Source organism: Clarias gariepinus, chromosome 26 (genome assembly GCF_024256425.1).
Source record: "Clarias gariepinus isolate MV-2021 ecotype Netherlands chromosome 26, CGAR_prim_01v2, whole genome shotgun sequence".
Classification (NCBI taxonomy): Eukaryota; Metazoa; Chordata; class Actinopteri; order Siluriformes; family Clariidae; genus Clarias; species Clarias gariepinus.
The window spans coordinates 4,390,790-4,462,878 of NC_071125.1; the positions used below are offsets into that span (position 1 = coordinate 4,390,790).

A 72,089-nucleotide genomic window follows, 5' to 3' on the forward strand; every position below is an offset into this window, starting at 1 on the left:
AATGCTTTAGTAAAGAGCTCTAAAACCTATGTCAATATGAATGACAATGGAATATTGCAGAACATGCGAGTTGACGCCCATGCACCAATCACTAACCATTAAAATGTTGGATTTAAATTAAAATGGCACTTATATATATATATTCGTGTTTAATTAAATTCTTAAATCATTGTGTTCACCAATAGGTTTACTGCATAAACACCGTTTTTTGCATTGAGTTTAATTATGCAGCACTTTTAGTATTCATAGCAAAAGCAACCCAACAGTGTGATTAAAGTACCCGAAATAACAGAATTTTGACCCAGCATAAACAACCCAACGATGTGTTTACAGAAACCCAGCATTTTTACTACTACTAATGAATGGATAAAGCGCAGTCAAAGCCCGGGGATTCTGCGTGCTGTCGCGTTGTATTCAGTGAGTAGCGCATATTTTAGTGTTTGTTTCATTTAATGTCTGTAGTTTTATCCATAAATCTGCTCAGATCTGCACGCGTTTATCAGCCTTTTGATCAAAAAGCTGCACACGCAACTCACTTTCACTTTGCAAAAGGCAGTGTTTATTGTTTAGTGTATATTTAAAGCACATGAACACAATAAAACAATATTGTTTTAGGCTTTTTGCACATGCGCTGGTTTGTTACAATAATAATTAGAATATTAACAATAATAATACATTCGGAGCATTAAATCGTACCACCACTACTACTACTACTACTACTACTACTAATAATAATACTGAATGGAGAAAGCGCAGTTAACGAAGTATCATCATAGAAGGAGAAAAGAAAATGAAGAATAAATACATATCAGTATTTACAGTTTGAGCTCGACACGTTTATGGGCTCTGTAACTTGCTGTCAATGGGCGCCTAAGAGAGAGAACACATTTCTGGATTCAGTAGACACAATACTTCAGACTGAAACACGACTGCCCCCTACAGGTAATGAAGGGCATTTTTACAGCGTGATCCCTTTTTCTCGAAACATGCGTTTTTAAAGGACAGGGCCCGTATCCCTAAAGAAATTTTGTGCAAAAATTGGCTCCTAGCGGCCAAATTCTAAGAAAATTCTCAGAGTCATGACGTTTTCTGAGAATTTCCACTAAAAGTGACACAAAAATCCCAGTTAATATAAAAGCTATTCCTTAAGATTCCTAGCGCTTAAAAGGGCTCCTAAGGCGAGATCTGCTAAAAGCATGGAAGAGGACTTTTAGTGGCTTAGGAGTTCCCCTAAGCAGCGGCACAAAATGGCCAACAGAGGAGGCAGGAAAGATGTCCGGCAAACACTGGATGACAGGGAATTATTGAGACGCTACAGATTGGATCGTGCAGGAATCATGTTTGTGGTGGATCTCCTTAGAGATGCAATTACTTCACCAACTCAACGCCACAACGCTATTACACCGGAGAAGAAAGTAATCACAGGCATTGATTAAGGCTGAGCCGTGTTACTCCCGTTTAGACCACACTGAGTTGTAACGTTGTAATTTCTACTTCATTAAGGACAGCCCCTTGAGATAGGCCATCTTGTTTTCAATGGGGTCCATATGGGAGTGAAAGTACAAAATATGCCAGCTAGGATATTAATATGAGCAAATAAGACACGAATCATTATTTGAACAGGGTGTAATGAGCTTAAGTTTTCACATATTTTAGATTCTAATGTTAGGCTATAACCCCTACAGCTTACTATTCATTTTCCAGATATTTTCTTAAATGTGAAATATTATTTACAATTACAGTCTGCATAAGATTAGAGTGTATAATTATGTTTATTGATTTGAGGGTACATCCTTTGCTCAATATCACCAAAAGTTCATTTTCATCAAAGTTGTAGGATCAACCAATCACAGCTTTTAAAATGATGACTCATACCTAGCAACGGGGTCAACCACACCTCCTCACTAAGATAAGATTTTCCATCCATTTCTTGCTCAGAGGTTACTGAAAATGTTCTGGAATTACTTCTAAGCTAAAACTCCTGGCAAGGAATTTTTAGGTTAAGTTAGGAGCTCTCTGAGAGGATTCTCAGAATCTTTAGGGATACGGGCCCAGATCTGTATGTAGCTAAGCTCTGCCCACAATTCACACCTTAAGGAAGCCTGACCTACTCTTGATTATTACCTAAGAGAAAATTACTTTAGACCTACTTCAATCACACTGCAATCAACACTACCAAACAGCAAAAACTAGGTATACAATAAGAAACCATCGTGTTTCAAAAACAGTAAAAAAGTTAAAAACCTACCTTACCAGTGTTAAAAGTTTTTTAAAGAGTGATAGCTTTTCAATTTATTCATTACTGACTATGCAATACTTTTATTAAAAATGTAGTGATCTATTATTGTACAGAGTGTTCAATATGTAACTAAAAGAATCAATTATGTAGCCAATTCCATTGGTTTAAATGCCAAAGTGTCACGGTTCCTCAGTCGGCGTGAGTGTTTAGGCATAACTGCAGAGGCGAGCTGGCGGTTCAATAAAGACTTTTATTAAGCTTAACACAAGCACCAAAGTATAGCTCTTCCTTAAGAGCACGTATGAAGCTTTTAATGTAACTACTTAACAAAAACACAACCGACATTAACCATAATAATAAGAACAAAAGCTAGACGCCTGACTGGCTTTCAGTCAGGCTATTTATAATTATCATAATTACTTTCCTCGGTTCAGGTGTATGCTTGCGTCACCTGACCGAGGTGCAGCCTGGGAACTGAAGTTTCTCTTTAATCAACCTATAGCATAACAAAAAACAGACTTTGGGCGGTTTGGCGCCCTCTAGGGGTTAACCCTTACACAAAGATGATGTTAATGTAAATCCTTAAGACTATAAAAACTATTAAGTCATAAACTTCTGCAGAAAAAACAGGGTAAATAGACTAACCAGTTTCAGCATGGAGAATGGTGATTTCTTTCTCTCAGCCGTGCCATTTTAATTACAAACTTCTCTACCCACATAATATACAGTACACCCAGTTTATTGTGTCCTTAAAATTAGATGATTTCCCTTTAACCCCAAAGGAAATTTTTAACATGTCCTTATCTTATCATTTAGTGGCTTCTACAATCAGTTTATTTCTATTGTAGGTGCATGTTATTCACAAGTTCTGACGCGTGTCATTTGTTACACAGTGTCACTGACGACATCAGACGTTTCGTTGATTTCTTTGTCTCTTGTTTATTTTCAACATCAAAAACAACAGTTGTTACAGTTTCTTGCATTAATCCACTGTAGTCATGACAAGTCGCTTGCTGTGTTCTGTAGCTTCGATAGATTACAGTTACAACAACTCATTTTACTGTATTCCTTTTAGCTTACTGTCTCACGGTCAAAAGCTTGTGTGCTCCACACCTTTCTGTATCCTTCCGTGTCTTAACAACAACTAACAACTGACGTGCATGATAGACATGAAACTACATAACTGTGGGATGATGTCACAGAACAACTCATGAAATGATGTCACAATACAAATTATGAATATGATACTTAATGCTTAATGCTTAACAAATAAACTGAAATAAGATAAACATAACAACAAATCACAAGAATGAAACATGGCCCTTACATCTATTCTATCTTACAAAAATATTTACAGTGCTTCACTTTTTCCCCATTCCCCACATTTTTCTATGTTACAGCCTCATTTCAAAATGGATTAAATTCATTATTTTTCTTAAAATTCTGCAAACAATACCCCATAATGACAATGTAAAAAGTTTGTTTTAAATCTTTGCAAACAAACAAATTTAATTTTTACAGATTAAAAATAAAAAATGAAGTATTCACAGCCTTAGCTATGACACTCAAAATTGAGCCCAGGTCAATCCTCTTTGCACTGATCATCATTGAGATGTTTCTATAACTTGATAGGAGTCCACCAGTGGTAATTTTAGTTGATTGGACATTATTTCAAAAGAAACACACCTGTTCCAGTAATAACAGTGCATGTCAGAGCACAAACCAAGCCATTAAATCTAAAGAATTGTCTGTAGACCTTAGAGACAGGTTTACATTAAGGCACAAGTCTGTGGAAGGGTACAGAAAAATTTCAGCAGCATTAAAGGTCTAATTGAGCACAGTGGCCTCCATAATCCACGGAGGTCTACACAAACAATACTTTGGACATCATGGCTTGGTTTGTGCTCTGACATGCACTTACTGTGGGACCTTATATACGGGTGTGTTTCTTTTGAAATAATGCCCAATTAACTGAATTTACCACAAGTGGACTCCAATCAAGTTATATATAATGCGGTACAGGAAAGTTATATATAATGCAGGACAGGGAAGGCAGGAGCGTTGATTGACATGATGCAGAGAAGGAAGGTGGATATACAGATGTGGCCATTAAGACTGCGCGTTTTTCCCGCGAGATGCTGCAAATTAGCTTACTTGCCGTAAGCAACATTCGGGAATTTAAATAAATGTGTTGTGCTTCACTGAATATCCGCCAGATGGCGCATGTAAGGACTTTATCTAAAAGCCGGACCAAGTACTGTACAACGAAGAACTGTGTATAATTACTTAGCCTAAAACAATACTGTTTCAATGCTGAAGCAAACATGAATTTTATTTTGCTTTACAACAGATCTTTCATGATAAATGTGTGTATATGTGCTTCATATTATTTTCATAATGATAAAATGAGATGCCCAAATTTGTGCTTTAAAATTCCTAATTAGTTTCTTGTATAGTTTTTGTAATGTTTTAACAGGGACAAAACAGTGAAAGACATGACAAAGCCTTGGTTTAAATGGTATTGAAATTAATTTAATTTCCTGATAGGCTATCTGATAGTGTTAACTATGCGAATGTCCTGATTCGTGCACATGCCAACATATCTTATTTAAAACGTAAAAATGTGTCGACATCATCATAAGACATAAATGAACTATATATATTATATTATTAAGTAAATATTATTTTATAAACATGAAGTTCTTCTGGCTTTTTATAATAATCATCATATTTGCTGTTTGTGTCCAGCATTTAATAATTATTTCATCCATTATTTAACCACGGCAGGAAATAATAGCTGGAATGTGATGTGATTGTGAATTTATGACTGAAATAAAGCTGTTCATCTTTTGTAAAGTACTTTCACTTTACAAAAGGCAGCGTTTTTATCAAAAGGTTGATAAACGCGTGTTGTACAGTATATACAACGCGACAGCGCGCTCAGTTACTCACTCCTCACATTTCATGTAGGTCTGCTCGGACTTAAGTCGTTTTAAACCCCTCAAAAATGCGTGTGTATACAGCTCAAAACCTCTATCAGTTAATAAAGATAGCATCTATTTAGAAAAAATGCCCCAGTGATTTCGGAGCTTCAGGAAATCTCCCGGCGCTCTGCACATAACACCGGGCCAACTCATGTCGGAAAGAATTTCTAAACGGTTTCTAAACGTGGGCTATTGGTTTTTTTTACTTATAATATTTGTTAATTTAATTTAAATGAGGTTTGGGCTCAGGACTTCAATTCGGCATCGTGATTCTCCTCTTTAATTTACTCCATAGTTTTAATCAGCGCTCAGCCGCATGCATGGAGTTTTCCAGAGCGCACCGGCAGAAGTAGACTAATGATTATGAACGCGTCGGGAAAACAGCAAGCAGACTGACTCTGACCATTTAAAAAAATGTTTGCGTTCTTTTTCTGAAGCGCTCAAGTTCACCAAAAACAATACAGAACAGCGCACCGTATTTCCTCCTCTTTAGTGCCTCCTATTCCTATTAATCCTATTGTTCTTTTAGTGTCACTGCGTGTGCTTTACAATGCCAGACAACATTCAAATGCAAATTATTCACTCTCCCCAAGTGTGAATCAGCTGTTCTCACCTATACATATTAACTTATATGTTCTCACGTAAAGTGTTTAGGTGAAATTCCACCTATACAAGTGTGACAATATGCAAAGAAAAAAAATAGGAAGGGGCAAATACTTTTTCATGGCACTTCACATGTAGTCAGATTGTTCCACTGGGCTGAAACTGTGCCAGGTGGAGGTATAGCACTTTCAAAATCACACTAACTATACACTGATATGAATAACTTTGAATTATGAATGCTTTTTAGCACCCTTGTGACTCAGTAAGACACAATCCACAGAATATTTTTAAACAGCCTGTAAATGATATATTTTAGCAGTATTGTCTTGCATCTTTTGAAATAAATAAATTTAAAAAAAATCACAATACTGCGAAAATGTCTCATTTTGCTGTCAAACTGTTTATAAGCCTCCTGGGTCTCTGTGAGACTGGTGCTAATACACTGAAAATATTGTCTTTAGACGTAGTTTTATATGTTGTTTGTCTTATTGTTCTTTCCTTTTTTCTTTGTTTTACAAATATACATCCGCGGTAACATAAACACGCGCTCTTTGTCGGCGGCGCACTTGCACATCCATATGCGTAGAAAAGAGATGCAATATTATGGTTTCCGTCATTTTTTTAAAATATACATATATTTGCGTACTGACTGGGCTGGCCCACATTGGCCAGCGGCCCACCGGGAAAACTCCCGGTGCTCCAGATGGCCAGTCCGCCACTGCTCCTCTTTACTTTCCTACTGTACATAGAATCAGCGCTTAACCGCATGCATAAAGTTTTGTAAATTCGGTAAATGTTTAACTTGTATTTCATAAGGTTTTGCTAGCAGTGGTACAGCGCAATGGGGGTCATTATTTACTATTAAAGAAACTTATGATGATCTGTCACGGCGTGTGCCTGTGATTGGGTGTGCGCCCAAATCTACTATCGCTACTCGCTCACTCCGTAGGCTCCCTGAATAGGCGGCAAATGGACGGAGCCGCCTATTTGTTCCGGCTGGCGATAATTAACGTTAATATGATCTCGGGCTTGCTCCGAGGTCCGAGGTCAGGGAAGTACGTGATGTGGTGGAAAATAGGCAGTGGCGGTTCTACACTCAATTGCTCCCCGGGCGAGACTCCCTCCTGGCGCCCCGCCGTCAGCGCCACTTCTAACCAACCAACACCCCTTTGCCCCCCCCCCCCCCCCGTCGTCGCCTTTTTTTCGAGAAAGAGCTGCGTCATGTGTATAAATCATTGTGTGTGTAAATAATATGAAATTTTATTTGATATAGGTATATTTTAAATTATGCTAGGGTATTTTACTTTGCTAAATTTATGAATTACACTTAAAGTTTTAAATCCAACTATGAAGTCTGATTTAATTGTTACCATTAAACATTTTATATCTACTTATGTTTATTTTTCTATTTATAATTATGTTTTGCTGGCGGAATACATCTTAGGCAGAGACGACCGCTCGGTCTTGTTAAATTGTTTTAAAACCCCCAATTCTGCGAATTCCCCCAGCAGCGAAACCGGTTTGATGACTTCACACCTGTCATAAAAGTGAGATGGGGGATTACAGTAACTGTGTGCATGCGCTTCACCTCGGAGTACCCTGTCGCGTTGTATTCAAAGAATAGACTAAAACAAAATCATGTTTGCTTCAGTATTGAAAACAATATTGTATTAGGCTAACTTTATTAAAGATTATACACTTTTGTATTCTTTGTCCACACACGTGAAAAGGGGGAAGAGGAAAAGGTTATGTGAAAATAAGAAAAAGCTTTAGAGTTAAATGCTGTAAAATGCTTTAATTGAACCGATTCTGCCTATACCAGGTCAGGGACAGTGAGGCTGGATCCAGCAGCGCACCACATCCCACATCATAATACACTGGCTCATTAAAGTGGAGATTAATTTGAAAACTACTTACTAGTATAAAAATACAACACAATAAAAAAACATAAAACAAAGTTTTACCGAACATATACAGTATTGGGTCATATTTGTAAAACAAAGGAAAGAATAATAAGACAAACAACATATAAAACTACAATATTTTCAGTGTCCAGTAGCACCAGTCTCACAGAGACCCAGAAGGCTTATAAACAGTTTGACAGCAAAATGAGACATTTTGTCAGTATTGTATGTATTTCAAAAGATGCAAGACAATACTGCCAAAATGTATCATTTACATGCTGTTAGAAAATTTTTTTTGCATTGTCACTTATTGAGTCACAAGGGTGGTAAAAAGCATTCATCATTCAAAGTTATTCATATCAGTGTAGTTAGTATGATTTTGAAAGTGCTATACCTTCACCTGGCACAGTTTAATCCCAGTGGAACAATCTGACTACATGTGCAGTGCCATAAAAAAAAAGTATTTGTTCCTTTCTGATTTTTTTTCTTTGCACATTTGTCACCCTTGTATGGGTTGAATTTCACCTAAACACTTTATAAGGAAAGGACAGATTGGCCTTTTGTGAGTTATCATGAACATTTAGCATTTCGGGGGTATCATCTTGATGCATTGTAAGACATACCACTCATCAGTGATGATGAACCAGTGCCTGCTGATGATGACCAACACGTCTCCCCTGATCTACCAGAGCCAAGTAAAAAAGAATGGCAATCAAACTGAATATAATTAGTAGCAGCATTAACTTGTGCTAGTAATTATTATGGTAGTCAATATTCATTGAAATAATGTTTCTCAGCATTATTTCGTATTAATATTGACCACCATAATAATTAAAATAAGTAACTAGTTTACTAGAGTGAGCTAATGCTGCTACTGATTTTATTTCAGCTTACCTGTTCAGTTTTATTGCCATTTCTTTTAAAATATTGTCTTTATAGATGTATATGTTGTTTGTCTTGATATTCTTTTCTTCGTTTCTTTGTTTTACTAATATGACCCAATATATGTTCAGTGATACTTCAAATAATATGTTTAAATAGCATTGATTTCTGTTTTGTGTTATATTTTTATACTATTAACTGGTTTTAAAAATTTATCTCTAAATTAATGAGCCAATGTATTATGGTGTGGGCTGCTGTGGGCCAGAAGGTCAGGGCCAATTTTTGGTCTCAGTCTGCCCCTGGTAATAACGAATGGAGAAAACGCAGTCAAAGCCTGGGGATTCTGCGTTCCCCGGTGGGCCAGTCGTGAATAGCTGACACTCAGTGACAGCCAATGAAATTCAAGCATTTTTGCGGCTTTCCACGAGGTGTGGCATTGCTTAAATAATAGTATAAAATCGTTCAGAAGAAAAGAAGACCCTGGTTCAAATCCCGCTCTGGGTAAAAATGTAATAAATGTGAATCCTTTGTTTTACACTTTTTGCTTATGATTATCATTAAATTATAGCAACTGTGAGTTGAGTGCTAATGTGTTTTATAGCTTAAGGAAAAAAATCTCAATTGCAAACATGCATTTAATACTGAAGCATAACTTGATTGTGTAATGGCAATGTCGTGGCAGGGGGGCATTTTAGCGCATAACACCGGAACGTTGAGCACTGACTGGAAATCAAACATAGGTCTTCTGCATGACAGGCAAATCACCTCCCACTAAGCCACCAGTGCCCTTGTTAATCGAAGCGCATAAAAACAATAAAAGAATAATGTTATGGGCTAACATATCAAACGTCTTTGTAGTCCTTTTGCACACGCGTGGGTGCGTTACAATAATAATAATAATAATAATAACAATAATAAATTCTGAGAACTACTAATAATAGATAAATTAATAAAATAATTCTGAATGGAGAAAACGCAGTCAAAGAAGTACCATCATTGAAGGAGAGAAGAAAATGAAGAATAAATACATATCAGTTTGAGCTTGACACGTTTATGAGCTCTGTCGCTTGCTGTCAATGAGTGCCTAAGAGACACAACACATTTTCGGCTTCAGTAGACACACAATACTTCAGACAAAAACACGACTGCCCCCTACCGGTAATGAAGGGCATTTTCGCGGGATCCCTTTTTTCAAAACGTGCGTTTTTAAAGGCCAGATCTGTACTGTGTGTGCAGGATACCAGGTGGGTAGCAAGGCTGGACGCTTAGGAGCAGGGTTTAGGTTTGTTTACCATGGCATGGATTGGAAAAGAAAGGGAGTGGGAGTTATCCTGAAAGAGGAGTTTGTAAGTAATGTTCTGGAGGTGTAGAACGTATCAGATAGATTGATGTGTCTGTGTTCTCCCTCTATACCCAGAAGCTGGAAATTGATGGTGAGATGTGCAGTGTTATTAGTGGTTATCCCCACAGGTAGGATGTGAGTTAGAAGAGAAGGAGAAATTCTGGTTAGATAAAGTGATGGATAGCATCCCCAGAGGTGATTGGTGCAGATTTTAATGGATATGTTGGGGAAGGGAACAGAGGTGGTGAGAATGTGGAGAGCAGGTTTGGTCTTCAGGACAGGAACATAGAAGTACAGATGGTGTTGGACTTTGCAGAGAGAATGGAAATGGCAGAAGTGAATACTTTCTTCCAGAAGAGGCAGGAACATAGGGTGACATATAAGAGCGGAGGCAGAAGCACTTAGGTGGACTACATCTTGTGTGGACGTTGTAATCTGAAGAAGATCAGTGACTGCAAAGTATTAGTGGAGGAGAGTGTAGCCAGACAACAAAGCGTGGTGGTGTGTAAAATGACCCTTGTTGTGAAAAAGGTGAGGAGGACAAAGGATGGGCAGAGGACAAAGTGGTGGAAGTTAAATAAGAAAGTATGTTGTGCAGTTTTCAGGGAGGAGTTGAGACAGGCTCTGGGTTGTCAGGAGGTGCTTAAAGTTGACTGGACAACTACAGCACACGGGTGGAATGAGGAAGTCCAGGAATGTATACAGAGAAAGAGGCTAAGAAGAATAAATTAAAATGTTATAATTAAAAATAAATACACCCAATATGTCTACATACACAATAAATACCCCAAAAATACCCCCAATATGTCTACATACACAAATTTTGGCTATAGTTCCAGTTTTAAAAAATATTACACTGTAACTAAGGACATATTATAATAAACAGAATGAGCAGCTCACCTCTTATACCTTCCAATCTGAGTCGTTCATTCTTTTGAATCTATTGCACCGCATAGCGTCTATGGGAGTCACGTGTCATAAGAACTAACGACTCGGGACTCGAAGACCCAGTAGCACAATCATTCAATACTGTTTTCTGTGTACTGCACTCATAGCGTCCATTCAATTCAATTCAATTCAATTTTATTTGTATAGCACTTTTAACAATTGGCACTGTCCCAAAGCAGCTTTACACAATTAAAAGAATTATGAAAGTTTGTATGGAATTTAAATGTGTATGAATCAAAATGGTCAGATAGTCCTTGTTGAGCAAGCTGAGGGCGACAGTGGCAAGGAAAAACTCCCTAAGATGGTAGTAGGAAGAAACCTTGGGAGGAACCAGACTCAACAGGGAACCCATCCTCATTTGGGTGAAACAGAAGGCAGTAAATGATCTGCATTCATACTGTGTGTTAGTTGGCAGGCAGTTCAGCATAACAGTTAATGTTAATTGATGTTAATATGGAGTCCAGTTAGTTATTAAAAACTTAGATAGACTTGTATGAACTATCGAACTGTCAAGACCTCAGAGAAACAGCTGCCAACACTAGTCAAGGCCAGAACCGTCTTCTAGGTAGCGAGAACCATCTTCTAGAAGCGGGGCACCAGGATGGGTCAGACAGGTCCGGAGGGCAGAGGGAGTGTGGATCACTGGCAGCTCAGGAACATGTGTAGCTCGACAGAGAGAGGGAAATAGAGAGAGGGGGAGAGAGGGAAGAGAAGGAACGGGAGAGAGAGCAGAAGAGGAGAGATAACAGTTAGGTATGGTCACAATCACATAACGTATAATGTGAATGTATATTTACTGTAGAGTGCAAGCAGAGACTCCGGCAGGACTAACTATAAAACTTTAAAGATACACAGGGTTGTACCCTTAATTCCTACTACATTTTTTAATCTGTGAAGAAGAATACTATGGTCAATGGTGTCAAAAGCTGCACTGAGGTCGAGTAATACAAGCATGGTTACACAACCTTGATCTGAGGCCAACAGGAGGTCATTTACTACGTTTAACGAGTGCTGTCTCTGTGCTATGATGAGGCCTAAATCCTGACTAATACAGTTCATGTATGTTATTTCTATGTAGATATAAACATAGTTGCTGTCCTACTATCTTTTCCAGAATCTTAGAGATAAAGGGAAGGTTTGATATTGGCCTGTAATTGGACAGCTGACAGGGGTCAAGGTCAGGTTTCTTAATAATCGGTTTAATAACTGCTAATTTAAAAGATTTTGGAACATACTCAATGCTGAGTGAAGAATTAATTATTCTCAACAGGGGTTCTGTTATTGCTGGTACTATCTGTTTAAGAAAATGTGTCGGTATAGGATCTAATATACAGGTTGATAAGTTTGCAGAAGAGATGAGTAAAATTAGTTCATTCTCTTCAAAAAAAGGTTTCTAGGTTCCGATCTGGTCTTATTTCTGGTTAATTTGGCTACGGTATTAAATAACATACATTATCTAATACATTATCTAAGGTGTAACGAAATGTCGACTCTAAATATTCAGTCGCCTGATCGAGTTCTGTGGGGTCAGACGGTGATCTACAGTATTCAAAGTTGGTAGTTCCCGGAGATTACTAATAAAACTCTGTGTGGTAGTTGATGTGAATGTACGTTTAATACGGTAGCGCGGTGCATACGTTATTACTATGACATGCTTGAATTGAGACAAGATAGTGATCTGATACTGTATAACTTCAGACAATGGAGTTGTAAATAAATATCTTATACTTAATCCGAAGAATATTATTAAATCTAAAGTGTGACCTGCTTAATGAGTGGGTCCTACTACACATTGATTTACTCCTACTGAGTCCAGTATGGACATAAATGCTCTACATACAGGGTCTTCCGGATTCTCAAAATGAATATTAAAATCTTCAGCAATTAACGCCTTGTCTACAGAAACGACTAGGTTTGAGAGGAGATCTGCAAATTCACTAAGAAATTCAGAGTACGGCCCTGGAGGTCTGTAAATGATAATTAGTGGAATCGACTGAGCTGACTTAATAATTGTAGCTACACTTATGTTACTATAAAGAACTTCAAATGAATTAAATTTGTGTCTGTGTTTTTGTATAATAGTCAGATTATCGTTGTGAATAACTGCGACGCCTCCTCCTCTACCAGTTAACCGAAGCTGGTGTATGTAGCTGTATCCAGGAGGACTAGCTTCATTTAGAGATCCATCCACTCATCCTGTTTAATCCAGGTTTCTGTTAAACAGAGTATATTAAACTCCTGGTCTGTGAAAATTTCATTAACTATAACTGCTTTAGATGCGAGAGATCTAATATTTAACAGTCCTAGCTTCAGATCAGAGGTGCCGGCTGTGCATTCAGTATGATCAGAGTTTGTGGTCTTTATGTTAATTAAATTACTAAAACAGTTTTTCTGAGTCTTTCTAAAAAAATTTTTAGCTCGGGGAACAGAATCAGTCTCAATATGATGAACCCTGAGTGATGACTCTATGCAGCTAGCAGACGGTTTGTTTAGCCTGTCTGTCTGCTCCCTGGCCTGGGCTCTGGATTGTCACTGATTAACTAGGCCTCTTCTGAGACTATGAGCTATACTACAAGAAATGAGAGTAGCACCTTCCCGAGTGGGATGGACACCGTCCCTCCCTAACAGGCCAGCTTTGCCCTCAAAGGCCTTCCAATTATCTATGAATCCCATGTTGTTTTCGAAGCACCACCTGGACATCCAGCGGTTCAGCGACCATAACCTGCTATAAGTTATGTCACCACGTCTCATTGGGATGGGACCAGAGCATATTACGTCATTGGACATCGCCTTCGCTAATTTGAACACCTCCATTAAGTTATTCTTACTAACCTCTGACTGACGAAGGCGTATATCATTAGCTCCAGCATGTACCACTATCTTAGAGAACCTATGCTGTCCTAGAGCCCTAAGATTACCTGCTATGTCCGGTGCTCTGCCTCCCGGGGTACACCCAACCACTGCCGCTGGCGCCCCTAAAGGTCTAGCTAATTTCACATGCCTCATTATAGTGTCTCCTATAACCAGAGCTCTTTCAGGTTTCTCAGCGGGTGCATCACTGAGGAGAGCAAACCTGTTGGACATGTGAAGCGCAAAAGAGGTGTGCTCCGGTGGGCTAGGCTTAGCGTTAGCTTTGGCTGAACAAGTATGCAGCAGAGTCTTCACCCACTCGCCCCGCTGTGAGGGCTCTAATGCCGGAGTCGGGGGCTCGTTATCTCCGCCTGCGGCACCCAGACTGTCCGCTACGGGAATAACGCTGCTCTCACACTCTCTAACCCTAATATCTTCTCCGTCAGAGTGCTCACTAACACAAACCTATCAAAAATAAAATTACCACTAATAATGGAGGAAGAATGTCTAAACATCCTGCACTCTACACACTGAACAAGCTGAATATTAGACATGATAACGTACCTAAGTCGGAGTTTAGTTGTTTTGAGCTGAATTCCGTTTGTTGTTCTTAAAAAAAGAAACTCGCACGCTCTTCAAAAAGAACGAATCGTTCATGAACGACCCATCACTAACTGAGAGGACTGGAGGTAGACAGGAGTACAGGGAGATGCAGCATAAGAAGTTAAAGGCCAAACAAAAAAAGCATATGAGGACCTGTATGCTAGGTTGAACAATAAGGAGAGAGTGGATGGATCTGTACAGGTTGGTGAGATTAAACAGGACGAGTGGATGGATCTGTACAGGTTGGCGAAAAAAGGAGATAGAGATGGGAAGGATGTGCAGCATGTTAGAGATAAGGGTGGAAATGTACTGACAGGTGCCAGGAGGGTGATGGGAAGATAAAAGAAGTACTTTGAAAAGTTGATAAAAATGAAAAAGAATGAAAAAGTAGAAGCAGTGACTATTGTGGAGCAGGAAGAAGCAAAAATCAGTAAGTGTGCGGTGAGGAGGGCATAAAAGAGGATGAAGAGTGGGAAGACAGTTGGTCCTGATGAAAGTGCTTAGGAAAGGTTGCAGTAGAGAGATCTTTAAGAACATCTTTAAGTAAAGAGAGATATTTAAGAACAAGGGGGATGTGCAAAGCTTTGGCAACTACAGAGGAATAAAGCTGATGAGCCATAAAATAAAGCTTTGGGAAAGAGTAGTGGAAGCTAGGTTAAGGGCAGAGATGATAATTTGTGAGCAGCAATATGGTTTCATGCCTAGAAAGAGTACAACAGATGCAGTATTTGCTTTGGAAAATATGCTGATGGAGAAGTACAGAGAAGGTAATAGGAAGTTGCATTGTGTCTTTGTAGATTTAGAGACAGCATATGACGGGGTGCCAAGAGAAAAGTGGTATTATATGAGGAGTAGTACTACTAGTAGGTTTCTGTAAACACATCGTTGGGTTGTTTATGTTGGGTCAAAATTCTGTGTTATTTCGGGTACTTTAATCACACTGTTGGGTTGCTTTTTCTATGAATACTAAAAGTGCTGCATGATTAAACTCAATGCAAAAAACGGTTTATTGTTCAGTGATTGGTGCATGGGCGTCAACTTGCACGTTCTGAAATATTCCATTGTCATTCATACTGCCATTGTTTTAGAGCCATTTACTAAAGCATTCGCAAGGTTAGTAAGTAAGTAAGTAAGTAAGCAAATAAAAGCTAAATGAATAAATAGCTTTAAATGGTATTTTAGCGTAGTGAAAGTACCCTAGCATGAGTTTTTGATTGTGAGAATATTGATAGAAGTATGCTGAGGTTGAAACTGCCAGGCAGAAGGTCTAGGGGAAGACCAAAGAGGAGATTTATGGATGTAGTGAGAGAGGACATGAAGTAAGTTGGGATAGGAGAAGAGGATGCAGAGGATAGGGTTAGATGGAGGCAGATGATTTGCTGTAGCGATAGCCGAAACACAAAGAAGAAAATGCCTAAAAATTCTTTGGGTTTTAAGGGTTAAGACAATGTAAAATAATATTGTGGTTAATTGTATGAAAGTCAGTGGTAGAATAACTCAAGAGCAACAAATTATCAGTCAGTTTCAAAAGAGCTGTAAATAACTTATAAAATAACTTATACAATATAATATTTTTACTGAGATTTAAAGACAGATGAAAGTAAATTACTCACTCCAAACATTGAGTGAATGTATAATCCTAGTTCTGTCCATGTTGTATCATTTAAAAATTAGAAACCTTTGAGCAGGGAATAGTTTAGGATACTCTTCATCTCATTTTTGAAATTAGAAATTCTTTTGAATTTTCTTTTGAAATTCACAAAAGAACTGTCCAATCTGACACCTAATATCTTAGTTAAAACTTTGGTTTGGTTACCAACCTACCAATTTGAAACCAATGTTAGTTAGGACTAGGTTATTGGACTTGAAAATTACTTTAATATTAGACGATAGTGAATGAAACTGCAGACAGAGATGCGTGTAATCTTGTTTTAATTTAGTCATTTTTATCTTAATAAATAAATTGGAAGAGAAGAGGAAGTTGCGTTTTTACATATGCTACAATTTTTCTTATTATGCCTTATATAAAATGCCAGCACGTTTTTCTCTACTGTATGTTTGTATCTGATTATAACTTTGTATTTGATTATTTGCAAATTATAACTATATGTATTTAAATCTCATCATGTTGATTAAATCATTATTTATTTCATTTATTGTCCCAATGTTACTTGTTTGTGTAGCCATTTGCAAAAATGCACATAATGGCTCCTTATAATGTGGTTACACCATTGATTGAGATAAAATATTTTTTGTTATGTAGCCTTCTTAATATAGTAGTAATTTTGGGAGACAGGAAAAATATTTTTATTTCAATCACTACATTTAAAATACTTTATTCTTGTATTCAGAAAATTTAGATAAAATTAAACTGTTCTCAGTGCACAATGTGAAACATTAGGGTTGCATTTGAAAATCAGAATTTGTGCTGTGCAGTGTGTATTTTATTTTTAAAGGGGTCATACGGGCCTACATGCACTTTTTAAAGCTGTTTGGACTGAACTGTGTGTTAGGAGAGTGTGTACACAACCACTCTACGATGATAAAGAGCCGCCCAGTGATTTTCTTTTCATTTATTAAAATAACATGCCCCTTCTGAAATCAGGCCAATCTTAAATGCCTGGCAATGTGACGCCGCACCAAAAGAGGACGCTCCTACTATAGTTGATTGACACTGGTGTTTTAGCAAAGACCCGCCCCAAATGAGAAGAAGCTGTCGGCCATTGTTTTTCGCCGCTGGAGCAAAATGTCGCCTAAGCGAGTGTGTTGTACAGTTGTTGGGTGTAATAGCAAACACAGCAGTCGTCATTTACTACCGACATCTGAGCCGCTGAGAACGCAGTGGCTGAATTTTGTTTTTGAAGCTAACGTCCCCGCCGATCTACCTAAATGCGTTTATGTTTGCGCTAATTATTTTCCACCGGACTGCTTTATAAACGCTGGTCAATATAAAGCTGGTTTTGCTAGGAAGCTGCTCCTGAAAAAGGGATCTGTACTAACTTCGTGTTCCTGCTTCATCTTTACCAGGCTCGGTGAGTGTAATTTTTTTTTCTATGAATCTTTGCAGATCACCTTTTCTAATAATCACGATGAATGCGGAGTGTAAGTTAACTTACACTCTCATAGAACATGGTTATGTAGTCTTCTCTATGTACATCCGTCTCTATATAATTCCTAATCGCCCGTTTATAATAAACAATGCATTAAGGTGATTGTCTAGTTGCAAACTGTGTACGTAGTCGGAAAACTATATTATGCTTACCTTTGTAACGCTGGATGGTTTATAACGGTGTCTGTCAAAGATTAAGAAGTCATGTAAACAAATCAGTAAACACATCGCGTCCGTATCTCTCTCAGTAAGCTTCTCCGCTTTTGTTGTTGTTGCTCGCGGCAGCGTAACAGCCCGCTAATTCATGCCCATGCAGTGATGAGAAAGACAAATCGAGTCGATGCATGTCTATTCTTTTAATTTCTGCGTTTTCAGTCGATATTACAAACTTCCGGGTGGGTTCCATACTTAAATCAAACCAAAAACTACTTAAGAAAACAGGCTCAGGCTCTATATTCCAGCGTTTTTCAGTTTGGACTGCATTACCCACAAAGCATTGCCCGCACTGCGTTGTGGGCAGAGGTGTGGACTCAAGTCATGTGATTTGGACTCGAGTCAGACTCGAGTCATGAATTTGATGATTTAGACTCGACTTGACAAAATATAAAAAGACTTGCAACTCGACTTGGACTTTAACATAAATAACTCGGACTTTCACTTGGACTTGCGCCCATTGACTTGTAAAGACTTTCTACTTCCCATAAAAAGCCCAAAGATAAAAAGTATGTTAACACGGTCCGCTCTATCTCTGTTTATGTGTCTGTGCGCGTGTGTGTGACAGAGCGCATGCGCGCATTCGGCACGACATCCAATCAAAGTACCGTAGATTATTTTGATTCGACAGCGTCCAACGTGATAACAACGTGCACGCGCCAGTTCGCGAAATGATACCGAAGGTAGTTTCGTTTGGTTATAAAAAAAATTGTCTATATGCGCAGACCACTAAGCTTCTACAGAACGCAGTAAAGGTCAAAAAGGAAATTGTTATGTTTTTAATAATAATAATAATATTATTATTATTATTATCTATTATTTAATAATAATAATAATTATTATTAATATTATAATATATAATATTTAATTATAATATAATATTATAATTATTATTATTATTAATTTATATATAATAATAATAATTATTACTATTATTATTATTAATGTCTTGAGACTGTATCTGACGGGTCTCTATTTTGGCATTATAGTTTTGCTGAAAAGGCATATTTGATATGAAGTATCAGACAAAATACTGACATGTTTACAGCCTACAGGTGACTCAGCCGAGTTTCACCATTCTAAATATGTCCAAGATAACAAGGGAAACACATCCTGTTGGCTAGAGTTCGTCAGGGATTATAAAACACTAACTGTCCATTTTATTCTTTACCGCGCTCCGTAGAATCTCAGTGGTCCGCGCATAACCCTTCGCGGGCGAGCCTTCTCCCAAATGCGCGTTCCCTGTGCCCTTTTCACGGGGGTGGGGCCAAAAAAAAACGCATCCTGATGGGGGAACAAACTTCGACACAGCATGAGGTAGCCTACGTGAGTGAGTGATGAGTGCAATGTTCTTTCATAAAAAAAGGTTTGTTTAATAAATACAGATCTTGCAACCATACATAATCTGTATATATTTTATTTTTCTGCTAAAAAGACTTGAAAAGACTCGAAAGTCAAACCGTAGGACTTTGGACTTGACTTGAGACTTGTTGCCTTTGACTTGGGACTTGACTAGGGACTTGCCTGTCTTGACTCGGGACTTGACTCGGGACTTGAGGGCAATGAATTGAGACTTACTTGTGACTTGCCAAACAATGACTTTGTCCCACCTCTGGTTGTGGGCAATGCTTTGTGGGTAATGCAGTCCAAAGCATTGCCCGCACTGGACTACACTCCCGTGGCTATACCGCACGTGTGTTGTGAAGACACGCCCCACAGAACTGGGGGGCGGGCTCGGCAAAAATCATAAGCATTTAAAAGACCATGCACTGAAACAGGTTTCTGAGAACAGAGCTAGTTTTTACCAGGTAAAAGTAGTGTTTTTTTTACACAACCATTGAGAATTTTTAATTAAAGTATATTACAAACTTTTTATTAGAACCCTAAAGATCATATTAACATTTAATGAAAAATGGGTCTGGATGACCACTTTAAATATTTGTTAATGATTAATAATGATTTTTAAATTCTAGCACATCTTTGAAGTAAATGCTTCTATATTTTTTTAGAAAATATGGATATCCATACAAATATTCAGAGTATGCTTCCATTTTGTAATTAGTACAATACAAGCTACATTTATGACAATGTTTTAAAATTGCCAACCTGACAAATGCAAATTCAGGATAGCCAAGAATAGTGCTTTCTGCTTTGTAAACAATTAAAAAAAAGAATGTATATGTTATCTTGTCAGTTTCACTGCTAGTTGGTGTGTGTCACTGCTGGGAGGCGCATGTGGATCCAGTCAAAGCCATCCAGGGTAGCTGCGTGTTGGTGCCGTGCCGCACTGTGGCTTACAGTAAAGTCGCCTGGTACAAGTATGTGAGCAGCGGATACCCAACTGTGTACTCAGATGACCACAGTGAGATATTAAGTGAGTTTAAGGGTAGGACATCAGTCCCAGGAAGTGCGTCTGCCGGAGACTGCAGTTTAAGGATTGACAACGTCCAGTACCAAGACATGGAGGTGGGCCTGTACGTATGGGTCTGGGATAGAGATGGGTACCACCAGGGATTCTATGATGATAATCAAGTCATCAAAATAAATGTCTGTGAGTATAAACATATTATACTGTATATATTAGGGATATAACCAGTAGGGATACAAATCACAAGGTACCAACTACCACAATATCATTGCAATACCTAGGTGCTGATTCAATTTAAATTGTGTTTCTGTAAATATTGCGATTTTATAAATATCCTGTTGCTTTTTACAGATTTTTTTCTCAGATTTTTTTTTACAATTCGTACTGCATGCCAATGTGTAATAGTTTAGAGTGCACCATATGTAGAATGTTATAGGAATAGTGATATTTTACCACCTCAAATGCAAACAAATAGAAATAAAGATTTTATGTTAAACAAAGATTTTCAAGTCAGGTAATAAAGATGAGGCGGCACGGTGGTGGTGTGCTTAGCACTGTCACCTTGCACCTCCAGAGTCTGGGTTGGATTTCCGGCCAGGCTGGATTTCCGTCTCTATGTGCATGGAGTTTGCATGTTCCCTTTCAAAGGCTACACTCGATGCTGTGTGAAAACGCTATGGGAACATCTTTTTGTGTTGTCGGTTGTCAAACACCAAACGCCAAATTTTGGCATATATAACCTCGGTCAGGTGACTTCATCTGATGAAGCGCACCTGCAGGTTATAAATAGGAGTTAACCGGAAACATTCCTTAGATCTTTTTGTCTTCAAAGGACTGAATATTGTGTTTGCGTGTGATGTGTGCAAGCGAATTTAAAAGTATTAACTCACCGATATCGTGAAGTTTGTTTGGAGATCCATGCCTCCCCTCTTTCGGAGCGCGATTTCCACACAGTTGTTTCGGCGCATTCCTGAGTTAAACAGTGCAATCTGGCAGACGTGCACAAGACGGGAATCCCCCTTTCTCTCGCGTCCTCGCCGGATCAGGAAGTTTTCCGTCCACTTCTCAAGCATCTCGGAAGCGGGATTTCCCCAAGCGCTCGAGAAAAAAAAACAAAAAACTACAGATTGCTGTCGGGTGGCCGGGGGGAGAAGCCTCGGATAAATGGTGCTCTCTCTCTCTCCCTTCTTTCTTGGCAACCTTAATGACGAGTTAACTCTTTCATGGAATAGCCTTATTTATCCCGTGTTTTCGTGACATCATCTTCAAATTATTCGAATGTTGTTGATGCGAAGGCGTGGTTATATGATAATGTCCCAGTTAAAGAGACGCTTGGGCTATCTCTCTCCTGGGACATCATCCTCCCTGAAATTAAGCATACACTCCTCACCAAGCCGTGTAGACTGACATCTTCCCTGATGGGGAAGAGCTTTAGGCAGCTGATCAGGCCGGTGCTCTATTGCACACCATGGCGGTTTTGCAGGCTTACCAGGCTGAACTGCTGAAAGACTTGAGCACTGGCGGGGCTCTACAATCTCGTTCCTGGAATTACACTGAGCCACAGACCTGTCTCTTCGTGCAACAAAGCAGACAGTCCATGCTATCGGCTGTTTATGGCTGCGATGGTGTTCCGCGGAGGGACCTGTGGCTAAATCTCACAGGAGAATCAAGGATAAGGATCGTGCATTCCTATTTGATGCCCCATCTAGCCCTCTGGCCTGTTTGGCGACGCTGTTAACGTCGCCACTAGGTTCGGGAGGCAAAATCATATGAACAAGCCTTCGGGAAAGTCCTTCCCCGCCATGCTCAAGGGTCGGGACTGTCGGCCACCCAGCCCCGACCGGGTGTGACTCTCGCGAGGCGCTAAGCGTAGGAATAGAGTGTTACGAGCCGGGCACCCCCTCGTAAGACTGGGGTGCGGCGCGCCATGCTTTGCAATCAGCCTTGAAGAAGTCGGACCTACGTACTGTCTCCTTCACAAAAAAGAAGTCCTGAGGTCGTCCAGGACCGTGGGGGTTGCTCCCCCTGGGAAGGGGGAACGTAGAATTCCTCTCAGGGATGAAGTGTTCTCCCTGGCACCTCCAGGAGGTTGGTGTTCCTGCTCCGCCACCACTGGTGTCTCGGACAACACCGGTCTCCAAGAAATGTTAGTTTTTTGGTTTTTCCTTGCCATGTTCAGGATGCCGAACAGCTAATATCCCCCCGTCTAACCGCAAAGATTCTGCCCCTTTTGGAGAAACTGGCAGCGTTAAAGCTACTGCCAAGTATATCTCCTTGGGTACTGAGCACTGTGGTGAGAGCTACAGGATCCAGTTCTCACATCGCCTTCCGCGTTTTAACGGCGTGGTCTCCACTTCCGTCAAACCGGAAAGGGCCCATCTGCTGACTCTGGAGTTACAAGACGTTCCTGGGAATAGGGGCCATAGAACATGTTCCCCTACTAGGCAGAGAGTCAGGCTACTACAGTCAGTTTTTTTCTTGGTTCCCAAAAGAAAAGAAGGGGGGGTTCGACATCGGGATGTCGTCCTAGGGAGGAACCCTCTGAGGTCTGGGGCGATTTTGGGGCCCTTGAGATGTTTGGACATGCTCTGATATTTGTGCTTTTTTTAGCTACTTATAATATATTATTGACCAACCTGTATTTTTCTTGTAATCAGCACAAACTGTTCTACAATAATACGTGACCAAAATGAATGTATGTGTTTGCATTTTTTAGGGAAAAAATATTATGCATGGTTAGTAAGTTTTGTGAAAATAAAAGTAGCTTAAATAAGGCCATGAAACTCATACAGAACATTTGTTCACAAGACTTTTTGAGAACTGGGCTGGTGGACTAGTGTTTTTGCTTCAAAATGATGTGAAAATGATCTTTTTTACTTGCTCACAGAAAACAATATAGTGATTAACATTTTTTAAGTCACTTTTTGAGTGTAAAGGGTCTATGCGAGAAGGCGTGAACTATCATTACTAATGCAGTGATTCACACCTGAGAACAAAAAGGCCTGCATACTGATCTGCATAATGAGCCATCAGACAGGTATGTGACTGAGAGAGGAGAGTTACAAGAAAGTATCTGAGGACAAAATAAGGTATATATTTTCAGTGTTTAGGTTATTTGAGAATGTATTTGACACAAAAAACTTAAGATTTACTTGTGAGTTCAGTTAAACAGTTTATTAGGCCTAAACAATTAAAGTTGACTTTTTAGCAGCATTACTGCAGTCACTATAACAGAAAATATAGCTGTTATCACAAATTACACATAAATTACATGTTTAAATATAAAAGTGTAAGAACAGTGCCAAAAAACACTAATGACGCCAATAAGAACTTAAATTACACTTTCAGTTTTAATCGTACAGACAAGATCTATATATTAATCGAATCTGTAGTGTGTCTACTTTTATTTGTATGTACACATGTTAAAAATAAAACTTTGTGCATTAATAAAATAAAGAAAACAAACCGGGTGCGCTGTCTGTCGCTTTGGTCTGTGTGAACTGCAGGGAGAAACACGTCATTAAAATGAACTGAAACTCAGCAAATACTCCACAGAGAGACACAACTTACATATCTATAGAAAGCTTGGATTGTCTACTTTTACATTTACTAATTTAACTCGAAAATTAATAATCTGTTTTTATGCTGTTTTTTGTGTCATTACAGTTGATGTGATCCCGCCTCACTGTGCGCTCACTGTTGATGAAAGGTTCATATTCCATCTGTACCACTCCTTACTTTCATACGCATTACATAAAAACAGATTATTTGTTTTCGAGTTAAATTAGTAAATATAAAAGTAGACAGTTTTTTGAGTCTCTCTGTAGAGTATTTGCTGAGTTTCAGTTCATTTTAATGATGTGTTTCTCCCTGCAGTTCACACAGACCGAAGAGACAGACAGCGCACCCGGTTTATTTTCTTTATTTTATTAATGGACAAAGTTTTATTTTTAACATGTGTGCATACAAATAAAAGTAGACACTTTACAGATTTGGATGCGATCGCAATGCGGGCACAGGGGTCTCCTGCACGTGTCAAATCCATTCCAACACCCTGAAGAAAACCAAGCTAGGCCAGAAAGTGATTGTTCATCACTTTCAGATATTTTTAGGTCTCATGGCAGCTGTGTCCATGGTGATACCTTTGGGCCTCTGCACATGAGATTATTTCAGTTGTGGCTAAAAGCAAGGGGATTGTACTCAGGGCCAATCCCCAGAGGCAAATAAGGGTTAAGCGCCAGGTGGCTTTATACCCTTTCTATGTGGTTCAAACCCCGGTTTCTGACTTTGGGTCCCACTTTACGTGCGTCCTTTTGTCGTCGCAGATGCTAATGACAGACGCTTCCCTCACAGGCTGGGGGGCGGTCTTAGATGGCCATCCAGCCCAAGGGAGCTGGAGAGGCCATCTTCTCGCATGGCACATCAATTGCCCCGAACTGATGGCTTTATTTTGGCCCTGAAACACCTCCTCCAGCAGTTGAGAGGCTACCATGCCCTAGTGCGAGTGGACGACACTAGGGTAGTCTCGTACATAATCGCCGGGGCAAACTGTGCTTGCGCCGCTTGAATGAGCTAGCGCACCAGTTCTGCTTTGGGCACAGGGCGAGTCCCTGTCCCTTAGGGCGATGTACATTTTGGCCCATAATCGCCAGAGCGCACTGTGCTGCGCCGCTTCAATAAGCTAGCGCACCAGTTTCTGCTTTGAGCATATGGAGTTGGGAGCCCTGGTACCTTCAACGCTCTAGAAGAACGTATGCCCTCAAGGAGAGGGTTTTTGAAAGTGGTGCATGGCGGAACATGTAGACCCAGGCCATGGCCGAATAGTTTCAGTGCTGGAGTTCTGCAAGACGTTACTCGGGCTTATGCCCTAGTACCCTCAGAATGTACGGAGCCGCTATTTCGGCTTGTCATGTTCTGACGGATGGGGACTGGTTGACACCCCTCTCAAACCACTAGACCACTGGTTTTCCTTATAACCACTTTTGGAGATCCGCAGGCTTCCCTTCCTGCCTAGACTTTGCCCCTGGGCTAGTCAGAGCTATTCAGCATCCTCACCCGAACTATTTTAATTCTTGACTATGCACCCAGTTTCCTCGAAGCCTTCTGTCCTCTGCCTTTTACAGCTCCGGAGCAGGATAGGTTTCACCTACTATCTTCAGTACGCACTCTTCAGATTTATGTCCACCACACTAGCTAGTGGCTTAAGTCAGAGCAGCCTTTTTCATCACATCAGGGAAAGATGCTATTGGCCTAGCCTACGAGCTGTGTGGTCTTACTTCGCCTCGAGGAATCAGGGCTCATCCAACCAGGGGGATTGCCTCATCTATTGCGCTGGCAAGAGGGTTTCCCCTGCAGCAAGTGTGTCATGCGGCAGGTTGGTCCTTTCCGCACACATTTGTGAGATTCTATAGTCTGGATGTTCATGCTACTCCGGGCTCACAGGTCCTCGAGTCAGCCTCCCAGAGATTGTTCTGAGACCTCCTCGGCCTTTGTGCGCACACGCTTCACAACCTTGGGGTCCAGACACTTGATGTGCGGCGGCGTTGGTATTCTCGTTCCCATAGCGTTTTCACGCAGCATCGAGTGTAGCCTTTGAAAGGGAACGTTTCGGGTTACTTTGCTGTAACTTTGTTCCCTGAAAAGGCGGAAACGAGATGCTGCGCTCCAATGCCGCACTGCCTGCGTGACTGGACGTTCTTTTCAGACAAAATTGATCTGAGGAATGTTTCCGGTTCACTCCTATTTATAACCTGCAGGTGCGCTTCATCAGATGATGTCACCTGACCGAGGTTATATATGCCAAAATTCGGCGTGTTTGACACACATGCTTCACAACCGGCAACACAAAAAGATGTTCCCATAGCATTTTCACGCAGCATCTCGTTCCCGCCTTTTCAGGGAACAGGGTTACAGCAAAGTAAGCCGAGAAGTTCTCCCCGTGCTTGCTGGGTTTCCACTGGGTACTCCAGTTCCCTCCCACAGTCCAAAGACCTGCAGATTAGGCTAGTTGGCATTTCCAAATTGACCATAGTGTGTGAATGAGTGTGTAAGTGTACGTGTTGTGCCCTGCGATGAATTGCCACCCTGTCCAGAGTGTACCCAACCTCATGCCCTAAGTCTCCTGGGATAGGCTCAAGCCCCCCTATCCCCCCGATTAAGTGAGTGAAAGTGAGTGACAAAGGCTTCACATGTGCCATTTATAGCAGTCATACAATAGAGTAGACAGTACACATAGTTGGTGGGTGGGAATTGCTATCATTGTGACAGCTGTTGTTGTCAAATGATAAATTTTACAAACACATTTTCTTTTTACAGTGAATCCTACATCACCTCAAATATCTGTTGAAAGGAAACAGATTGAGGGAAAGACTTTTACTGCAACATGTAAATTCCGCCATTCCTGCCGCTTATCTTCACCAACGATTAAGTGGCACGGAGCGAGTGTTATTTCTAACACATTGTCTGACCCAAAGGAATCGGCGGGATTATGGGAAACTCAGGGAACTGCTACGTTCAGAGTAACTCAGGACACAAGTCTCAGCTGCAGCAGCTCTCTCAGTGGAACATCTTACTCAAGTACTTCAGTTTTGATTAATGTCTTGTGTAAGTAAAGTTTAGAAGAATGATTTCACAATAGATATAAAATTAAAAGCTAAGTTAAAAAAATCTTTTGCCCTCAATTGTTAAATCGTATTATTACTGTACCTGTATGCTGTACCGAATATACTGTAACACAGCTAATATTTAACAAAATAGTCAAAACATTTTTGTTAAATATGTCAAACCTATGATGCAAACCTATGTTAAGTCTTTGAAAATATATGTTTATGACTTTAAGATCATTGATTGAATTGTATTAAGAAAGGCAGAAAATGTTTTGTAGGATATAAAAATTATGCTGAATTCATAATCACACTTGATTATTAACATCAGATGCACCCAGGAATGTAAGAATAGAATACACAAGAAGCAGCACTGTAGCTGAGGGTAACGCGATCTCACTTCAATGTACCAGCAACAGCAACCCTGCAGTCACAGACTATGAGTGGGTCGTCACCCAAACCACCACCACCACCCGCTACAGAGAAAATCCTCTTGTCCTTCAAAATGTCAAGAGAGACACATCTGTTTCCTGCAGCGCCACTAACTCTGTTGGAACGGGCCGATCACAGCAGCTATCTCTGAGTGTCGATTGTAAGTAGCGGCTATCAATCAATGTCTTTCTTGAATTGATTAGATTCTGTTTAGACCTTCTGAGCAGCACAGGTTACAGAAAGTATGAAAAAAGGTAAAAGTATTGTTTGATTTGTTAATAGTCAGGTTATGTAGTATGTTATAAATATAGTGTTTATATTAATTCATTTTGTCATCCAGCAGGCATTAAACACCTGCATAAAACAGATCTTATTCTACTTTTATTATTCAACCCAAATTTTTTAGAATATATTATTAATTTGTTCTTTTATTCAGCAAGTTTTAAGTCTTTAAATTACAAAGATTTGTATCAAGAAAGTTCTTTGTAAAATGAGAAAGAAGCAAGTAGTTGTGAATATGGTAAAGTTTTCTGTAAAGAGACACTTTTATGGTTTAACCGTTATGAAAGAAGTTTCCAATGTCATCCATTTGTAATCATCTTTTATCTTTTTCACCACATGGGCGTCTTCACTTCATGGTTTCTCAGTAGCATGACAAGTTGCAAGCTTTTGTCGTGTTAAACATTTTCTCCCTACTTTGATCTTGGCGACCTGCTAGCCTCTGTCATAAAACATCTACCAATCAGGCAGAGTGAAGGCTATCACATTAATATGGTACAGGTCAGGGCCCGGTTTCTTGGAAGCTTCTTATCGCTAAGTAGTTCTTAAGTTGTACCTTAACCTCTCTCTTAACGTTATGGCGCATTTCCCGAAACGTTCTTACGCTAAGTATCTCTTAGATAAATCACACGTTTGTAAGGTTGGTCTGGACCAACCTCAACTCCTTCTTAGCGTAGTTTCAGCTCAAGACGCTAGTCGCCGCTACTGAGCAGCAGTTTTTATAAAAACAGCGGCGTATGGAAGCACATTATGGCACGTTATCAAAGTCGTATTAATGATGGAATATACTGTAAGCCTGTTTAAGAATTTTATTTTATTTGATATCAGAACTAATAGAGTGACTTTTAATTAGCCTATTTCATAATGTGACTAATGCATTAAAATTGGCGATCACTTTTAATATCAAACAGGTGGCAAACAATTTGTCAGTGATACAGCGTGTTGTTGTGCTAAACTAAAGATGGCGCCGTCCGCGGAGCCGTGTGGTTCATGTAAATTTTGCCTTTAGACAAAACTTCAGCCCTTTTCTTATTTTCCCTGAGGTCGCTATTAAAAAAAAAAAGGTTTCGCCTTCCAAGGCAACAGATTATGGAGCTTCTTAACCTGCTCAGACCTGGGCTTGCCAGACCAATGCGTCGGACTTACGCTCTTTGTCCCCATGTCCAGCTGCTCGCTACTTTTTGTTTAAAATATGTTTCACCGATCATAAGCCATTATCCATAACTGGATGGGCTTTTCTTTTGACCCGTTTTATTTTATTAAATTTTATTTAGTTAAATAAGAAAATAAACTTGGGAGTTTCAAACCCCGCATCCATTCATTTTTTTGAGTGAGTGTAGTGTGTAATACACCTCTCTCACCTATGCGGTTTGACTCGCTGTGAGATGCGGTGTTATACCGCTATATCACCTACGCAGTTTCGGGCAGTGGCCGTAAGTAGGGTTTATCATGATTCACCGGGAGTTTTTGCGCTGTGATTTCGTTTTCATCTTTCCGCGTGAAAAATTAAACTTTACATTTTTTGGCCGTCCTCGCAAAAGCTTGCAGACCTTGCAGAACTTCGCGGAACGTCGGCAGGCAATCGCGGCAGCTCACGGTGCCTAACATTGCATCTCATTGTGAGTCAAAGCACATAATGTAGGTGAGATAGGGGTATTAGGCACCGTAAGCCGCCTCGAGTGCCCACTCGACGTTCTGCGAAGATCTGCAAGGTCCGCTTAACCACGGCCTCAAAACTCGCGCTGAATCTGGAGGAACCGGATTTACGGCCACCGCGCGAAACCGTGTAGATGAGATACTGTAGGGGTATTAAACCTCTACTCTGTCATCTCATCGTATTTAATTCCATAAGTGCGCTATACAACCCCAACCACTGACATGCTTCACATTGTTTTTAAAGCTGGTGAAGAGTGTTGTCAGCTGTTTGTCAATCAACTATGATTGTATACTCGGTTCGTTTCACTGTCACTACAGGTTACATAAAAATATTAGCAACAGTTTGGTAATTTTATTTACAAATCGGATTCCCAAAAAGTTGGGACACTATACAAATCGTGTCACCTCTCTCACCTATGCGGTTTGACTCGCTGTGAGATGCGGTGTTATACTGTACCGCTATATCACCTACGCAGTTTCGCGCAGTGGCCGTAAGTAGGGTTCATCATGATTCACCGCAAGTTTTTGCGCTGTGATTATGTTTCCATCTTTTCGCGTGAAAAATTAAACAGTAAATTTTTTGGCCGTCCTCGCGGAAGCTTGCAGACCTTGCAGAACTGCAAGGATGTGGAGGTGCCAACTTCTAATGTTTTAATCAGAATCTAATGTTTTATTCAGAATAGAACATAAATCACGGAACAAAACTTTAAACTGAGAAAATGTATCATTTTAAGGGAAAAATATGTTGATTCAAAATTCAAAATGGTGTTAACAAATCCCAAAAATGTTGGGACAAGGCCATTTTCACCACTGTGTGGCATCTCCCCCTCTTCTTACGACACTCAACAGACATCTGGGGACCGAGGAGACCAGTTTCTCAAGTTTAGAAATAGGAATGCTCTCCTATTCTTGTCTAATACAGGCCTCTAACTGTTCAATGGTCTTGGGCCTTCTTTGTCGCACCTTCCTCTTTATGATGCGCCAAATGTTCTCTATAGGTGAAAGTTCTGGACTGCAGACTGGCCATTTCAGTACCCGGATCCTTCTCTTACGCAGCCATGATGTTGTGATTGATGCATTTTGTGGTAATTGTGGTCTTCCCTGAAAGAGTTATAGTTATACTTAGCTAGTTAGTTTTTGTTAATTTATGTTGTAATTTATGTTAGGTCTTTCTGTCCTGTCTCTGCTAGCCAGCTAACTAGGCCTCTTGGTTAGCTAGTTTAGTTTAGTGTTTCTGTTAATTTATGTTGTAAATTTATGTTGCATGTAGCACCTTGGCCCTGGAGGAACGTTGTTTCGTTTCACTGTGTACTAACTGTATATGGTTGTAATGACAATAAAGCCTACTTGAACTTGAAGAGATGACGTCTGGATGGGATCATATGTTGTTCTAGAACCTGAATATATTTTTCTGCATTGATGGTGCCTTTCCAGACATGCAAGCTGCCCATGCCACACACACTCATGCAACCCCATACCATCAGAGATGCAGGCTTCTGAACTGAGCATTGATAACAACTTGGGTTGTCCTTGTCCTCTTTGGTCCGGATGACATGGCATCCCAGATTTCCAAAAAGAACTTCGAATCGTGACTCATCTGACCACAGAACAGTCTTCCATTTTGCCACACTCCATTTTAAATAATCCCTGGCCCAGTGAAAACGCCTGAGCTTGTGAATCTTGCTTAGAAATGGCTTCTTCTTTGCACTGTAGAGTTTCAGCTGGCAACGGCGGATGGCACGGTGGATTGTGTTCACTGACAATAGTTTCCTGGAAGTATTCCTGAGCCAATTCTGTGATTTCCTTTACAGTAGCATTCCTGTGTATGGTGCAGTGTCATTTAAGGGCCCAGGCATCCAGTATGGTTTTATGCCCTTGACCCTTACGCACAGAGATTGTTCCAGATTCTCTGAATCTTCGGATGATGTTATGCACAGTTGATGATGATAACTGCAAAGTCTTTGCAATTTATCACCTTTCTGATATTGCTCCACTATCTTTCTGCGCAACATTGTGGGAATTGGTGATCCTCTACCCATCTTGGCTTCTGAGAGACACTGAACCTCTGAGAAGCTCTTTTTATACCCAATCATGTTGCCAATTGACCTTATTAGTGTTAATTGGTCTTCCAGCTCCTCGTTATGCTCAAATTTACTTTTTCCACCCTCTTATTGCTACTTGTCCCAACTTTTGGGGATTTGTTGACACCATAAAATTTTGAATCAAAATAATTTTCCCTTAAAATTATACATTTTCTCAGTTTAAACTTTTGTTCCATGATTTATGTTCTATTCTAAATAAAATATTAGAAGTTGACACCTCCCCATCATTGCATTCAGTTTTTATTCACGATTTGTATAATGTCCCAACTTTTTTGGAATCCGGTTTGTATATATTTGTCTATTATGGCATGCTATTAATAAGTTAACCCATGTCGAAATAAACGTTATTAAAAGAATTTAGTGCCATGTTTAATTTGCATAGAAAGTGCCGTCTTTCTTAACACTGTCATGCAAAAGGAGTCAAAAATCGATTCCTGAGCAATCAGTCAAGTCAGCTAATTCAGTACCTTCACTGTAGACAGCGCCTTGTAACGTCGACATAAGAAGCAGCGACTTAAGAATACTCCTAAGGGACAGTTCGAGAAATTCACCTAGAAAAGTTGTCACGTTACGTAAGATATATCTTAAGAGTCTTCTTAGCTCGCGAATTAGTTTGCGTTATCGAGAAACCGGGCCCTGGTTAGTTTGGGAAATGGTGTATTTTCAGTTACATTTGCCTGTTACAATGTTTTTCTTTTTTATACTTCTTTTGTGTCCTTTAAAAACGGGGTGAATTAGAAAAAATTATTTTAATAATTAAGTCAATTTTTATGTTGTAATATATGAAAACATTCAGTTCTTAAGAATACTGCAAGACACTATGCAAAATGTGATTATGTACACCCTATAAAAAAGTTAATTTAATGTTAACATATACAGTGTCGTGCCCATTTATGTATTTTTGTCACATGTAAATGATTAGATCATCAAAGAAATTTTTATATAATACGAAGATAACCCAAATAAATACAAATGCAGTTTTAAATAATAATTTTATTTATTGAGGGAAAAAAAAAGTTCCAACCTGCCTGGCACTATGCGATAATGTATTGCCCCTAAATCTAATAACTGGTTGTGCCATCCTTGGCAGCAAAAGCTGCAATGAATAATTTACGAAAACTGGCAATAAGTTTTTTTTTTTTCCTGGTTTTCTGCCTAATTTACTCATGTCCAATTCCCCCCCATCACTAGAGGGCTCCCACACTCAGTCGGGAGGGCCAAAGACTATCATGTGTTTCCGCCGAACCATGTGACCAGCCAACCGCATCTTTTTAAACTGCTCACGCCCTGTTGGAAGAGCACACTTGGACAACAGCGCTATCCGCTCCTTTCGCTTGCATGAGCTCACAGATGTCCTTGATTCGAATCGAACTTGAGATATCCGCATGATAGGGCGAGCGCTTTACCACTACGCCACTCAGAGGCCCACAATGAGTTTTTAAACATCGCTCTGGAGGAATTTTGGCCCACTTATTTATGAAGAATTGTTTTAATTCAGCCACATTGGAAGGTTTTCTAACATGAACAGCCTCTTTAAGCATCTCGAACAGATTTAAATCTAGACTTTAAGTATTTTTTAAATTTAAGTATAACTATTTTTTTGTTGTTTTTTGGAGCCATTCAGAAGTGGTCTTGCTGGCGTGTTTCAGATTGTTAACCTGCTGCATAATCCAAGTGCACTTAAGCCTGAGGTCAGTGGTGGCCAGACATTCTCCCACACAAATCGCTGATAGAGTGCAGAATTCTTGGTTCCGTTAATTATGGCAAGCCGTCCAGGTCTTGAACCTGCAAAGCAGCCCCAGACCATAAAACTACCACCACCATGTTTGTCTGTTGGCTTATGTCTTTTTTATGAAACGCTATGTTAGTTTTACACCAGATGTAACAGTCTGCACACCATCCAAAAAAGTTAAACTTTTGTCTCATCAGTCCACAGAATATTTGCCCAAAGTCTAAAGAATAAGAAGATCTTTTTTGGAAAATTTGAGATAAACCTGAAGCAAGCTTAGAAATGGTTTGGTAACCCTTTCTGATAGTTACAGACTGATACATGTCAATTACTTTGTTTCTTATCTGTTCTTGATTTTCTTTAGATTGCGGCATGATGTGAGATCTTACATTTGGCAGACGCTCTTATCCAGAGCGACTTACATTTTTATCTTATTACACATCTGAGCAGTTGAGGGTTAAGGGCCTTGCTCAAAGGCCCAACAGTGGCAACTTGGTGGTTGTGGGGTTTGAACCTGGGATCTTCCGAACCGTAGTCCAATGGCTTAACCACTGAGCTATCCCTGGCCCTAGATCTCTTAGCGTGTGTGATTTTGTGATTCAACAGTAATCAGGCCTGGGTGTGCAATTGAATTTTAACTCAGCTTTCCAAACGATGTGGTTAATCATAGTTCATTTATGATTTACTGGAGGGGTAAGGGTGGTCATTAGTTTTTCTTATAGTGCCAGGTAGGTTTGGGCAGCATTTTCCCCTCATAAATTAAATCATAATATAAAAACCGCATTTTGTATTTCTCCTGGTTATCTTTGAGTAAAAAATTTGTTTGATCATCTGAATCATTTAAGTATGACAAATATGCAAAAAAAAAAAAAAGAATGAGAAAAGACTTTTTTATGGTACTGTACACCCAGTACACATAAGAAACTTCAAAACTTATAATTAACTTATAGGACACAGTACAATATTATAAAAAATTGCTCTGACTATAAACACGAGACATGTTTCTGAAATCACTCACACACTAATGCATTTTGTGTTTGAATATTAAAAACCTCTTCTTTACTTTAAGGTCAGAGGTCTCAATATAAGATGAAGATAATGACAACAGTCAAAAAGAAAGAAAAAAAAGAAATTACCAAAACAATTACAGTTTGATTTGACAATCAGACAGATAGGGTTGCCAAATATACTGGATTTTTAATCCTTAAGATAAACAGATGGAAGAAGACAAGTAATGCATGAACAGTGCAGATTGCCTTGCTGTGAAAACAGATGCACCTTTTTTGTCATTTTGACAGATATATTGTGTTACTGCTATGTACATATGATGTAAATTATTAACACATAAAAAAAAAACATAAGATGGTCAACGCTTGGCGTTGTTTGACCAAAACAGTTTCTCTGTTTTATAAAATGTTAAAATGACACCGTAACCAAATTTTATATTTAACACATTTCATCAGATGCCCCAACGGATGTGAAAGTACATTACACAAGAAGTAGCTCTGTGGTCGAGGGTGGCCAGATCTCACTCACATGTACCAGCATGAGCAGGCCTGCACCCACGCACTACAAGTGGTTTGTTTCCCCACACAGCGTCACCTTCAGCCCCAGTGGAAGTACTGTTGTCCTTCAACATGTGGCAAGAGACACGTCTGTTTCCTGCACTGCCATTAACTCTATCGGACATGGTGAATCAAAGCAGCTATCACTTAATGTACATTGTGAGTAGTCTTGATGTGTCTTGCTGTTAAGTTTGTTTTTGTAAAAATATGTAGCAGTGTACTGTAGTGATCTGTGTTAAAGTGGAAATCTAGGATAGATTATAGATCTGAGCATGTGAGGGTTGACGGTCTTCTAATCAGCAGCCAAACGTAAGCCCCTTGAGATAATGAAATGGCTACAGTACCTCACATGATTACACTTTATATCTGTGATGAGCAGAAAAGCATCACAGAGGACACATCATGTTCAATGTTGTAGTTAATAAGGGTAACAGATTCCTGTTCTTGCTTGCCAAAAGTAGAATCCAATGCAGTCTTATGTTGTTCCTGTTGTTTTTGTGTAGCACAGCCACATAAAGGAGACTTTTAGAGGGCGAGAGTAAGCCGGCACAATGTTAAAATAAGCTGCGGCACCTTATTAATCGTGCCCAGGAGGGTCGTATTTGCCTGCTGACCGGGGTGCATTGGTTTCCACTCAAGCTCTCGCATGGGTCGGCAGCCTGGTGGCCCGGGAAGATGGTGACGTACGTGGTCACCTGACCCAGATATAAAGCCGGCCCAGGAAATTACTTAAGGAGGGAGTATGGAGATACAGCGCGCTGTTTACATTGTTGTTATTACGGAGTTTACAAAAAGACTAACGAAGGCTGTTCCTTGCAGAATTTCCTGGTCATCCGGAATTTCACTGCCTGGACTGCTTCGCCACAGTACTCTCACTCCGACATCCGCCCCCCGGTTCAATCATTTTACTTGAGACCAATTAATTTTTCTCACATACTCTTACAATAACCTGGACTTTGGACATTCAACCCACTCACACCCACACAGCTTTCAATTGTATATATTTTGTAAATATTATTTTCTTTGTTGGTTTTGGTGCATCGTTTTTGTTAAATTTTTGCATAATACACTTAAATTTTTTTCTAATTGGTCATTGTACGTGCATGTTATTTACAAGTTCTGACAAGTCTTTCTTGTTACACAGTGTCACTCATGACTCCAGATGTCCGTTGATTTCTTTGTCTTTTGTTTTATTTTTAACATCGAAGTACAACGGTTGTTACAGTTTTTTGCATAAATCCACTGTAGTCACGACAAGTCGTTTGCTGTGTTCTGTAGCTTCAGTAGATCACAGTTACAACAACTTACTTTACTGTATCCTTTAGGTCACAGTATCACGGTCAAAAGTTTGTGTTCTCCACACCGTTCTGTATCCTTCCGTGTCTTAACAACAACTGAACAACTAGACATGCAGCTACACAACTGTGGGATGATGTCACAGAACAGCTCATGAAATAATGTCACAATACAAATTACGAGTATAATACTAAATGCTTAAACTAATAAACTTAATGGACTTAATGTATAATGCTTAACTTACAGACTTAATGCTTAATGCTTAACTAATAGACTTAATGCGTAATGCTTAACTAATAGACTGAAATGAAATAAACACAACAACAAATTACAAGAATGAAATATGGCCCTTAATTGACAGGCAGGGAGACTGACAATTACACACATTTCTTTCTTTTTTTTTTTTACAATAGGGCCACAAAATTAACTTTCTTAACATTTTAAAGATTTTGTTTACAGTTTAATTTAAGGTATTAATATCGCTGAGTACCAAATGAAAGGAACACAACTACTTTATAAGGTAATTAACAGTCCATTTCAAATATGAGGCACAGCTTATCGATGGGTCTTTCCAGTGTACTGGTTTTAGTTTTGACCAGCACACGTCTCACAAGTCCTTTTTTATTAGGGAACACTTTCGTGATCCATCTGACGACCCATGAATTTCTTGGAGAAGACTCATCAATTATTAGAACTACGTCTCCAAGGTTTTTTCTCACTTGAGACCATTTTTGGCGCTCCTGAAGCAAGTATTCACGCACCCATCGCTTCCAGAATAAGTCGGCAAGGTATTGAATTTGCTTCCACTTGCGACGTGCATAAATGTCCTCTTTTTTTTTAAAGTCCAGGAGGCAAGTTTGGCTGTTTTTTCATCAGCAGCAGGTGGTTGGGTGTCAGGGGCTCCAGGTCTGTGGGATCATCCGTAGCAGTGGTAAGGGGATGGTCGTTTATTATTGCTTCCACCTCACACAGGAATGTATGCAAGCTCTCATCGTTTAGTGTTTGTTCTTTTAGTACGGGCCTCAAGATCTTTCTGACTGATCTTATCTGCCTTTCCCATATTCCACCGAAATGAGACCCAGCAGGAGGATTAAATATCCATGGTAGCCCCTTTTGCATGAGGACGCCTTTAATTTTTGACTGATTCCACTGTTGGATAGCTTTATGCAATTCAATCTCAGCACCTATAAAGTTTGTTCCATTATCACTTCTCATGACTGACACCTGGCCTCTTCTGCACATAAAGCGTCATATAGCATTTAAGCAGGAGTCTGTATCTAATGACTGCGCAACTTCAATGTGCACAGCTCTTGTTGTCAGACAAGTAAAAAATACACCATAACTTTTAACATAACTTCTACCTCGTGAAGGGTCCAAAATAGTCTACCCCTACGTTAGTAAATGGTGGGTGATCTGGTGTTATTGTATCACGTGGCAGTTCTGACATTTTTTGTTCACTAGTCTTTGCTCTGATCTTTCTACATGTCAAACAACTGGACAAAAACTTTCTCACAAGGGAATTTGCAGTTGAAATCCAGTGTTTCTGCCGCAATTTGGAAGGCATATAATTCCTCCCACAATGTCCGACCTGTTCGTGAATGTCTCTTAAGATTAAAGTTGTAATGTGTGGGTCTTTGGGTATAATGACTGGGTGCTTTACATTCTCAGGGCATTGCAGACCTACCCAGACGTCCTTCAACTCCTAGCACTCCATCCTGCAGTACTGGGTCTAGTTTGGAGAGACAACTGTTTCTTTTTACGGATGCATTACCCTATTTGAAACATGGAAATTTCGTCTTAGAATTTTTGGTTTTAACCGAACTTAATAACTTCGTTTTCTGCCCTTGTTAAGTCCTTAATTGTTAGAGACTTGTGGTTTTCTGTTATTGAGTTTTTTGCCAGTCCCTTAATTTTTTTTGTTCTCTGTTTAAGCATGTCCTTAATGCAAAGAATCCAGGCAACTGATCTTTTCAACTTGTACCAGTCAGAGTGATAGTTAATTAATTTACTCACGGCATCTGTGCTCTCTGTAGTCTTTACGAGGTTCAGTGAGGCTGACTGTTTAATCTCAATGTCGTCCTCTTTCATTGACGGGTCATAAATGTTCGCCGGCCATTTACTCTCTGGTTCTTTGAGAAAGGAGGGACCATGGATCCAATTATTGTTTTTTATGAATTTTTCACAGGAAACTCCCCTGGATGCGGCGTCAGCTGGGTTTTTTGATGTGTTGACATACCTCCACTGCTGTGGCTTGGTTGACTCTCGTATGATGGCTATTCTGTTAGCGACGAAGGTTTTAAAACGAAGTTTTTCATTGTCAATGTATCTCAAGACAGTTGTACTGTCGGTCCAAAACATAGAGTCTAGCAATTCTATTTCCAGTTGACCTTTCAACATTTTGTCATTGTTCACAGCAACCACTGCCGCTGTTAATTCCATTCGGGGAATAGTGGTTTGTTTCAAGGGCGCTACGCGAGAATTCCCCAACATAAAGGCACAGTGTGTAAGTCCATCAGCATTTACTAACTTAATGTATGAGACAACTCCATATCCCATCTCACTTGCATCTGAAAAGTGGTGAAGTTGTGCTGTAGTTGTAACTCCAAAGTCAACTGGTTTTACGCATCTTGCTACACTAAACTCAGAAACAGAGAGCTAGAGAATTGTCAGAATTAATTTTTCAGAATTTACTTCCACTTTGCTTCTTAGGATTCAAACTGATATATTTGGAGATGGACTAATGTGTCACTTCTGCAATTGCTAAATTTATTTATCTTATTTTTTTTTATAACATGTTTTATATTTAACACATTCCATCAGATGCCCCAACAGATGTGAAAGTAGATTACACAGGAAGAAGTTCTGTGATCGAGGGTGGCCAGATCTCACTTACATGTACCAGTATAAGCAGGCCTGCACCCACATACTACAAGTGGTTCGTTTCCCCAAACAGCGTCACCTTCAGCCCCAGTGGAAGTACTGTTGTCCTTCAACATGTGGCAAGAAACACGTCTGTTTCCTGCATCACCACTAACTCTATCGGACAGGGTGAATCAAAGCAGCTATCACTTAATGTACATTGTGAGTAATTTTGATGTGTCTCGCTGTTAAGTTTGTTTTTTGAAAAATATGAAGCAGTGTATTATAGTGTTCCCTTTCAAAGGCTACACTCGATGCTGCGTAAAAACGCTATGGGAAACATCTTGTCATGTTGCCAGTTGTGAAGCATGTGTGTATCAAACATGCCAAATTTTGGCTTATATAACCTCGGTCGGGTGACGTCTTCTGATAAGACGCACCTGCAGGTTATAAATAGGAGTGAACCGGAAACATTCCTCAGATTCTTGTCTTCATCTAGTTGTGTGTGCGTGTCTGTGTCTAACCAGCAAAATAAGTGTTTAACTCACTGATAATGGCAGAGTTTTAAACGAGATGTCCCTCCGTGTGTATAATCCATATCGGAGGGCGATCTCTACACTTTACTGCTTCGATTAAGTGCTACGTGCGCGGCTTGCATTTCTTGAGAAGCTTCGAGCCGCCGCGCATTCCTGGGGCTTAAACTCGTGCATCCGGCAGAGCTGTGAGAGACGGATTTAAAAACTCCTTTCTTTCGCCTTCTCATCGGATCGGGAAATTCCTCTGTCCGCTCTCAAGCATGCCCTGGCGCATCTTGTGAATGGGCAAGAATAAAACATCCTCTTTTGCTTCCGCGGAAAAAAAACAAAAAAACATAGACGACAGGTTCTGTCGGGTGGCCGGGGGCGTCAACGACGCTCTCTCCCCTTTTCTTAGCAATCTCCATAGGAGTTAACCCCTTCATGGAGTAAGCTGTATTCATCCCGTGTTTTCCTGCCATCAACTTATTTATTTATTTAAATATAGTTGAGGTGGAAGCGCGGGGTTATATGATGACACCCAGATAGAAGAGACGCTTCCAGGCTATCTCTCTCCTGGGACATCATCCTTCCTGAAAAGCTCTTACTTCCTTTTAAGCTGTGTAGACTTTTATCTTCCCTGGAGGTAAAAGCTTTTCAGGCAGCAGGTCAGGTTGGTGCTCCATTGCACACCATGGCAGTCTTGCACGCCTAACAGGCTGACCTGCTGAGAGACTTGAGTACTGGCGGGGCTCTTCAATGTAGGGCGTATTGGAATTACGCCGGGCCACAGACTTGTCTCTTCGTGCAACAAAGCAGACGGCTTGTGCTATTAGCCGTTTAATGGCTGCGATGGTTTCTGCGAAGAGGCACTTGTGGTTGAATCTCAGGGCCATCAAGGAGAAGGATCGTGCATTCCTCCTTGATGCCCCCATCTCGCCTTCCGGCCTACTTGGCGATGTCGTTAACTCGGTTGCCACTAGGTTTATGAGACAAGGTAATATAAAAAGCCTTCGGGAAATTCCTTCCCCACCATGCTCAAGAGTCGGGACTGTCGGCCACCCTGTCTCGACCGGGTCTGACTCTTGCGAGGCGTGAAACACACAAGGAGAGTGTTTTTGAGCCGGGCACCCCCTTGTAAGATTGGGGTGCGTTGCGCAATCCACCTCGAAAGAGGTCAGACTGGCAGATTGTTTTCTTCACAAAGAAGACCTGAGGTTCATGTGCCCAGGACCGTGGGGGGTGGCCCTCCAATTGGGAGAGGCACGCAGAATTCCTTTCAAAGAATGAAGTGTTCTCCCTGGCACACCCAGGAGATCAGCTTCGCCACCACTGGTGTTTCGGGCAACACCAGTTCCCAATAAAATGTAGTTCTTCAGTTCGCACTGTGTCCAGTACGTGCTCTTCAGATTTACGTCCATCACATCAGCTAGTGGCGTAAGTCAGAGCAGCTTTTACATGTTTTGGGGCCGCAAGCTGCATGAGAGATGCTATTGCCCTCACTTCGCCTCTAGGAATCAGGGCTCACCAGGGGGATCGCCTCATCTATTGCACTAGCAAGAGGTATTCCCCTGCAGCAAGTGTGTGACGCGGAGAGTTGTCCTCTCCGCACACATTTGTTACATTTATAGTCTGGATGTTCATGCTACTCCGGGCTCATGGGTCCTCGAGTCAGCTACCCAGACATAGTTCTGAGACCTTTTCGGCCTTGTGCGCACACGCTACACAACCTTGGAGTCCAGACACTTGCAGTGCGGCGGCGTTGGCACTCTCGTTCCCATAGCGTTTTCACGCAGCATCGAGTGTAGCCTTTGAAAGGGAACGTCTTGGGTTACTTTGCTGTAACCCTGTTCCCTGAAAAGGCGGAAACGAGATTCATGCGTTCAGACGAATCAATCAGGAATATTTCCGATTCACTCCTATTTATAACCTGCAGGTGCGTCTTATCAGATGACGTCACCCGACCGAGGTTATATAAGCCAAAATTTGGTGTGTTTGATACACACATGCTTCACAACCGGCAACATGACAAGTTGTTTCCCATAGCGTTTTCACGCAGCATCTCGTTCACGCCTTTTCAGGGAACAGGGTTACAGCAAAGTAACCCGAGACGATCTGTTAGAGTGGAAATATAAAATAGATTGTGATAAGCAGAAAAGAGGACATATCATGTTCAATGTTAAAGTTAATAAGGGTACAACAGATTCCTGTTCTTGCTGGCCAGGAGTAGAATCCAATGAGGTTGCTGTTGTTGTTTTTCATTTGCCTCGGGATTTGACATGGTGTGCGTTCTGAGATGCTTTCCTGTTAAACATAGTTGTAAACTGTAGATATTTAAAGTCTTATTTAAAGTAGCTTACTAACTGCCTATAACTTACAGTATTTCGTGCATACACACACACACACACACACACACACACACACACACACAAACCATGTTAGGTAACCATAAGCTTTAGAGATATTTGTGTCAGCATTTAACTTTGCCCTTCCTTTGCAAAACCAGAGAGCTAGAGAACTGTCAGAATTTATTTTTCAGAATTTACTTCCACTTTACTTCTCAGTATTCAAACTGATATATTTAAAGATAGATTAATGTGTCACTTCTGCAACTGCTAAATAGGCATGTTTACATTTTTTTCTCTTTTCTTTTTCGTTTTTTTTTTTACTTCAACACATACCTGTTATCAAGGCGTTTTTTTTTTCTTCTTTTTTACTTTTACCCTAGTTTTTTACTCTTTTATTGTACAGCCATATTTCTTCATTTATTGAGTTCATAACAACAGGAGAAAGGTAGATAGAGCTCTTTACTGTGGTTGACGGTACAAAAACAAAACAAAACATAGTTTCATTTGACAGTCAGACATACAAGGTTGCCAAATACTGGATGTCACTTTTACTCAACATGTACATAAGATGGAAAGCCATGCACTGTTTCAAACACACCTCTTTTTGTAAGGTTTTATGAAATAAAGTAATTAAACAAGTACAGATACATAAAGTGTGATTCTGATATGTACATATGATAAAATGTTACAGTTATCAGGAAATAAGGAAATCAAAATTAAGTTGTACATATAACCATATTTTATTTCATTAGATGCCCCAACGGATGTGAAAGTAGAAAACATAGGAAGCAGCTCTGTGGTCGAGGGTGGCCAGATCACACTTAAATGTACCAGTACGAGCAGGCCTCCACCCACGCACTACAAGTGGCTCATTTCTCCAAACAGCGTCACCTTTAGCCCAAGTGGAAGTACTGTTGTTCTTCAACATGTGACAAGAAACACAGCTGTTTCCTGCATCGCCACTAACTCTATTGGACAGGGCGAATCAAAGCAGCTATCGCTCAATGTCCTTTGTAAGTAATCTTGATGTGTTTTGCTGTTCTTTTTTAAATTAATATTTAATATTTAAGTGTTTAAATATGGCAATCCAGCTTAACAATAGTATTCCATTTGTAACAGTTCTTTATATTTTCCAACATGGGAAAAGCTATTATATTCCAGAAAAAAAAATGACTCTGGTAAAGGAACAACAACTTAGAGTAGCTAGAATTTAAGTGGGAACTAGAGCAAAATAGTATTGTCAATATTGTAAAAAATAAAATGTATTTTAACCATATACAGTGGGATTAGTCCAAGTATTGAAGAAACAGATACGTCTTAAGTCATCATTTAAAGATTGTCAAAAACTTCGCTGCATGGACATCTAGAAGAAGTTCATTTCACCACCTAGGTGCCAGAACAGAAAAAAGTCTAGATAAATGTCTTCCTCGATCCCTAAGAGATGGCGGGATGAGGTAAGCAGTACTGGAGGATCAGAGGAAACTTAGTGCAATGCGTGGTGTGATTAGAGCTGAGAGGTAAGTGGGTGCTGGGCCATTTTTAGCTTTGTAGGCAAACATCACGGTTTGAATTTGATGCGGCCAGCTACAGGAAGCCAGTGCAGGAAGGGGAAAAGTGGGGTGGTGCGAGAGAACTTAAGAAGGTTAAAAACAAGACGTGTATCTGCATTCTGGTCCAGCTGCAAAAGGCGAATGGTGGACAGAGGCAGACCTGCCAGGAGTGAATTACAGTAGTCCAATCTTGAAATAACAAGGGACTGAACAAGCACCTGAGTAGCCTGTAAAAAAAAGAAATGTGCGGATTCTTCTGATGTTGTAAAAAAGAAATCGACAGGAGCGAGTAAGGTTAGCGATGTGTGGGGAAGATTTCAGATTATTGTCAACAATTACCCCAAGATTGCGGGCAGTGTCTGAAGGAGTGATCGGATTGTTGTCCTGGGAGATCACAAGTTCTTGATCGGGGGATGGATCACCAGGAATGAACAGCAGTTTGGTTGTACTCAAATTGAGCTTCAGCTGACAAGCTGCTAACCAGAATGAGATGTCTGACAGACATGCTGAGATCCAGGTGGAAATCTGAGTATCTGAAGGAGGAAATGAGAATAAGTTGCATGAGCTTTGTACCCTTTTTATGTGGTTCAGACCCCGGTCTCTAACTCTGGGTCCCACTCTTGGTCCGTGTTGTCGTTGCAAGCTGCTAACGACAGACGCTTCCCTCACGGGTTGGGGTGCACTCTTAGATAGCCGTCCAGCCCAAGGAATCTGGAAAGGTCATCTTCTCGCATGGCACATCAATTGCCTCGAAACGATGACTTTATTTCTGGCCCTGAAATACTCCCTCCAGCAGTTAAGAGGCTACTATGTTCTAGTACGGGTGGACAACACTTTGATAGTCTCGTAAATAATCGCCTGGGCCGACTGTACCTGCGCCTCTGGGAAAAGCTGGCACACCAGATTCTGCTTTGGGGCACAGGACAAGTTCCTGTCCCTTAGGACAATTTACATTCCAGGGCAGATGAATATGAATGCAGACTTGCTGTTTAGGCAAGCTGTGACACACGGGGTTTGGAAACCCAACCTCAAAGTAGTCAGTCCTCTAGAAGAACTTATGCCCTCAAATGGAATGTATTAAAAGTTAGTGCATAGTAAAAGATGTAGACCCAGTCCACTGCCAAATTTTTTCAGTGCTGGAGTTCCTACAAGAAAATTAACCTTGGGCTCATGCCCTTGTATTCTCAGAACGTACGTAGCAGCTATTTCGGCTTGTCATGTCTTTACCCCTGGGCTGGTCAAAGCTATTCTGCATCCTCACCCCAACCATCTTCCAAAGGTTCCATTCTCGACTATGAACCCAGTTGTTCTCGAAGCCTCTGTCCTCCGCCATTTTACAGCTCCAGAGCAGGAAAGACTTCACTTACTGTCTCCAGTTCGTGCTATTCAGATTTACAGTACATCCACCGCACTAGCCAGTGGCGTAAATCAGAGCAGGTTTTCATTTGTTGTGGGGACTGCCGCCACTGGACAAATGCTGTCACATTGGGTGAGAGATGCTATTGCCCTAGCCTATGAGGTGTGTGGAAGACTTCGCCTCTAGTAATTAGGGCCCATTTGACCAGGGGGCTTGCCTCATTAATTGCTCTGTAAGAGGCGTCCCCTTGCAGCAAGTGTGTGATGCAGCAGGTTTGTCCTCTCCAATCTGACATTTGTCAGATTTTATAGTTGGATGTCCATGCAATGCTAGCATCCCAGAACTATGTCTGAGACCCGTTGGGGGACTGTGCGCGCACTACACAACCCTGGGGGTCCAGACACTTGCAGTTCGGCGGCGTTGGTATCCTTATTCCCATAGCGTTTTTATGCAGCATCGAATGTAGATTTTGAAAGGAAACGTCTCGGGTTACTTTGCTGTAACCCTGTTCCCTAAAAAGGGGGAATGAGATGCTGCACTCCAATGCCGCACTGCGGGCGTGACTGGATGTCCTTTTAGACAAAATTGACCTGAGGATGTTTCCGATTCATGTCTATTTATAACCTCCAGGTGCACCTAATCAAATGACGTCACCTGACCGAGTTATATATGCCAAAATCTTTGGCATGTTTGACACACATGCTTCAACAACCGGTCAAGCGGAGAGCGTTCCCATAGCGTTTCACGCAGCATCAGGCGTTAGTTGCTGACATATGCTGGATCCAGGCAGGGTTTCTTAAGCATTGGAATAACCCTTTTCGTTTTAAAAGCAGCAAGAACATGACCAGATGATAAGGAATGGTTGATGATGGTTGTAATTAAGGGAAATAGATCTCGTGAGATGGCTAATGAAGTAATGAATTTGCTGAATCTCATCAGATGATAGGTTGGAGAATTCTGCTAAGGGAGGGGAGGTCCTAATCTTCTGGTGTTTCCCATTGTAGAATGTTGCAAAGTCATCAGCAGTCAGAGAGGATAGGGCAGGAGGAGCTGGTGTCTTGAGTAGTAAGAAGAAGATATTGTGAAGTTTGCCAAGATCATGTGCAGAGGCTTCCAGCTTTTACCTGTAGAAGGCAGTTTTGGCAAGTCACGTCACATAAAAATTTGGAGAGAAGAGTAGGATAAGAGGCAAGATCTGCATCTAGCTGTAGTTTTTTCCATATTCTCTCTGCAGTTCTTAATTCTCTTCTGTTGTTGCACAATACATATCGAATAGCCAAGGAGTAGGACAAAAAGTCTTCCTCGGTTTACAGGACAGAGGGCATAGAAGATCCATAGATAAGAAAAGAAGAGAGGAAAGTTTCAGTCACAGTTTCTAGTGGTACAGAGGAAAAGGAGTCTGGGCCTGGGATGTATAAGAGGGTGATAAAAGGAAGGAGGTAAGAGGTAAAAGAGAAGTTTTGGTGATTAGCTTTAGACGGAATAGTAAGGGTGATGGCGAAGGATACCAGGTAATGATCAGATTTATGAAGTGGAATAGCAGTGATATCTGTGGCTGAGGAAGGGCAGCAGAAATCCAGGTTAAAAGAATTCCCTCCCTCGTGTGTGGGAGGGCAACTGTTTAGTGTTAATGAGAAGGAGTTAAGAAGAGGGATAAGGAAAGAGTATGTATACATTTTTGAGCCCCCTCATTGGCGCAGAGGTTAAGACATATGGTTTAATAATCCTTTATGGGTTTTTGTAGTTCAACTCTGTATATCTGTGCAATAGGCAGGTAAGTGGCAGAAATGTTCCTTTGCTTTCGAGTTATAAGATATATATATATATATATATATATATATATATATATATATATATATATAATGTTGATGGTATGTACAATAAATGTGTGTTTGAGTTGGTCTAAATTATAAATGCAGAATTTAAAAAGACATAAAGGTTTAAAATCATTTGCCTAAAACAATTTCCCTATTTTTTTAGGATATCAAAATGAAGCTAAACTTATAACCATACCATTATTACACAGGAAGCGGCCCTGTGGTCATGCCACTTCATGTAAAATTCCATAAAGTTAAACTGTGTTTAACTGCATGGTCGTCCCTTTATTGCCCCAACTTCTTTCACTGTAAATCAAAAATTGACTATCCATCCCTTTATGATAGGCAAAGAAATCTAAAACAGTTGCAATGCTTATTTTTCTAAATAAACACAACAATAAATTTTAAAAGTAATGCTAGATCACAAGAAAATAAAACTAAGACAAATAACATTAATGCTTTTATTTTATATCATAAGCCTCCTAGGCTTGTGTGAGATAACAATTGAATTAACTTTACATGATATTACACTGCCATGGTGCCTAACAAGGTGTACCACAATTACAAATCACCAGTTATCATAAGTCAAGGAAGGCGTGTTCGTAGACAGAAAAAGAAGAGGAAAGGCAAGAGTTTAGGAGTGACAGTAGGGACTTTGAATGGTCGGACTATGACAGGGAAGGCAAGAGAGTTGGTTGACATGATGCAGAGAAGGAAGGTGGACATACTGTGTGTCCAGGAGACCAGGTGGAAAGGTAGCAAGGCTAGAAGCTAATGAGCAAGTTGTGTTACTATAGTGTGGATAGGAAAAAAAATGGAGTAGGAGTTATCCTAAAAGAGGATTTTGTCAGGAATGTTCTGGAGGTGAAAAGAGTATTAGGCAGGTTGATGAGTCTGAAGCTGGAAATTGATGGTGTGATGTGCAATGTTGTTAGTGGTTATGCCCCACAGGTAGGATGTGAGTTAGAAGAGAAGGAGAAATTCTGGAGTGAGTTAGATGAAGTGATGCAGTGAATCCCCAGAGGTGAGACAGTGGTGATTGGTGCCAAATTTAATTGACATGTTGGGGAAGGGAACAGAGGTGATGAAAATGTGATGGGTGGGTGGGTTTGGTTTTCAGGACAGGAACATAGAAGGACAGATCGTAGTGGACTTTGCAAAGTGGATGGAAATGGCAATAGTAAATACTTTCTTCCAGAACAGGGCAGGAACATAGGTTGACATATAAAAGTGGAGGCAGAAGCACTCAGACAGACTACATCTTGTGTCAGATTAGTGACTGTATGAAGTATTGTAGCCAGACAACACAGGATGGTATGTGTAAAATGACCCTGGTTGTGAGGAAGGTGAAAAGGACAAAGGCAGAGCAGAGGACAAAGTGGTGGAAGTAAGACTCCACCACTGCTCTGGGTTGTCAGGAGGTGCTTCCAGTTGACTGGACAACTACAGCTAAGGTGATCAGGGAGACAGGTGGCAGGGTACTTGGTGTATCATCAGGAAAGGGAAAAGTGGACAAGGAGACCTGGTGGTGAAATGAGGAAGTCCAGGAGTGTATACAAGGGAGGGGGCTATCTAAGAAGAAGTGGGACACTGAGAGGACTAAAAAGAGTAGACAGGGGAACAGGGAGATGCAGCGTAAGGTGAAGGTAGAGGTGGCAAAGGCCAACCAAATATCATATAAGGATTTGATGCTAGGTTGGATAGTAAGAAAGGAGAGAGAGGTGGATCTCTATAGGTTGGCGAGGCAAAGAAATAGAGATGGGAAGGATGTGCAGCATGTTAGAGTGATTAAAGAGATGGAAATGTACTGACAGGTGCCATGAGGGTGATAGGAAGATGGAAGGAGTACTTTGAAAAGTTCATGAATGAGGAAAATGAAAGAGAACAAAGAGTAGAAAATGTGACTGTTGTGGAGCAGAAAGTAGCAAAAATTAGTAACAGTGAGTTGAGGTGGACGTTAAAGAGAATGAAGAGTGGAAAGGCAGTTGGTCCTGATGACATACCTATGGAGGTATAGAAGTGCTTAGGGTTAGAGTTTATTCTGTTTTACACGATTTTGGAGAGTGATAGAATCCCAGAGAAATGGAGGAGAAGTGTATTAGTGCCAATCTTCAAGAATAAGGGGGATGTGCAGAGCTGTGGCAACTGGAAAGGAATAAAGTTGATAAGCCATACAATGAAGCTTTGGAAAAGAGTAGTGGAAGCTAGGTTAAGGGCAGAGGTGAGCATTTGTGAGCAGCAATATGGGTTCATTCCTAGAAAGAGTACAACGGATGCAGTATTTGCTTTGAGGATTCTGATGGAGAAGTACAGAGAAGGTAATAGGGAGGTACATTGTGTTTTTGTAGATTTGGAGATAGTGTATGACAGGGTGCAGACAGAGGAACTGTGGTATTGTATGAGGAACCTATGTGAAGGAAATAGGTGAAGAAAAGTGTCAGGAGTGTCATGTGACAAAAGCGCATCAGCGAGAGAAAAGGAAAGGTGTTCAAGACAGTGGTGAGACCAGCGATGCTCTACGGCTTAGAGACAGTGGCACTAAAGAAAAAACAGAAAGCAGAGTTGGAGGTAGCAGAGATAAAAATATTGAGGTTCTCTTTAGGAGTGACAAGGAGAGATACGATCAAGAATGAGTTCATCAGAGGGACAACCCATGTTAGAGATAAAGTCAGAGAGGCCAGATTGAGGTGGTTTGGACATGTCCAGAGGATAGATTGTAAGAATATTGGTAGAAGGATGCTGAGGTTAAAACTGCCATGCAGGAGGTCTAAAGGAAGACCAAAGCAAGGATTTATGGATGCAGTGAGAGAGGACATGAAGTTAGTTGGGGTGAGAGAAGAGGAAGCAGAGGATAGGCTTAGGTGGAGGCAGATGATTCGCTGTGGCAACCCCTGAAAAGGATTAGCCGAAGACAAAGAAAAAGTTATCATGAGTCGTCAATCACAAGTATGCCTGAAGAGCATAAATAGTAAATGTGTCATGAATAATTTGTGTAAGGGCCATATTTCATTCTTGTGATTTGTTGTTATGTTTATCTTATTTCAGTATCATACATATAATTTGTATTGTGACATCACTTCATGGGTTGTTCTGTGACATCATCCCACAGTTATGCAGTTCCATGTCTATCACGCACGTTAGTTGTAGTTGTTGTTAAGACACGGAAGGATACAGAAAGGTGTGGAGCACACAAGCTTTTGACCGTGAGACAGTAAGCTAAAAGGAATACAGTAAATAAGTTGTTGTAACTGTAATCTATCGAAGCTACAGAACACAGCAAGCGACTTGTCGTGACTACAGTGGATTTATGCAAGAAACTGTAACAACCGTTGTTTTTGATGTTGAAAATAAACAAGAGACGAAGAAATCAACAAGACGTCTGATGTCGTCAGTGACACTGTGTAACTAAATACACGGGTCAGAACTTGTGAATACATGCACCTACATTAAAGTCAAAAGCTTGTGTGCTCCACACCTTTCTGTATCCTTCCGTGTCTTAACAACAACTACAACTAACGTGCGTGATAGACATGGAACTGCATAACTGTGGGATGATGTCACAGAACAACCCATGAAATGTTGTCACAATACAAATTATATGTATGATACTTAATGCTTAATGCTTAACTAATAAACTGAAATAAGATAAACATAACAACAAATCACAAGAATGAAATATGGCCCTTACATTTCCAGCCCCTAATTGACAGGCAGGAAGACTGACAATTACACACATTTTTTGTTTTGTTGTTTTTTCTTTTTTTTTTACAATTGGGCCAAAACATTTACTATTGGATTAAAATTTGAATTAACTTTCTTAACACTTTAGACATTTGTTAACGGTTTAACTTAAGGTATTCATATCGCTGCGTACCAAATGAAAGGAACATGACTACTTTATAAGGTAATTAACAGTCCATTTCACATATCAGGCACAGCTTATCGATGGGTCTTTCCAGGGTACTGGTTTTAGTTTTGACCAGTACACGTCTCACAAGTCCTTTTTTATCAGGGAACACTTTCGTGATCCGTCCGACGACCCATGAATTTCTTGGAGAAGACTCATCAATTATTAGAACTACGTCTCCAATCGAGAGGTTTTTTCTCACCTGAGACCATTTTTTGCGCTCCTGAAGCAAGGGCAAGTATTCACGCACCCATCGCTTCCAGAATAGGTCGGCAAGGTACTGAATTTGCTTCCACTTGCGACGTGCGTAAATGTCCTCTTTTTTGAAAAGTCCAGGAGGCAAGTTTGGCTGTTTTTTCATCAGCAGCAGGTGGTTAGGTGTCAGGGGCTCCAGGTCTGTGGGATCGTCTGTAGCGGTGGTAAGGGGACGGTCATTCATTATAGCTTCCACCTCACACAGAAATGTGTGCAAGCTCTCATCGTTTAGTGTTTGTTCTTTTAGTACAGACCTTAAGATTTTTTTAACTGACCTTATCTGCCTTTCCCATATTCCACCGAAGTGAGACCCAGCAGGAGGATTAAATATCCATTGTATCCCCTTTTGCATGAGGACGCCTTCAATTTTTGACTGGTTCCACTGTTGGATAGCTTTACGCAGTTCAGTCTCAGCGCCTATAAGGTTTGTTCCATTATCACTTCTCATAACTGACACCTGGCCTCTTCTGCACATGAAGCGTCGAATAGCATTTAAGCAGGAGTCTGTATCTAATGACTGCGCGACTTCAATGTGCACGGCTCTTGTTGTCAGACAAGTAAACAATACGCCATATCTTTTAACATTACTTCTACCTCGTTTGACCTCGAAGGGTCCAAAATAGTCTACCCCTACGTTAGTGAATGGTGGGTGATCTGGTGTTATTCTATCGCGTGGCAGTTCTGACATTTTTTGTTCACTATTCTTCGCTCTGATCTTTCTGCATGTCACACAACTGGACAGAAACTTTCTCACAAGGGAATTTGCTGTCGGAATCCAGTATTTCTGCCGCAATTTTGAAAGCATGTAATTCCTTCCACAATGTCCAACCTGTTCGTGAGTGTTCCGTAAGATTAGAGTTGTAATGTGTGAGTCTTTGGGTATAATGACAGGGTGTTTTGCATGCTCAGGCATTGCAGACCTACCAAGACGTCCTCCAACTCTTAGCACTCCGTCCTGCAGTACTGGATCTAGTTTGAAAAGACAACTGTTTCTTTTTACGGATGCGTTACCCTTTTGTAACATGGAAATTTCGTCTTTGAATTTTTGGTTTTGAACGAACTTAATGACTTCGTTTTCTGCCATTGTTAAGTCCCTATCTGTTAGAGACTTATGGTTTTCTGTTATTGAGTTGTTTGCCTGTCCCTTGATCCCTTTTGTTTTCTGTTTAAGCATGTCCTTAATGCAAAGAATCCAGGCAACGGATCTTTTTAACTTATACCAGTCAGAGTGATAGTTAATCATTTTACTCACGGCATCTGTGCTCTCTGTAGTTTTTACGAGATTCACTGAGGCTGAGTGTTTGATCTCAATGTCATCCTCTTTCGTCGACAGATCGTGAATGTTCTCAGGCCATTTACTCTCTAGTGTTTTAAGAAAGGGTGGACCATGGATCCAATTGTTGTTTTTCATGAATTTTTCACAGGAAACTCCTCTGGAAGCAGCGTCAGCTGGGTTTTTTGAAGTGTTGACGTACCTCCACTGCTGTGGCTTGGTTGACTCTCGTATGATGGAGATTCTGTTAGCGACAAAGGTTTTAAAGTGAAGTTTTTCATTAACAATGTATCTCAAGACAGTTGTGCTGTCAGCCCAAAACACAGAGTCCAGCTGTTCTATTTCCAGTTGACCTTTCAACATTTTGTCGTTGTTTACGGCAACCACTGCCGCTGTCAATTCCATTCGGGGGATAGTAGTTTGTTTCAAGGGCGCTACGCGAGAATTCCCCATCATGAATGCACAGTGTGTAAGTCCATTAGCATTTACTAACCTAATATATGAGACAACTCCATATCCCATTTCACTTGCATCTGAGAAGTGGTGAAGTTGTGCTGTATTTGTGACTCCAAAGTCAACTGGTTTTACACATCTTGCTACACTAAACTCAGACAATTGATGCAACTCGTGTAGCCAGGCCCTCCATCTTTTTATAAATTGTTCGGGAATGTCATCGTCCCAAGCGAGTCTCTCTTTACATAACTGCTGCATTAAGATCTTAGCTGGCAGTATGACTGGTGCAAGGAAGCCTAAGGGGTCATAAATTGAACTAGTGACTGACAAGATTCCTCTTCTAGTCGCAGGCCGCTCTTTTAAACTAATCTTGAACTTGAGCGTGTCTGAATTAATACACCACAGCACCCCTAGAGCTCTTTCAACAGGGAGTGCGTCTTTACTCAAATCTAAGTCCCTCATGTCTTTAATTCTCTCACCCTCAGGGATGGAAGCTAGCAATGTACGACTATTACTTGCCCACTTGGTGAGGTGAAACCCTCCACTTGCGCACAGTTTGGTGAGATTACTATATAGCGCAACTGCTTGACTATGACTAGAGACAGACTTCAAGCAGTCGTCTACATAAAAGTTTTTAAGTACTGTGTTGACTGCCTCGGCAGATGCATTGCTGCGGTTTTCTTCTGCTGTTTTCCTAAGGGCGAAGTTAGCTACACTTGGAGATGATTTTGCACCAAACAAATGAACAACCATTTTATACTCAACCAAGTCTTGACTCACGTCTCCGTTCGGCCACCACAGAAAACGCAACAAGTCTGTGTCCTTTTCCGGAACTCTGACCTGATAGTACATGGCTTCCACATCTGCCATCATGGCAACTTCTTCTTGTCTAAAGCGTGCGAGCACTCCAATGAGTGAGTTTGTCAGGTCGGGTCCCTGCAGAAGCTCGCTATTTAATGATATTCCCTGATAGCTGGCAGCACAGTCAAAGACTACCCTTAGCTTTTTCTTTTGAGGATGGTACACACCATGGTGAGGTATGTACCACACTTGCCCGTCTTGTCGACTTAGGTGGGGTGTGGGGACCTTGACTGCGTGACCCTTTTCAAACATGTCGTTCATGAAGTTTAGATACTCTTTGTAAAAGGAGCGGTTATGCCTAAACTTCCGTTTGAGGTTCAGTGCGCGCTGCATGGCTGCGCTTCGGTTATTGGGCATTTGAGTAGCTGCTTTCTTAAGTGGGAGACCGATGTAGAAGTGATTATCGGTAAATTGCAGGGAGTTAGTTACAGAGTCTAAAAACTGATAGTCCTCTTGCGACAACTCAGTCTTGTCATCACAGTTCCGTTCAGGAAAATCATGGTTGTACTGTTGTATCAGCATTTGTTCCACACTTTCGATGGAGACTCTGTTGACTGCAACGCTCACTTGCTCATTGTCACATGTGCCTTCCTCGACCGACTCTCGAAGAGGTCCATTTATGGTCCATCCAAGAGCAGTCTTTACTGCATATGGCCTATTGTGCCTGCTGTTAATTACTCGCCATGGTTCTAGGAGCCTGTGCTCTTTGTTACCTATGAGAATTTCAACTCCAGCATTAATGTAAGGCAGTTTTACTTTGCTGAGGTATGGCCACTTATCAATGTCGTGCTGTTGTGGAATATTTTCCACTGAGACTGGGATACTCTTTTGTGTGAACACTTTGGGGAGTTCAACAAAGGTGTTTTCTTCCAGACTGCTAACCTCTAGATCAGTAAGCACGTAACTTTCTACTTGTTTCTTCGCGTTCATGGTGCTTAACATGATGTAAATTTTTTTACCTTGTACGTTTAATCGCCTTGCTAGTGACTCTGTACAAAAGGTAGCAGAGCTACCTGGGTCCATAAAGGCATATACTTTTACTGTCTTGTTGCCTTTCTTGGACTTTATTTTAACAGGTACTATGGAGAGAATACAGTCATCTCCAGCCCCGATACACGCACTCGTTTCGTGACTCGCTGTAACAGGCAATGTTTGAACTGGTTCGGTTTCGTCAGCCTTTACGATCGCTTGAGCTGTGTCCTTTGCTGCAATGTGTAGCATGCGAGGATGTTTCTTTGAGCACAACTGACATGTAGTTTTCTTCGTGCAGTCTTTGCTTAAATGTCCTTTTACTAAACAGCCAAAGCAGAATCCATTCTTTTTTAGAAAGTCCAATTTGACCTTATATGTCTCATTGTTAAACTTGTGGCATTCGTCTAGGGTATGATCTTGCTCACAGGATGCACAAGGTTTAGTGAAGGCACTAATAACTAACGCACCACTACTCTTTACTGTGATTGAGTCTCTATGATTTTTACCAACCTGTTTTATGGTGGTCGCAAAGCTGCTACCTCTCTTTTCTTCCATTTTTTGCTTGAATCCTGAAGGGGATTTGTTGCTGTGCTTTTTACCACTAGTCGTTGTACCACTAGTCGAAACGTTCAGGTCTCCAAAAAGTGGGTTAGACATTGCCTTTGCTTCCCGTTCTACGAATTTCATCAGCTGCACGAACTTAGCTGTTTCTTCATTGCGCTCTTCGTACTCGTATACGTGGCTTCTCCATTTTTCACGCAATTTGTAGGGCAGTTTTGAGGCAACACTCCTCAGGTTGGTAGCATTGTCTAGCTCATCCATGTAATTAATGCTTGACATGGTATTGTAACATTTTACTAGGAACAGGGAGAAAGTTTTTAGCGACTTTCCGTCCTCTGACTTTATTTCCGGCCAGTTGAGTGCCTTTTGCATCAGCGTTGTAGCGATTATTTGTCTATTTCCGAAATTGTCATGTAACAGTTTCATAGCCTCTGCGTAGCCACGATGTTCTGGCATGAGCAGGCAGCTTCTCACTAGGTCCTTAGGCTGTCCTTCAGTATACTGCTCGAGAAAGAACAGCCTTTCATAATTGCTATCAGTGTTGGTTTCGATGGCATGTTTAAAGGCTCTTACGAAGGACGTGAACTCAAGAGGGTCACCATAGAATGGAGGAACGTTGCGCGGAGGTAAGGAATGTTGCCTCTGACTCTTTGCAAACATTTCTGTAAGATCTGCCTGAGGTGGCATCCTACCCTGAGGCTCCACTATGTCAGTGTTGTAAAGTGAGTGTTCGTTACCTTGGGTGGGCCGTTCCATTAGGGTGCTTGACATTATGGGTTTGGCACTCACGGGCATGCTTAAGTGGGTTGCTCGGAGGCGTGATGGCAGCTCAAGATATTCCGTTGCCGAACTGTGGTCGCAGTGGTCTTTGTGCTCCGGTTTGGAAGCGCACGCACCGCGCGTTTTGATGGTCACGTCCTGTCTTGCAGGACCTTGCCGTTCTTCACAACCCTGATACACTTTTATTTTTGCATTAACCTTTGCATGCTTCGCTTCGAGTTCCAGCCTTTCCTTTTTAACCTTTAATCGTGCTTGGAATTGTGCTTCCTCTATTTCTAACGCCTGCCGTTGCTCTAAGATTGCTGCTTCAGCCAGCAAGGATGCTCTGTCAGCTTCTGCCTGTTTTAGCCGAGCTAAGGATGCTGTAGATGTTGAGGACCTTTTGGATGCTACCGTCACTCCGCTTCCGTGCTTGTTAGGAGCGAGCGCCCTTAGTTCCACCATTGACACACTGTCCTCTGGTAAAACTCCGTCGTCGAATGTTTGAGGCGGCTTAGAGCGGTTCTGAGTTTCTGTAATCCACATCTCTACCCTTTTCCTGAATTCTGTGGCGCACAGCAGTTTAGACATATACCAGTTTCGCCGGTCATGTTCGCGTTCGTTTTCGTTTAGGTGCAATCGCACATCCCTATTGCTTTCAACAAAGTTCTCCAGTAGCGCCTTGTATTTCGTATGGTATTTGGTTTCAACGTCATACAGATTGCAGGCATCGTACATAAGCAACTCTAATTCGCCAGTTAATGCAGTCAATTGACTCCACTTGCCTTCTCTGGCGTTCTTCAGTTCGTGAAGCTTGTCTGCGGCTTCTTTGTCGTCGGGCGCCATCACATGCTCAGGTTCGGCGACAGCAGCGTTGTCCTCGCCGTCTGACATAGTGAAATTTAAAGCAGGCAAAGTCCGTTTATCGCTTTCGGTTTCGGTTGCTCGTTGGCAGTCGATGCGCGTTTTTGAAGTCGCACGCGCTCTTCAGTCCACGTTCACACTCTTAAATCACTTATCTTCATTTTGCAGCGGAACAAGCTTTTGACTTTAATGTAGGTGCATGTATTCACAAGTTCTGACGCGTGTCTTTGGGGGGCGGGGGGCGAATTAGAGTTGCTTATGTACGATGCCTGCAATCTGTATGACGTTGAAACCAAATACCATACGAAATACAAGGCGCTACTGGAGAACTTTGTTGAAAGCAATAGGGATGTGCGATTGCACCTAAACGAAAACGAACGCGTGCATAGCACATCCCTATTGCTTTCAACAAAGTTCTCCAGTAGCGCCTTGTATTTCGTATGGTATTTGGTTTCAACGTCATACAGATTGCAGGCATCGTGCAAGCATTAAGCATTAAGTATCATACATATAATTTGTATTGTGACATCATTTCATGGGTTGTTCTGTGACATCATCCCACAGTTATGCAGTTCCATGTCTATCACGCACGTTAGTTGTAGTTGTTGTTAAGACACGGAAGGATACAGAAAGGTGTGGAGCACACAAGCTTTTGACCGTGAGACAGTAAGCTAAAAGGAATACAGTAAATAAGTTGTTGTAACTGTAATCTATCGAAGCTACAGAACACAGCAAGCGACTTGTCGTGACTACAGTGGATTTATGCAAGAAACTGTAACAACCGTTGTTTTTGATGTTGAAAATAAACAAGAGACGAAGAAATCAACGAAACGTCTGATGTCGTCAGTGACACTGTGTAACTAAAGACACGCGTCAGAACTTGTGAATACATGCACCTACAATTTGTAATCAGAGCTCTATCATATCAATTAAGACCACCTGCAAGCACAGCCCTTTTCCCCCATCTGACATCTTCTCAGGGATAGCAGGACATCTGTCTTACTCGGAAGCTAAGTTAAGAATATGCTGATCCCATAAATATGAAAAAACTTTATAAATGTTTGGGTTAAACATGTGTTTTGGTATAAAAGTGCTGCATATATTTTAACATTAGGCGAAGAACTGAAGAACTGCATTTGGTGACTAGGCCAGTGCCAGTACAGTACCTCAACAAAAAAATACACACTTGAACATTTATAGAAAATAGCTATTTTGTGTATTAGCACATTTTAATGATTAAATAAGTGTGCATTTAACGCTATCTATCTATCTATCTATCTATCTATCTATCTTAATTAATTAATTAATTAATTAATTAATTAAAATAAGTTAATTATTTTTTTAAATATACTTTTTTTTCTATTATTGATATTTTATTTTACTATATATAGTTCCTCATCTGCTTAAGGTAATACTTTTCCCAAAACGTTTATATATACATATTAAAATATAAAAAAAACAAGTATTTGGGACAAGTTAAAGGGACATTAATTTAAACCTTCAAATAGGCAAAAACATATTTTTTTTCCCTGTTTCTTTTTAGGCTAACAATTAAGGCTGGATAATTAAATTTAGTACACTTTTTGTGCATTATACAGGTGTTTTGGTCAGGAAAACAAAACATTTAAGGATAAAGTAAAATTATGTTTCTAGATAAATAATAGACTTTCTAATTATTATTAAATTAATATTTTCTTATGTTTTTTTTTTTTTAGATCAGGGATTCCGGTATCTATGCGAATTATGACCTACCATTCTAATTCAAGATGAATCAACATGACAAGATGTTTAACTGAGAATGTTTTTTCCCTGCTGCAGTACAGGACTGAGAATTAATGGCGTTTACCTTTACATTGCCCAAACTTCAAATATAAATATTGTGGTACCTCGGCATATTAATGCCTTACCTTGCAAATTATTACCAGAAAAACTTTAATAAAAAAAAAAAATTATTTGAATAGAAAAGACAGTAAAGTTTTTAATGCATCCAATGCCAAAGGAATCATAAATTAAGGTTAAGTGAGGTTGAATGTCTATTTCTTTCATATTTTACTTTATGTACATGTCTTTTCTAAATGTTTTGATTATTTTTATATGGAAAAATATAATTATTGTATTGTAAATTGGTAATATTTTTTGGGTGGCTAAATGTTCTTTATTTACATTATTTCCTATGGGAAAATGTGTTTTGCAATAAAAGAACTTAAGATCTTGCCTCCAGGACAGAATAAATTCATATGCCAGGGTACCACTTTATATTATTTATACACTATATATTATTGTATATTAATATATTTGTATTTTTATTATTTTAAATTGAATCTTTTTTTTGTACAAAAATATAACCATTTAAATAAAATTTTGCTTAAATAAAGAACAGCTTTCTTGTCTTCAGATTAACATAAAACAACATCTGAGTTATTTTAATTTAAATAAAAACATGATTATAAGATAACAGTTAATGATAAGACGAGAGGAAATTAAAGAGTTCGCTAATAAAATACAAGTAAAATAGAATAATTCTCAATTTACAAAAGTTCCATTCCGGAAGCACATTTATAAATCCAATTTGTTCTTAAATCCAACAAAGTGAATCTCATACACCTTTAACACGAAAATACATTGTAAAGCATACCAATCAACTTGACTTAATCTGTCCCACTTCCCCACACTGCCATTATGTGACCAAAATCCAAAATCGCGCATAAGGAAATAAATCACACAGTAAAATATAACATATTGACTCTGCATCTTTAAATCGTGGGGGAAATCAAAGACACAATTTTGTCTCAGAGCTGTTTTCCACTATATTAGACTGTGAACTTTTTAGGATTAGGATTAGTATAGGACGCATAGGATCGGATGCTCTGCACCTTCAAACTCCCAAGAGAGGACGGCTCCCACCCCGGTCTCTGATGTATCCTTGTAGTGCTTTTTTTTTTTGCCACCGACGTGAGTGCGTCCTGCCTTTTGTTAAATTTAACATCAAGATAGAGTGGGCTTTTTTAAGTCAGTCCACTAGATCGTCCACCAGGGGCAGTGGATAGACTTTAACACTAGAAGCGCCGTGCACCGGTCATTTTGACCGCAATGGGTGAAAAAAAAAAAACAACTTTACACTCAATCAAATTCCAGGACCCTCCTTTCATGACTTTTCCTAGATCTGCGAGCTTAATCACCCAGCATGCTTACATTTTTTTAATTGTGCAAGTAAAAGCCAGTATAAAGCTTTTTGCTCTTATTTACGTGAAATCGCTGACAGCTGTGCGCCAATCATGCCGTTTCCTGCCTTTTGCAACCATTTCTCGATTCTCATTTCTCTCAGCAGATGGCGCAAGGGATTGCACATACTATCTATGCATCATTCTGTGTGTGTACAGTATCTGTAACTATCTCAGGTTTCATATATGCAGTTTATATATAAACATATGTATATATACATACAGTGGAACCTCGGATTACAAGTAACACGGTTTACGAGTGTTCTGCAAGACGAGCAAAGATTTTTTATAAAATTTAACTTAAAAAAACGAGCATTTTCTTGGTTTACGAGCACCGAGTATCATGTTTCACGCATGCACTTCTTGTTTAGACGCCGAGCGTCACGTGATCACAACTGAGCCAACAGTTTTTCTCTCTCGCGCGCTGCGGAATTGTCTTCCCTGCTGGGTCTTAGTGCTCGTCTCTTACTGGTATAATCAACATCTGTGCACGCGTGTATTGTTTACTATAACACTGTGATTACGTGTGTGTGAAACATATTTTATTATGTGTTCGGAAGCGCGTGTGTACAGCGCGTTTGCTGTTTCTTATAACACACGTGTGTGCGCGCGAGTAAGAAAGAAAATTCTCAATACAGAGGTTAAAAATCTATTTTCTTCCTCATTGCGGTGTGTGTGTGTGTGTGTGTGCGCAATTAGACACTGTGCCGGCTGTGTGTGAGTGTGTGTGTGTGTGTGTGTGTGTAAAACCCTCATTCACAAACACACACGCGCACACAGAAATGAAGGCAAGAGACACACACTCTGCTCTCCGAAGAAACTCTGTCGCAAATCTTTTCAGAGGTGAGGTGCTGGGTCATTTGTTTTACTTTACAGCAGTGATTCTGTTAGTTTGCGCTCACACGAGTGTCATAAGCGATGTTTATTGCTTTTTTTAGATAAAGCCGTGTAGCGGGAGAGAGACGTTGATTTATGACCGCTGTTTACGGAAGTGTAGTCCAGTGCGGGAGATGCATTGTGGGTAATGCAGTCCAGTGTGTGTGAACGCAAATGTGAGATTTAAGTTAGAATATTGAGCCTGAGTTTTGTTCTTCAGTAGTTTTTTTAGTTGGATTTAGGTGCAGGATCCACCCGAAAGTTTGTATAATAACCTGACAATGCTGAAAATAAAAGAATTGGCATCGACCAGTTTGTCCACGCGCACACATACACAGCACCTGCATGCACAAAGGGAAACGCTTATCAGTCGCGATTTATTTTTTACTTTTTTGAAAGGTAACGTGCAGGTTAATTTGTTTTATTTTTACTTAATATTTTGTATTAATTTATTTTATGTATTTATTTTTTTGGGCTGTAGAACGAATAATTTAAGTTTCCATTATTTCTAATGGGAAAATTAAATTTAGTTTACGAGTGTTTTGGAATACGAGCCCACTTCCGGAACGAATTATGCTCATAATCCGAGGTTCCACTGTACATACAATTCGCCATTCATTTGCATTGATAATCAGCAATATTTTATAAGGAGATTTACTCTACTTAATTTTATATCGTTGTAAGAAAATTTATTAGTTTGTTCATTCTATTTGAAGCTTCTGAACGTCTTGGCCGCGGTGTATTATAAACCTGCGGAATGTTTCACTGCTTATGCTCACATAAGATTTATGTAATAAAAGCGAGTGAAATGTGGAAGTGGCCACTCAATGAGAACTAAACCAAAGATTTCGGTAACTACACTGAGTGTAACATCAGCAAAGTGACACTAAACAGCTGAACAACTTCACTTTTCCATTTACCTCTGAGGAAAAAAAGCTGTATTTTGTTTGTTTACGCGCGCACACACACACACACACACACACACACACACACACATACATACACACACACACACACACCTCCCCTGAGCCCTTGGTAAACATCCAATAACTGTCGGTATGCAAATGATTCAAGACGTAGCCTAACGTGGTGTCATGTCAGATTTCAGCGGTCACGGAGTGGAGAGACTTTTGCAAATTGCAGCGTTTTTTCAGTTACAACAAGCACAGCGATAAGTCCACGTCCGCTGAATTCGACAGACTAAAGACAAATTACCATTGTCTGACAGACCCCTATGTAAAGCCTAAGTAAATGAATATAGTCAAATTTACCTTGTGTTTTCTACTATAAGATTATCATAAACCAATGACTATATTCATCTACTTAGAGCTGTTCATTTACGATAATATATATATATATATATATATATATATATATATATATATATATATATATTATTATTTTTTTATATATATGACAGTTTGGTCTGTGCAGTTAGTGCCCTTGTAGATAATAAATAAATGAGCAACGCCTTCCATAATCCATTGTTAGTTTTAGTGATTTGGCTGAAACTAATTATCACTACATAAGTACCCTAACACCATTAATCTTAAGTTTTAGCTGAAACCAATTCTATATATGTAACAGAAAATGTAGATGCAGATTCCAAATGTATAAATATGCAGCGCCCCCTCAAATAAATGTCTGCACATGTTAATATACTCACAAACTGTATATATATATATATATATATATATATATATATATATATATACTCAGCAAAAAAAGAAACGTCCTGTGACTTTCAACTGTTTTTACTTTCAATTATATATATATATATATATATATATATATATATATATATATATATGTAAGCTAAGCGTTACATTTACATTTAGGCATTTGGCAGACGCTCTTATCCAGAGCGACTTCCAAAAAGTGAATGCGTTACATTTTAAAGTTTTTGTCATGTTGGCAGGAATCCACTATAGTAAAAGCCTATAGTAAATTTGACTATATTCATCTACTTAGAGCTGTTGTAAGCATATTTTAATCAAATATGTATGCATGTTTTAAAAAACTTATATTCATGTAAGCATGTTTTAATTAACATATATTTATGCAGGCAGAAATATAAAAGGCCTGTAAGTATACCAGTATAGCAGAAAGAGAGGACAGGAGCAAGTCAGAAACAGCGGTACCAGGGGCTGGGAAATACCTGAAAACTGCCCATGCAGATAAACAGAAACTAAGGTAATGAGAAGAACATACGCAAAGAAAGAACGCAAGACCAGGCCATAGAAAAAAAACAGACAATGAGAGAAGCTAGCGAGGTGCACAAAAACCTATGTAATAAATTATGTCCTCGAAACCAAACTTAAAACGATCAGGAGTTTCCCTAAAGCATATGTGCAAAGCGCCACGGGCGCAGGCTGGTAGGCGAACAAAGAACAGGAAAAAAATCAGAGACACAGAGCCAGTCCTATGAATAACATAGTTTAATAAGAGTAGATACAGAATAAAAATGTGTATCCACATGGTAATAATATAAAAATACAGAGTAAATATACAAAATATACAGAGTATAAGAGCCCAACGTATAATACAAAAACATAAGGGGCCAGGGTGAAGCATCAACAGAAATAAAATTACATATCAAACCTTCTTTGAGCTAAAACAACACCAAGAGGATGGTCAGTGAGAGGAATAAAAGCAGAAATGCCACGATTTAACAAAGAAACAGGAGCTTGAGGAAAATCTGTTTGAGTACCAACAGTAGCTGTCTCGTTAGTCTGTGTACTAACAGACACTTTAAAATCAGTTTGGGTACCAATACTTACATACCATCTAGGCTTTCTGACAGATGGAGCTGGAGTACTAGACTCTGGCCTCACTGGCTGAAAAGAACAATGAGGACTCTCAAAATCCAAACGCCGTCTTTTAGAAAGACCAGGTTTGGAATCACCTTTCTTAACAAAGGTAAACCCTTTGTCTCGTAGGTAATGCATCAAAGAGCCAGACAACTCAGAATCAGCTCGGACAGGACTTACGGAGGCCTGATCCATAATGGGTTCAGTCGGGTTGTAGTCCTCAGAAGGAACATGATCTGAAGCCCTGGCTGTCCGAGTCATCCAAAGGGATAAAGTCATCAATGGAGAAGTCGCGGTTAGCTATAAAATAGAACAAAATACATAAGAAGCATTGAAATGGGTAAAATAAGGCAAATAAGTAAAATAGTGCAAAGGAGATGCTTACCCATGGCTGGTCTCCTGAGAAATGAAGAACAAACCAAAGAAAAACGAGGAAAAGGCCTTGAAAACAAGCTTTTTTTATATAAAAAAAAGATACGAAAAGTGTAAAGATAATAGAAAATATATATTAAAGAAAACGATTTATAATGGGAAATTAATAAGCATAGGAGGAGTCAGATAAGTGCAGGGAGGAGTCAGATAAGCTCAGGGAGGAGTCAAAAATAATAAAGTGTAATTATAATGGGAAAATTAATTGATAAAAACTGGATAATAATGGAATAAAAATGTCGATGCGGTCAAACGAGGTGAAGGTACAGGAGAGGAGACTGGAGATCCCCCCTCTCAGAAACTGTATAAAAGGAGCGTGGTTTTGACTGTGAAGGTAGTCTGATTTTGGCACTGCTAGGGATCTGATCCAAAGCATTGCTAGTCCGGCTCACCTGGGTTCTTATTGCTGCAATAAAAGCCTGACTTACTTCATCCAGCTCTGCATGGCGTACAGATGTGGCCATTAAGACTGCGCGTGTTTTCCCGCGAGATGCCGCAATTTAGCGCGCGGCGTGCCGTGACTTGCCGTAAGCAACATTCGGGAATTTAAATAAATGTGTTGTGCTTCACTAAATATCCGCCAGATGGCGCCTGGAAGGACTTTATCTAAAAGCCGGACCAAGTACTGTACAACAAAGAACTGTGTATAATTACTTAGCCTAAAACAATATTGTTTCCAATGCTAAGGCAAACATGAATTTAATTTTGCTTTACAACACATCTTTCATGATAAATGTGTGTATATGTGCTTCATATTTTTTTCATAATGATGAAATGAGATGCCCAAATTCGAGCTTTAAAATTCTTAATAAGTTTCTTATATATTTTTGTAATGTTTTAACAGGGACAAAACAGTGAAAGACATGGCAATGTCTCGGTTTAAATGGTATTGAAATTAATTTAATTTCCTGATAGTAGGCTATCTGATAGTCTTAACTATGCGAATGTCCTGATTCGTGAATATGCCAACATATCTTATTTAAAACGTAAAAAATGTGTCGACATCATCAGAAAACATGAATGAACTATGTATATATATTATTGTTAAGTTTTAAATGACGATGTAGTGTGTGTCCGAGCTAAGTTTTAAGCGAAGAGAAGAAGAGTTTTAGCTTGTTGTGTCCGCCGCACCTTGATACACTTACCAGTCCGGGCCCGATCGACCGGGAGAGACAAACACACACACACACGCAGGCATGATGTCTGAAGATCTCTGTTTATTCTCAGCAAAGAGAGCACATTTAAACGGTGCTACGTCCCGAACATCAAAAGAACCAGTCATTAACATGTCAGTCATAGAGGGACCCGGAGACAGACAGGTGAGAGGAGATGCATTTGCATTCTCCTGATTAAACAAAAGGGTTCTAGCAGACAGGAGCCATTTGGATGTATCCTTGTCTGGATACAGGATATAGAAGGTGTTACCACAGAAGGCATGAGGAAGCACAGTGGGGGTCTGATCTCAGAGCACAGGAATCTTCTTATTAGATCACATTGTCTTACTACATTATAAAACCTTACAATTATATTATTAAGTAAATATTATTTTATGAACACGAACTTCTTAGGGCTTTTTATAATAATCATCATATTTGCTGTTTGTGTCCAGCATTTAATAATTATTTTATCCATTATTTAACCACGGCTTGAAATAATAGCTGAAATGTGGTATGTGATTGTAAATTCATGACTGAAATAAAGCTGTTCGTCTTTTGTAAAGTACTTTCACTTTACAAAAGGCAGCGTTTTCATCAAAAGGTTGATAAACGTGTGTTGTACAGTATATACAACGCGACAGCGTACTCAGTTACTCACTTCTCACCTTTCATGTAGGTCTGCTCGGACTTATTAATTAGTTTTAAACCCCTCAAAACTGCGTGTGTATACAGCTCAAAACCTCCATCAGTTATTAAAGATAGCATCTATTTAGAAAAAATGCCCCAGTGATTTCGGAGCTTCAGGAAATCTCCCGGCGCTCTGCGCATAACAGCGGACCAACTCATGTCGGAAAGAATTTATAAACGGTTTCTAAACGTGGGCTATTGTTTTTTTTTACTTATATTTGTTAATTTAATTTAAATGAGGTTTGGGCTCAGGACTTCATCGTGATTCTCCTCTTTAATTTACTCCATAGTTTTAATCAGCGCTCAGCCGCATGCATGGAGTTTTCCAGAGCGCACCGGCAGAAGTAGACTAATGATTATGAACGCGTTGGGAAAACAGCAAGCAGACTGACCCTGACCATTTAAAAAAACGTTTGCGTTCATTTTCTGACGCGCTCAAGTTCACCAAAAACAATACAGAATAGCGCACCTTATTTGCTTTCAAACATTTACAAAATCACAATGTTTTTTCGTTATTGTGAGTGCGCTTAAATAAAAGTTAAGTCTTATAAAGGCATGTAGTCTTATATAGTTTTATTATATAGTTTTTGCACATTAATCAGAGTCCTCATCTGTTACATTTTTAAGGACAATCGTTTTTTTCAGCTTGTCACGGCGTGCGCCCAAATCAATATCGCTCCTCGCTCACTAGTTAGGCGGCCTTTCCTTCAGATATGCGAAGAAGCGGGGCTGCGAAATTAGGCACGAATGGTGAAGAAGAGCTCTCCTTGCTTAAGATCCCGGGGTTGCAACCCGTGCTATAAAATACTCGGGTTTGTTGGTTTACAGTGGATTTTACTACGTGGTGTGAGTGAGACGCACGCACAACAACGCGGAAGTGCGGCATGCAAGCGGGGCAAATGGAACGCGCCCCAGGGACTTCAAAGAAGAGCCAGCGCAAGCGGACGGAGGCAGGAGCTGCTGTCCGTGGATGGCCGTCGTACTCGTATTTTATAGCGCGGGGTGCAAACCCGGGATCATTGGCATGGATAGCTCACCAGCATGTCATGTGGGCATTATAAGATTTGTATTGAAAACTTCTAACTAAAAAGTGGCAGCTGGCACGCCTAAAAATAGACAAAGGTTAATTTTTTTCATAGTCTAAATTTAAATCCTCCTCTTTAGTGCCTCCTATTCCTATTAATACTATTGTTCTTTTAGTGTCACTGCGTGTGCTTACAATGCCAGACAACATTCAAATGCAAATTATTCACTCTCCCCAAGTGTGAATTAGCTGTTCTTACCTATACATATTAACCTATACGTTCTCACCTAAAGTGTTTAGGTAAAATTCCACCTATACAAGTGTGAAAGAAAAAAAATAGAAAGGGGCAAATATTTTTTCATGGCACTTCACATGTAGTCAGATTGTTCTACTGGGCTGAAACTGTGGCAGGTGGAGTTATAGCACTTTCAAATCACACTAACTATACACTGATATGAATAACTTTGAATGATGAATGCTACGTTAATATGATCTTGCTCCACATTATAAAAGCAAAGCGCTGAGTTTAGTCCGAGATCAGGAAAGTACGTGATGTGGTGGAAAATAGGTAGTGGTGGTTCTACACTGAATTGCTCCCCGGGCGAGACTATCTCCCGCCCCCCCGTCAGCGCCATTTCTAACCAACCAAACCCCCTGTCTGACGTCTGCTCGGTCTTGTTGATTTGATTTTGCGAATTCCCCCAGCAGCGAAACCGGTTTGATGACTTCACACCTGTTGTAAAGGTGAGATGGGGAATTACAGTAACTGTGTGTGCGCTTCACCTCGGAGCGCGCTGTCGCGTTGTATTCAAAGAATAGACTAAAACAAAATCATGTTTGCTTCAGCATTGGAAACAATATTGTATTAGGCTAACTTTATTAAAGATTATACACTTTTGTATTCTTTGTCCACACACGTGGGCATCTTAAACCTTTTAGATATTGACCCTTTCTCGATGCAGCGAATTTTCTGAGCAAATTAATAATAGTTTACATGAATGAAAAGGAGGAAGAAGAAAAGGTTACGCGAAAATAAGAAAAAGCTTTAGAGGTAAATGCTGCACTGTAAAAAAAAGTCCGTAAATTTAACGGTAAAATACCGTATAAATGCTACAGAATAAAACCGTATTTCACAAAACATGCAATAACCGTAAAATTTACAGTGAAAAACCGTAATTAGATTTACAGAGTAAGACCTTACATTTAACAGTTAAAAACATATGAAAATACGGTTATAACAATATACTGTATTATCCCTTACAGAAAATACATGAATTTTACATGTTTTTTTACATATGCAAAAATGCGTTTTTGGAACATTTTTGTGTGAAACCCATGGGATCACATGTGAAAACCCATGAGATAAACATGATGTTATTATTTTGTTCAAAATTAAACCTGCTTGTGTTGATTTCAGTCAATTCTCTCTAAAAAAACATCCTGGAGAAAAGCGTTTCAACATATTTTTGCCTTGAATTTTTTGTAATCTGTACAAATTAGAAAAGAATTTAGTTGAAAAATACTTAGTTGTTATCATAAAATATTGTATTGTAGTGTTTTAAAAAAACAGTAAACACACACAAAAATCTTTTTTTCGATTAAGGGTAGAGTAATTTTGTAATTACGGTCAACTTGACCGTTGTCTAATCACAAGCCATTCATGTCAAGTCAACATTTCATACAGTACAGCAGGGGGCAGTAGCGAGACCCCAGCTGTCATGAACCGCTAATGAAACAGAAGAGCAAGACAATTCAAACTACACCTGCACAACGTTAATTGACTATCCGCCCGCGCGCGCGTTATCCCCTGCGATTTTGTCTGTTTTAACAGAGGAGGTCAACACACGAAAAAGGTAAGAATTTTTCCTCAGAAATATTTTTTTTTTCATCCAGTACATATTTGTATATGTTATAATATATATGGTATTTAACTTTGCCCTGCTTCTGTAGTTTTAGAGAGTGCTAGTGTTTTAGACTGAAGTTAGCTAACGGATTTAGCCGCGAGTCACAGGTCCACTGCATATAGTTCCATTATTTGGCAAAAAGTATATAATTATATATATATATATATATATATATATATATATATATATATATATATATAGTACAAATTGTTATCTTAACTTATATCTGTGGTTTGAACAAAACAAAATTGTAATAAGATGCTTGATAAAAGGGCTGGTGGTACATCAGTAATTATACAGATATCTTTATTCAAAAGCAGTGTTCGAGTCTCCATTGTTCCAATATTCACACACACATTTTTATATATATATATATATATATATATATATATATATATATATATATATATATATATATAACTGAAACATCTCACTGTCCCACCAACATCTCATCAAGAGCAGTTATTTAACATGTACTAAAAAAATAAATACAAAAATCTGCAGTATTTATGGTTTAACTTTAAATTGATTTGAAACGTGTGTATAATTACCAAATTTTGAGATACCATAAATTAAACATTGGCCTGTTTTTACATGTTTTTTAATTTTATTTTACAAATGCTAAAATAATGGTGTACAATATAAAAATGGTCTTAAAATAAAGTATATTTCTGTGTATAATGGGCAAATTTTTGTACTTGATGTTAACCTAATTAAATGTTAATGCCTTTAAATTTTGTTTTTCCTTTGCAGTTTTTCTGGTCCTTAATAAAAGGTGTGCTTTACTCGCAACAGGTAATATCTGCTAAATCTACTAATGAAAATCCTGTTTCTTACATGACGTTTGATTTAGTAGTTCTGAGTAGCTTGTTACTTTTTATTTAGTTTTATTTACGACATTAGACATGTGCCTAATTTCATAGTGAAATGTTCACTCACTTAATAGGATTGTATTAAGTATATTAAGTACTGTTTTTTTTTTCCTTTTCTTTTTTTTTGCAACTGTTGAAGAGGGAGTACAGTATATTTCTATTTTTATGCACATCATATTTCTATGTACAGTATATTCTATTTTTATGCACATCATATTTCTATTTTTATTTTTAGTTCTATTTTTCCTAACACATTTCTATTTTTATTTTTAGTTCTATTTTTTTTCCTAGTTTAATTTAATTTTTTTATTTAATTTCTATCGTATTCTTTTATTTATATTTATTTCTTATTTGAAAACTTTAATTCTCTTTTAGGGTCAATAGCAGTCGTATAATGCATTTCACTACATTTCGTACTGTGTATGTTTGTGTATGTGACAAATAAAATTTGAATTTGATTTGCTTCATCAAGGCACTTTGTGTCTACCTAAATGAAGATCCGGACAGTCTCTTCAAAGAATATCTGGTAGGTAATGCTAATGATTACTGCAGAAGTAATGGTATTATTGGGCTCTTCAGAATATCACAATATCTATTTAGCTTTCTTAAATTATAAGTTAAAGCTGCTATTAGATGGCATCAAATCACAGGTGTACTTAGGAAAGTGCTTTTAAATTTGTGAGAAATTAGTGTGGACCAAATGTTGGTGATTAAAGACTAGAAAAACAACTACAGGGAAAAATGCAATGCAAACAGGCTCTTTGGAATTCTGTATTAGTCTAGTGATTTAATTTTTTCTTTTTTGTGTACCAATAGGATAGAGATGACCGTGCTGCATTGAGGATCTTAAACATGTTGTATTTGGCATCTACAGCATCAATGTTGGAGGTGATGCCACTACCTATCCAGCTGATGTTGGAATTCTTATTGAGGGTGTTGAAGTGCTTCATGACTTAGGAGACATCGCTACTGCATGTGCGGTCTTGATGTCTCCAGTTACCCTCAGGAACTGAAAACATTCTCTAAGGTACTGCAGAAGATCTTTCTCCAGCTGGATGCTACCAGACTTTCAACAAAAGTACAGATGCTTAAAAACAAACTTTAAGTATAAACCAACATCGAGCACCTGAGTTGAGTTCTCAATGAAGGCCTTTTTTGCACTTTTTTGAAAATGTTTGGATGCAATATATTTAGGCTTTATTTGTATTTGATAGCAAAAAATAGGGGTAAATGACCTTAATTTTGTTAATATGTTAAAACATGCCCAGAATACTGTTTTAATGTTTTTTTTTTTTTTGTGTGTGTGTGTCAAACACACAATTCTTTTCTCCATCCTTTACATGTGTTAAAGTTGGGGAAAAACGTTAGAATATGTTGCATTTTGTGTACAGTGTGTCTTTTGTATTGTTGGACCATAATATTCTCAATTTCTCAATCGCATGTTGTGAACATATTTGCATGGCTTGTCATTTCAAAACCCCAACGCCCACTGCAGACATGTCGAAAAGGTTTAGGATAAAAGAGATGATCGCCTTTACAATATACTAGAAAGACACCTGCTTAACTCTGATTTCACAATAATATTAAGCGAGTATCTAGCAAACACAAGTGTCTCTATCATAAACCCCTTTGATGGATCTGCAGCAGACATGTATTTTCACAAAAAAAAAGACAAAATTGATGATTTGATTTAGGTTCGTATAAAAGTATTCCTAATAGTTTCTTAAAGGTAAAATCTAAATGTTTAGCAATGTACCTTCTATCTTTTCTTGCTCCCAGCTTGTGTGATAAAATGGTGCTTTCACAGAATTGCTAAATGAATTTACTTATGTTGAGTTTATTTATAATAAAAAAAAAAATTTTCCTAAGTTTAAATAGTTTTCTGTCTGCTTTGTGAGATAATTATAGGTTTTAACTGTATTTATTACAACATAAACCTTTAAATTAGACAGTTCTGAACTGTAAAAAAGATGTTCATGAACCGTAAATATTACAGTGTAAACCCTGGTATTTGATGGGTATAAACAACATAAGTATGTTATTTAGACAGTGATAAACTGTAAAAAAAAAAAAAAAAAAAATATTAAAATCTGTAAAATATACAGTACGGTGGTTGCAATCCCGTAAAACTAATAACGTTGCTACCGTATTTTTGACGGTAAAGTTCTGGCAACCACAGCTGCCAGTTTTTTACCGTAAAATTTACGGTTTATTTTTTACAGTGTGTGAAATGCTTCAAATGAACAGATTCTGCCTATAACAGGTCAGGGACAGTGAGGCTGGATCCAGCAGCGCACCACATCCCACATCATAATACATGCTAATGATGACCAACACGTCTCCCCTGATCTACCAGAGCCAAGTAAAAAGAATGGCAATCAAACTGAATAAAATTAGTAGCAGCATTAACTTGTGCTGGTCAATATAAATTGAAATAATGTTTCTCAGCATTATTTCGTATTAGTGTAAGACAACATATGTTCCAGCTGGACTACAGGGAACCAGCACAGCCAGAGCAGCCTCACTACGTTGTTGTGTGGGATAACGTCAGCTTCCATCGCGCTGCTCTGGTTCGTGACTGGTTTACCAATAACCCAAGGTTTTCTAATATCTTTCTGCCTGCATACTCTTCCTTTCTAAACCCGATAGAGGAGTTATTTTCGGCATGGCGGTGGAAAGTGTATGACCGAGAACCTTATGTCCGTGTTCACCTTCTTCAGGCCATGGAAGAAGCCTGCCTAGACATATCAGTAGATGCATGCCAGGGGTGGGTCAGGCATGCAAGAGGATTTTACCCCCGCTGCCTGGCTAGGGCCAATATAGCCTGTGATGTGGATGAGATTCTCTGGCCTGACCCAGACCAAAGACAAGATGCTGAGGTGGAATAATGTTTTTTGGTGTGTGTTGTACTGTATAGTACATGAATAAAAATGTGCCACTGTACATACATTGGTTGCGTCTTTTGTGTTCATCATGTGAAAAGGTTTTTGAAGGGGAGAACCATAAGCAACCTAATTGTTTTGGAACTATTGTTTTGAATTAATTGTACCAG

At 39.6% G+C, this 72,089-nt stretch overlaps 1 protein-coding gene across 1 annotated transcript; it reads left to right on the forward strand.

Annotated features, from left to right (window-relative positions):
• Positions 1-18,629: 18,629 nt before the first annotated feature.
• LOC128514121 (B-cell receptor CD22-like) lies at positions 18,630-57,934 on the forward strand (the record flags this gene model as incomplete). Its single annotated transcript, XM_053487819.1, has 7 exons — positions 18,630-18,645; positions 19,872-20,228; positions 26,361-26,648; positions 26,979-27,239; positions 38,527-38,787; positions 42,181-42,441; positions 57,773-57,934. Coding segments are annotated over 7 exons (1,476 nt in total), but the record flags the coding sequence as incomplete, so codon positions are not given.
• Between the last annotated feature and the right edge of the window lie 14,155 nt (positions 57,935-72,089).